Raw genomic sequence first — 72,089 nt, 5'->3', positions numbered from 1 at the left:
TAACAGTACATCACAGCAGATTCTCCACCATAACAGTGCGTCACAGCAGATTCCTCCCATAACACTGCGCCATAGCAGATCTCCTCATAACAGTGCATCACAGCAGATCCCCCATAACAGTACATCACAGCAGATCCCCCCATAACAGTGCACCACAGCAGATCCCCCCATAACAGTGCACCACAGCAGATCCCCCATAACAGTGCACCACAACAGATCCCCCCATAACAGTGCACCACAGCAGATTCCTCCCATAACAGTGCATTACAGCAGATTCCCCCATAACAGTACATCACAGCAGATCCCCCCATAACAGTGCACCACAGCAGATCCCCCCATAACAGTGCACCACAGCAGATCCCCCATAACAGTGCACCACAACAGATCCCCCATAACAGTGCACCACAACAGATCCCCCCATAACAGTGCACCACAGCAGATCCCCCCATAACAGTGCGTCACAGCAGATCCCCTTATAACAGTGCACCACAGCAGATCCCCCCATAACAGTGCATCACAGCAGATTACCCCCCATAACAGTGCACCACAACAGATCCCCCCATAACAGTGCGTCACAGCAGATCCCCCCATAACAGTGCACCACAACAGATCCCCTCATAACAGTACATCACAGCAGATCCCCCCATAACAGTGCACCACAGCAGATTCCCCCATAACAGTGCATCACAGCAGATCCCCCCATAACAGTGCGTCACAGCAGATCCCCTTATAACAGTGCACCACAGCAGATCCCCTCATAACAGTGCGTCACAGCAGATTACCCCACATAACAGTGCACCACAGCAGATCCCCCCATAACAGTGCGTCACAGCAGATCCCCCCATAACACTGCGCCATAGCAGATCCCCTCATAACAGTACATCACAGCAGATCCCCCCATAACAGTGCACCACAGCAGATCCCCCCATAACAGTGCATCACAGCAGATCCCCCCATAACAGTGCGTCACAGCAGATTACCCCACATAACAGTGCACCACAGCAGATCCCCTCATAACAGTGCGTCACAGCAGATTACCCCACATAACAGTGCACCACAGCAGATCCCCCCATAACAGTGCGTCACAGCAGATTACCCCACATAACAGTGCACCACAGCAGATCCCCTTATAACAGTGCACCACAGCAGATCCCCTCATAACAGTGCATCACAGCAGATTACCCCACATAACAGTGCGTCACAGCAGATCCCCCCATAACAGTGCACCACAGCAGATCCCCTTATAACAGTGCGTCACAGCAGATCCCCTCATAACAGTGCGTCACAGCAGATTCCTCCCATAACACTGCGCCTTAGCAGATCTCCTCATAACAGTGCATCACAGCAGATCCCCCCATAACAGTGCACCACAGCAGATCCCCCATAACAGTGCACCACAACAGATCCCCCCATAACAGTGCGTCACAGCAGATCCCCTTATAACAGTGCACCACAGCAGATCCCCCATAACAGTGCGTCACAGCAGATTACCCCCCATAACAGTGCACCACAGCAGATCCCCCCATAACAGTGCACCACAGCAGATCCCCCCATAACAGTGCACCACAGCAGATCCCCTCATAACAGTACATCACAGCTGATTCCCTCCCATAACAGTACATCACAGCAGATTCTCCACCATAACAGTGCGTCACAGCAGATTCCTCCCATAACACTGCGCCATAGCAGATCTCCTCATAACAGTGCATCACAGCAGATCCCCCATAACAGTACATCACAGCAGATCCCCCCATAACAGTGCACCACAGCAGATCCCCCCCATAACAGTGCACCACAGCAGATCCCCCATAACAGTGCACCACAACAGATCCCCCCATAACAGTGCACCACAGCAGATTCCTCCCATAACAGTGCATTACAGCAGATTCCCCCATAACAGTACATCACAGCAGATCCCCCCATAACAGTGCACCACAGCAGATCCCCCCATAACAGTGCACCACAGCAGATCCCCCACAACAGATCCCCCATAACAGTGCACCACAACAGATCCCCCCATAACAGTGCACCACAGCAGATCCCCCCATAACAGTGCGTCACAGCAGATCCCCTTATAACAGTGCACCACAGCAGATCCCCCCATAACAGTGCATCACAGCAGATTACCCCCCATAACAGTGCACCACAACAGATCCCCCCATAACAGTGCGTCACAGCAGATCCCCCCATAACAGTGCACCACAGCAGATCCCCTCATAACAGTGCGTCACAGCAGATCCCCCCATAACAGTGCACCACAGCAGATCCCACATAAGTGTGTCACAGCAGATTACCCCACATAACAGTACATCACAGCAGATCCCACATAAGTGTGTCACAGCAGATATCCCATAACAGGGTGTCATCATCAGATCCCTCATAATATTGTGTCAGCTGTAGATCCCCCACATAATGTGTCAACATTATTCTAACACACCTTTGGTTCAAAAAAAAGTTTTTTCTTTTTTTCATCTAAAACCTAGGTGCGTCTTATAGGGCGAAAAATACGGTAATAGTCTATCAATCTTTTCCGTCCAGGCGGAAAACAAAAATTACATTTTTTTACACTGCAGACAGATGGAAATTAAAAACTTTACGTTTCCATCCATTAAACATAAAAAAAATTCAGTCTTTGAATCTGCAAATCTTTACCTAGAAAAATTACTCCAAAGCGCAAATTTTGTTTTATAAAAAACAACTAAGGTATTAAAACATATGCACATTAATCTAAGTATGCTATAAAAAAAAAAAGGATAAAACCACAGATTAATACATTTTTATATGTTCTATTTTTCATGTATGTCAAAAATGCACACTCACTGTAAAACAAATGGGATATGCGAACAGCCGCTTAGACATATGGGGGCATATTTATTAAGACCGGTGTGTTAGACGCCAGCCTTAATAAACTCCTAAACTGGAGGAGGATCTTTATTCTCTCCATAATTTCTGAAGTTGCTATAATCTTCTACCCGTAAACCAGGCGTAGAAAATAGTAAATGTGACAGGCCTACTGGTCTGTCTCCTTCCCCGCCCACATTTTTAGACCTGGTGTGAGTGGGGAGAAGTCGCAGATTGCAGCGCAATTAACTGTTCCACCGTAAAATGAAAATGAAATGCACTTAATATAGGAGTATTTTAGTTTAAAAGTAAAATAATTTGGATCTGAAAAGTGGATATATTAAAAGGAATCTGTCACCAGCGACCTTCCTATGCAACTGTTGGTGTAAAGGAGACACATAGCTGTGACGAAATTGATAAATACATAATTTTTCTTTGGACATAACTCCATTCACAAATTATGATAATTCTCCTTAATGTGCAAATTAGGACATTGATGCTATGAGGGCGTCACTATTACTTTTGTTACATCCAAGCTCTGTTCCTTTCGATGGCCAGACACTTCTTCAATGCTTTGATTGACAGGACCAGGCAGTGGCAAAACACCAAGGGAGGGGCTGGCAAATGTGTAGAGCTTGGATGCAGAAAGAAGAAGAAGAGTGCCATCATTGCAGCAACGGCCTAATTTGTATAATAAGAAAAAGTATCATAACTCAGGAACAGGGCCTCCCTCCAATCAGCAAAAGAAACACAGAATTTTAATCTGGTGAATCAGTGCTAATGTATCTATGCAAACAGCTGGATAGGGAGGTCCCTGGTGATGTGATTTACTTCAAACATTCTACTTACCAGGTTGGAGAAATTATCTGCATTTTCTGAAGAACAAGCTTCTACTGCAAAACTTGGAATGACATTAGCGGAAATTTCTTATAAAAGAAAAAAAAAAAAATTATGCTCAATATTGATAAATAAAATTATTTCAAGGATACATATTGTTAAGGGTACTTTCACACTAGCGTTTTTCTTTTCCTGCGCTGAGTTCCGTCCTAGGGGCTCAAATCCGGAAAAAGACGATTACTCTTACCGGTAATTCGATTTTCCAATAGCCTCCACAACAGCACTCCAGGAGGGTGTCCCCGCCTCCCCAGGACAGGAAACAACGTAGAAGCTTAAGTTTAAAAGGCCCCCTCCCCTTACCTGCTTCAGTTAATGAGATAGGACTCGGTTAGTTAGTTGGTGCAAAAAACTGTATTGATACAATGACAACATAACATGAGTAACATAACATTCCACATAATTTATACCACTTGGGTAGGGAATCCAGTGCCGTTGTGGAGGCTATTGGAAAATCCAATTACCGGTAAGAGTAATCGTCTCTTTTCCCCGGCGCCTCCACAACGGCACTCCAGGAGGATTAATAGAGAAAAGAACTTTAGGGTGGGACTACTGCAGATAAAACTTTTCTGCCATATGATAACTCATGACTTCTGAGTATATCTAACTTATAATGTTTAAAGAAAGTATTTGGATTTTTCCATGTAGCTGCTGTACATATTTGGTCTACTGAGGCCGAGGCGTTTTCCGCCCATGAGGCCGACACAGCTCTGGTAGAGTGTGCTTTTATCCCCTTAGGAGGGGTCAAGTTCCTCTGTAGATAGCAAAATTCGATGGTGTTCCGGATCCATCTGGATATAGTGCTTTTGCTTGCTGCTGATCCTTTGCGCTGCCCCCGATATTGAAGGAGGAGATGGTCCGATTTTCTGAATGTCGCTGAGATTTCCAGGTACGTTAGTAGACATCTCCTGACATCCAGGTTATGGAATTTCCTTTCTAGGTCTGAGGTTGGATTCTCACAAAAGGATGGAAGTGACACCTCCTGTTGGCGGTGGAACCTCGAGGCCACTTTAGGTAGAAACATTGGGGTATGTTTAAGAATAATTCGGTCTTCTAGGATTGTGAGATAAGGTGCTTTACAGGAGAATGCCTGGATCTCACCTACTCTCTTGGCTGATGTTATGGCCAACAGAAAGGTAGTCTTTAAGGACAGAAGTTTAAGTGAGATCTCTTCCAACGGCTCAAAGGGGGCCTCCATTAGGACTTCTAGCACCAGGTTCAAATCCCAAGGGGGAAAGGTTGAATGAATGAATGAATGAATGGGCATTTTCTGAATGCTCCTTTTATGAACCTCTTTATTAATGGAAGGTCTGCCAATTTTACATCAAGGAAGCTACTTAATGCTGAGACTTGTACTTTTATAGTGTTGGGTCTGAGGCCCTTATCTAGGCCTGCTTGTAAGAAGTCCAGTATGAGTGGAATATTTGTCTCCTGATTGTAGTATATTCTATCTCCTGCAAACTTTAGGAAGGTTTCCCAAGTTCTCTTATAGATTTGAGAGGTAGAGGCCTTTTTACTGCATAGTAAGGTAGATATTACGGAATCTGATAGACCCCTTTTCTGTAAGTGGGACCCGTTAACTTTCCAAGCTGTTAAGTGGAGGTTTGCTACCTCTGGATGAAGTACCGGCCCCTGCCGTAGAAGCCCCAGATATGATGGGAGAGACCAGTATTGACCTGCCGACAGATTGTAGAGGAGGGGAAACCAAGACCTTTTGGGCCAAAAGGGAGCGATAAATATTAGTTGTGCTTTCTCTTCTATTATTTTCATTAGCACTTTTGGAATTATGTTGTACGGGGGAAAAGCGTACAGGAGATCTTTTGGCCATGGACAAGACAGGGCGTCCACCATCAGTGGGTGGTCCCTGTTGGAGAGGGAACCGAATAACTGGAGCTGTCTGTTTCTGTGGTTTGCGAAGAGATCTACTTTCGGTTGTCCCCATTTGAGTGTTATTTGCCTGAACATGCTGGGATCTAGAGACCACTCTCCCCCTTTTAGAGCTTCTCTGCTGAGATAGTCTGCTATTTCGTTTTCCTCTCCTTTTAGATGGACTGATATCAGGGAATTTATATTCTTCTCTGCCCAGCTGAAAATTTCTCCTGTCAATTCCTGTAGCTTTTTGCTCCTGGTACCCCCTTGCCGGTTCAGGTAGGCTACGGTAGTAGCATTGTCGGACAGTATCTTTACATGACGAGTTTTTACGCCCGGAAGATGTGTTAGCGCTTCCCATACTGCCGATAGTTCTCTTACGTTTGAAGAGGCTGCTGACATCTCTGGACTCCAGGAGCCTTGGATTAGATGATTCCCTGTATGGGCACCCCAGCCTCGGCTGCTGGCGTCGGTAGTTATAATAATTTGGTTTATCGGTCGCCAAAAGACTCCTTTTTGGAGGTTCCTTTTTATTTTCCACCATAGGAGAGATATTTTTACCTTTAGTGGAATTTCTACCTTCCTGTTTAGAGAGCCTTGTTCTCCGTCCCAGGTTTCTAGGAGGAACTTTTGCAAGATTCTCGTGTGATGTTGTGCCCATCGTACTGCGGGAATAGTGGATGTTAGATGACCTAACAGACTCATGATGTCTCTTATGGTTACTTTTTTTGCTTTGCAAATATTGGAGACTTTTTGACCTATATTTATCTGTTTTTCTAGAGGTAGGAAGGACATAAGATCGTGAGAGTCTAACAGTATCCCTAGAAATCTTTTTAGTTGACTGGGAACTAAGTCGGATTTTTGAATATTTATTAGCCAGCCTAGCTCGGTCAGTTTCACCTGCACCAGCCGTAAATGATCCCGGAGAACCTGAAGAGATGGGCCCGCTACCAGGAGGTCGTCTAGATATGGGACTACCAGGATACCTTGAAGGTGTAGGAACCCTGTCACTTCGGCCATGATTTTTGAGAAAATTCTTGGGGCGGATGATATCCCAAAGGGCAGGGCCTGAAACTGGAAGTGAAACTCCCGATCTTTTAGAAGAAGGGCTATTCTGAGGTATTTTTGGTAGGCTCTGTGTATGGGCACATGGTAGTATGCGTCCGCAAGGTCTATAGTTACCATGTAACAATCTTTGGGTAGGAGATTTACTGTGGATCTGATCGACTCCATTCTGAATTTTTTGTAGGTCATATGTTTGTTCTGTTTTTTTTAAATTGATTATCAACCTGAAGGACTTGTTGGGCTTTTGGATAAGGAATATGGGGGAATAAAACACCTGCCTCTCCTGACCTTCTGGGACTGGTACAATGACTTCTTTTTGTAAGAGAGATGATATCTCCGACTCTAAGGCTTGTTGGCTTTCTGGTTTTTTTACAGGCCTGTTGATGAAGAAATGCTCTGGGGGGGGGGGGGGTATTGAATTCTAGCTTGTACCCCATGGATATGGTGTTTATAATCCAAGGGGCGGACGAGATCTTCTCCCAAGCTGAGGTAAACTTCCTTAACCTGCCCCCTACTTGATGCCTGGCGTCATTGACTGGCCTTAGAGGTGGACTCGGGGTTAAAAAGAAAACCTCTACCTCTCCCCCTGGAGGATTGCCATCTATTAGTGTTTCCTCTTCTCTTTTGGTCTGTTTTATTGCCCCTTTGGCTACGAAAGGACCGACGTTGTTGGTAGAATTTTGATTCTGCTGGAAACCCTTTCTTTTTGTCAGACGCTTTCTCTAAAATGTCCTCCAGAACAGAACCAAAAAGCTTATCTCCCTCACACGGAATGGCGCATAGCCTACTTTTAGAGCTAGCGTCCCCCGTCCAAGATCTAAGCCACACAGCTCTTCTTGTGGAATTGGAGAGGGCCGCGGATCTAGCAGATAGTTTCACCAGATCCGCTGATGCGTCTGACAGAAAATTACATGCCTGTTTAAGGGTAGGAATTGAAGCTAGGATTTCTTCCCTAGAAGTTCCCACAGCCAGGTGTTCTTCCAATTGGTCTAGCCATATAGATAGGGATCTTGAAGTGCAGGTAGCTGCTATACTGGGCCTGAGCATGGCTGTGTTTGTCTCCCAGGTACGTTTTAAAAGTCCCTCACACTTTTTATCCATGGGGTCCTTAAGCAGGCCCATGTCCTCAAAGGGGAGACACGTCTTTTTGGAAATCCTGGCGACCGGCGCATCAATTCTAGTTTTTTTTTTCCATAGGACTGAATCCTCTTCCAGGAATGGGTATTTCCTCTTAAATGAGACCGGTATTAAATTCTTTTTCTCCGGATCCTTCCATTCCTTTTTAATTAATGTTTTGATATTATTATGGACGGGAAAAACTTTCCTCTTTTTTTCTCCCAGTCCCTGGAACATCTTGTCCTGCACGGACTGAGGCTCCTTGGTCTCTTCAATTTTCATTGTGGCCCTGATGGTCCTTAATAACCTCTCGGTCTCTTCTGGGCTACAGAGGGGTTTCCCTGATTCCTCCTCAGAGGATCCGGATTCCTCAAGAGACACTACCTCACCCTCTTCGGAGTCAGGCTCAGGCTGATGCGACACCTGGGATTTTTGCGAGGTGGAGGGCTGAGGAGAGCACGGAGGGAGTCTAGCAACAATTGCTGAATTCACCTCCTCTTTAATCATACTCCGGATGGATTCCAAAAGAGAGGGCGATTCATCCGACACTATCTTGTCCGTACACTTAGGACATAGTGATTTTTTTGTTCTGGAGGGTAGGGATTTTTTACACACAGCACATCTCTTTTTAGAGAAAGAGTCCCCAGATCTTCTGGTGCTGGTATCGTGGCCCTGAAAGGTAATTGAATCTATTTTAGGGCATGTCCGTAATAGCTACACTACCACCAGCACCACTAGTGAGGGAACGTGGGAAATCTGTGTAATAATCCACCCCCCCCCTCCGGATTAAACATAAGGGAAGGAGGCTTACCGGGCTCTGGGCGGCAGGATCCACAGGTTTGCGAGTCTCAGGAGCTTCCACGGGAGTCGACATGACAGCAGGTGAAGCAGGACGCCGACTCCTCGTTTCCCCGCTCTATATCCGCCAGTCCTCTGACGTCACACGCCACCGGAAGTGACGCCGAGGACTGGCGAGCTCACTTCCGCCTGTGCATGCGCATGCGTGCTTGATCCCTCGTCCCTTACCGAACAGAAGGAACGGAGGCCCGTGGCTGCCTTCATAGACGGACTTATGCCCAAGGTGCAGGGCAGTCCGATACCCCCACCTCTGCACGGCCCTCCCCGCAGGGGAATCCTCCAGGCCGTGCGCTTTACCTCCCGCCGTAGCAGGAGCGGCTTCCACACGATCCCGAGGTCAGGAAACAAGAAACTGAAGCAGGTAAGGGGAGGGGGCCTTTTAAACTTAAGCTTCTACATTGTTTCCTGTCCTGGGGAGGCGGGGACACCCTTCTGTAGTGCCGTTGTGGAGGCGCCGGGGAAAAGAACTGATCAGTTTTATCCTAATGCATTCTGAATGGAGAGCATTCTGTTCAGGATGCATCAGGATGTCTTCAGTTCAGTGTTTTTGACTGATCAGGCTTTTCAGAAAACCGTAGCATGTTGTATTTTTACCTCCGGACAAAAATCCTGAACACTTTGACTGAACGCCAGATCCGGTCTTTTTCCCATTGACTTGCATTAACGCCGGATCCGGCGCCGTGTGTTCAGTCAAGCCGGATCCAGCTTTTGCATGTTAAACCCGAAAAATTCCATAAATGGCGGATCCGTTTTTTCCAATGCATTTTTTCATTGTGATCAAAATCCTGATCAGGATTCCAATGTAATCCGTTTTCACACGTTTTTCCGGATCTGGCGGGCAGTTCCGGTGTTGGAATTGAACGCCGGATTTAAACAACGCCTACCTTTTTTTTTCATACCAATATAAAAGTTACGTTTCCAAACTTCTCTAATTTCTCCTAGTGTTTTGTGTTCTATTTCAAAATCCTGTTTTTTCCATCTTGTTCCACCCAGATTGCACAAAATGAATTCATAGTGTTGATTGCTATGTTTTGGCCAATATAAATCCTTTCCTTTTTGAACTAATAGCTCGTAACCATCCTCCTTTTTTCATAAATATACGAGATGGCTCTTCATCAAGCACCAGTCTGGTTAACCTTCCAGGTTTAGTTTTAGTTTTCGATGTCCAGTGCATTGGAATAATTTTTATCTAAATGTCAAATAAAATATGAATATGACAACATATTTTCCATATCTAACTGTTAAATGTATGCAAGCAATTAAGAATACATGTTTTAAAATGCCTACCCTGAGAAAAGATGTTTTGGCATCATCATTTAATGGGGTACTGTTTCTTTTTTACATTTTTTTATTTTCCTTGAAGGCAAGTCTTCATTTCTTCAAATACTGTTGCTGCATCTTTAACCAAAGAATTTTATTTTTTTACTATATTATCAATTGAATTACCGTATGTTCACAATTTAGTTGCTTTAACCATTTCAAGATTGGACCATTCACACCCCCTTTAGGACAATACATTAGGTTAGTGCCTTTTTAGGCGATATATGGTGCTTTATTTTTGTCATTGTCATGTAGCTTTTTTTTTTATATACATGAAAATGTAAAATGAAAGTAACAAAAATTTGGATTTTTTTCATTTTTTCAAATTTTTGTATCATAAAATAAATTTTTTCCTTATGTCCTCTTTCCATGACAATTATTTGGTTACAGGAGATGTATGAGTTAATGTCGCTGTTGGCAGGCTTACAAGCTGTGGTTTTTCCCCCATAAGGTCAAAGACCTGTGGGGGCATTCAACTGTAATTTATTTTAGTTCTATTGTTCTTTCTTCTGTTAATGGGGCTGACATATTAGTGTCACTTACAGTGGGAATACAGCTTCTATATGCTTCACAAGTAAGTTTGAGTAGATACTAAGCCACAGCAATCCTAGGATCACTAACACCATAGCAGAAAGCGGCATTGCCACCTGAGCTTTGTACGCAGTGATTATTAAACATTATGTATACAGTGTTTGAGAAGGTGGATGTTAAAAAACGTCTCTGTCTTCTCTACATGGGCAGCTTGGTAGTTACTGATAAACGTGCAGTTGCATGCTGCAATTTTTGTCTGGCCGCCTATCGGCAGGTTTGCCGTGCTGTGGCCGCATGTCCGACCTGTCCCAATTAAAGTGAATGGAGCCAGAGCGGACTTCTGGCAGCACTCGTGGGCTAGTGTTAGCACAGATCCGACAGGCTGTTCCCAGGCTGGAATAGTATGTGGGACCCTGCTAACGCTAATATGAAAGTATCCTAAAATAAATGGGCTGTTCACATTACGTTTTTCCACTAGTTTTAGCATGTATGTCATATAACCTCCGGAAGAACACGCTAGACATGTCTACAGGACTCCATTTGTTAGAGGGAAGGTAAAAAAATTTAGAGAAGCAATATGGAGAATCAATATACATTAGTGAGTATCTTGTATTAACTGTGTCTACAGGATAAATGACATTAGCTGAAGTGAGGCAACCACTTTAAAAATGTTAAATATTTCTCCAGTCATTAAGAAAAATGTGCAGGTGTAAAATATGTCCAATTCATAATTTTTGGAATCTTGGAGGGGTCTGCGGGAGAAATTAAAATCAAAACCATCTAGAAGCAGGCAGCGATTTTGTTTCCTAAATTACATTTATTTTGTTTAAGAAGTTAAATTAATCGGCAATTAATTAAAAAAATAAAATAAATGTAAAGTAGCATAAACAAGGAAAAATTTCTAAATTATGTACACAAAAAGTTAATTTTAACTGACATAGAAGTCTTAATAACTTCCTCCCATGTTTTGATAGTAATTATAATTGCACAAATAAACTAGTCAGTTCTATTAAAGTTAACAATGACTGTTAAATGAGTACCTTTACTTTTCTCAGCAGATGCTGAATGGCAGCAATTCTCCAGTAGTTGTTTTACTTTTGCATCGAACCCCTTCTCAGTAATCATTCCTGACAATTCAACAAAAAAGAAATAAAACTAAGATTTTAAATATAAATGTTGCAGAAAGTCATAATGAAAATTTCATGATTTTCCTATTCCATGACGTAAAGTCATGATTTTATTAAAGACACGGAGGCGAGTATTGCTATAACTTCCTTTACTGTTACCATAGCAGTATAAATCGAAAAATGCACCACACGGATATGCCACTGACTATACTGGCTAGTCATAAATACAGATATTAAAAGCTGAGACTTTCGCCAATATATTCCTGTCAGGAACATATCGGAGCCCTTCATGCACCACGTCACGGTCACTCAGCATGGCAAAGGGTCCTACCACTACGCTAACTATGGTGTGAACAAGGTCTGAAGGCGATGTAATCCAGCTCACAGCCAGGCTTCCACACAAAACGCCTAGCAGGACAACTAGTGCAATGTGAACAAAGCCAAGACTGCAAGCCACGCCCATATCAGACCCTGTGATGGAGGTCACCAGGTGCAAAAGAGTGTTTAAATGCCAGGTAAAAGGCACATACACTACATATAAAACAAGACAAAAACACAGAAATATAGTGGCAATACTGGAGGAGCTGCTCAACCCCTAACACTGTAGCGTGTTTTTCATTGGGGGAGCAGCCCCACCACATGTGGACCGCAGCGAACGACTATCCCCAGCAAAAAATGCATACTGTGGAGGATGTCGGCGCGGTCCACATGCACCACAAGAGCATCCTACACAAAACGGAGCATTGTGCGGATGTAAATACAATCATATAAATCGAAAAATGCACCAAACGGATATGCCACTGACTATACTGGCTAGTCATAAATACAGATATTAAAAGCTGAGACTTTCGCCAATATATTCCTGTCAGGAACATATCGGAGCCCTTCATGCATCACAGGGTCTGATATGGGTGTGGCTTGCAGCCTGGCTTTGTTCACATTGCACTAGTTGTCCTGCTAGGCGTTTGTGTGGAAGCTTGGCTGTGAGCTGGATTACATCACCTTCAGACCTTGTTCACACCATAGTTAGCGTAGTGGTAGGACCCTTTGCCATGCTGAGTGACCGTGACGTGGTGCATGAAGGGCTCCGATATGTTCCTGACAGGAATATATTGGCGAAAGTCTCAGCTTTTAATATCTGTATTTATGACTAGCCAGTATAGTCAGTGGCATATCCGTTTGGTGCATTTTTCGATTTATATGATTGTATTTACATCCGCACAATGCTCCGTTTTGTGTAGGATGCTCTTGTGGTGCATGTGGACCGCGCCGACATCCTCCACCGTATGCATTTTTTGCTGGGGATAGTCGTTCGCTGCGGTCCACATGCGGTGGGGCTGCTCCCCCAATGAAAAACATGCTACAGTGTTAGGGGTTGAGCAGCTCCTCCAGTATTGCCACTATATTTCTGTGTTTTTGTTACCATAGCAGCAAAGAAAAGAACATGTCAATCACAAAAGAAACACCATAGTAACTGACTCCTCCCCACCATCCCAGTATATAATGGCTCCACACTCTGGGATCATCCTCTTTCTTTGAGCAGCCACTCCAACTGCAGACTTTTCCGGAAACTGGACATTCCTGAGCGAACCAACAGTCCTGAACCTTAGGACCAACTCGTAAACTGATAGGGCAAACGACCTTCACTGGCATCTCAAACACCAACCGCGTGCACTAAACCAAAAACGCTGAGAAGGCGACCCTTCAACCTGCAGGATGAAAAACAAACACGAGGTAGAAGCACAAAGCCACGTTATGAAAGAAACAAATCCATACAATCAACTCAAAACACAATAGTACAGGCACAAAGGCATAAATAAAGGCAAATTGCAATAGATCCATTTAAGGCAAACCAAACAGGGTGGGAAGGGAGGGCAATACTCGCCTCCGTGTCTTTAATAAAATCATGACTTTACGTCATGGAATAGGAAAATCATGAAATTTTATCACAAGACACGGAGGCTCCTATTGCAAGTTTAAAGCTGAGAAATGACAGAATTAAAAGCATGAGACTCTGGACGAAAGTAAAATTCACGGAAAGTGGAAACCCTGGACCAATCCGCTAAGCGCATAACATCCTCCAGACGGGCCCCAGAGACCGAGATAGAGGTAGCGGAAGCACTGCGGACGGAATGAGCCGTAAAGATATTGGTGTCAATTCCTGCCTGACTCATAATCTCCTTAACCCAGCGAGAAAGGGTCACACTGGAGACGGGAGCATAGGGTCTTCCTAAAAGAGATAAACTGATTAGGAAATGCAGAGAAACCCTCGTGCCGGAAAGATATGGCCGATCAGTAAAGATTAATTGTACGATAGGCCTTACCTGAATCATATAAGGAGGACAAAACTGACATTACAGGAGCTCGAATGGGATCCAGATCCCGTTCTCCGCACCAGCGAGCCCAAGTGTCCCTGGCGGCACGATAAGCCCGTCTAGTTCCTGGAGCCCATGCGTTTTCCAATAGGAAAAAAGTCGTGTCCGAAACTCCAGACAGCGAGCCGGAACACCCGAGATCCTGCAAGCGAGAAGGCGAAGTAAACCTGCTCGAATGAGGGGATGGGACTCCCCCAACGGGTCTCGCAAAAGACCAGGGAGATCTGGGAGGAGGAGTGGAAGATCCACCAACAGGTCCAGGAGTAGCGGGAACCAAGGTTGAGACCGCCACAGAGGAATGACCAAGACCAGATCCGCCCGTTGGCGCTGAACTTGAAGGAGAACCCGGGGAATCAAAGCAAATGGAGGGAACGCGTACATTAGCGCTCCCCCCACTGTTGCAGAAACGCGTCCACCGCCTCCGCTAGCGGATCCGGTCGCCAGCTGAAGAACCTGGAAGTCTGGGCGTTCAAACGGTTCGCGAATAAGTCCACCGATGGAGGACCCCAACGAGATGATAAAGCTAGGAACACCTCCTCGTCTAACTTCCAATCGCTGGAATCCGAAAAGTAACGTGAATTCCAGTCTGCTACCACATTGCGGAGTCCAGGAAGATGCTCCGCTATCACCACAATACCTCTGGCGAGACAGAACTCCCAAAAGTCCTGCGCCAGGTATGTCAGAACCGAAGAACGTGTACCGCCCATCCCGTTGACGTATCGGACCGCGGAATCGTTGTTCATCCGCAGTCTGATACAGGTCATGACTGTGCCGTTGGCGAAACTGCGAATCGCCAAAGACCCTGCCAGTAATTCCAGGCCATTGATAAGGAGGCGGGACTCCTCGGGGGACCAAGGGCCTCCGGTGGATATCCCATTGCAGTGCGCTCCCCATCCGTGCAAGCTGGCGTCAGATTCTATTATCAAGTCCGGTAGAGGACCGAACAAGGCCTTGCCATTCCAGACCGATAGATTCTGGATCCACCATTGTAACTCGTCCCTCGTCTCTGAGTCCAGCGTGACCATGTCTGAGTACGTGGCCCCGCCCCGGAGATGTGCAATTTTGAGCCTCTGGAGAGCCCGGTAGTGTAAGGGGGCCGGGAAAATGGCCTGAATAGACGACGCCAGAAGACCTATTAGGCGTGCCAAGTTTCGCAGAGACAGTCGAGGCCGAAGAAGTGCATGTCGCAGTTCCTTGCGAATGGAACGGACCTTGGACAGAGGGAGGTGAAGGGTCAAGGAAGAGGAATCTATCCTGAAACCCAGGAACTCCATTGAAGTTGCCGGAGTGAGACATGACTTTTCCTGGTTTATGATAAAACCCAACCTGGAGAGGAGACTGGTGGTCATGGAAAGGTGTAAGTGGAGAAGGGACGGACTCCGTGCCATGATAAGAATATCATCGAGATAAATTATCATGCGTACCCCTCTGCTGCGGAGCCAAGACACTACAGGCTTCATTACCTTGGTGAAGCACCAAGGGGCGGACGAGAGACCGAACGGCAGGCAAGTGAAGCGCCAAAGCTGGTCTCCCCAAGGAAAACAAAGCAGGTCTCTGGAGGCCGGAGCCACTGGGACCGTGAGATACGCATCCTTGAGGTCCAGCTTGACCATCCAGTCGCCTGGAAGAAGCATGTCTCTCAAAAGATGGATGCCCTCCATCTTGAAATGACCATATTGAACTAGTGAGTTGAGGGATTTTAGATTGATAACTGGGCGCATCTGACCGCCTTTTTTCCTCACTAGAAACATACTGCTGATCACCCCAGCGCAATGAGGTGAGGGGCGTTCTATCGCCTGTTTGAGGTCTAATTCTCTCAGTTCCCTGTGTAAGTGTCGCTGAAGGGAGCCGGACAATTGGATGGGTCGGGGGGCGGGCAGCAGGCTTGGAGGGGCTACCAAGTCTATTGTGAAACCCCTGATGGTATCCAGCACCCACCGGTCTGAGGTGATCTCGGACCAGGCATTGAAAAAGAGACGGAGTCTGCCCCCGACACAACGGTAGAACGGGGTGGGCACTCACCAACTGGTCGTCGATAGGAAGGAGCTCCACGGTAACTTCTGGAACGTCCTGAAGCGCCCCTGGAGGGGAAAAAGGAAGGCTGGTGCCTGGTATCCTGGAGGGAGGATCTATAGTTGAAGGAGCCTCTTCCCGTTCCTCGGGAATGGAAGTCGGACCGGCCGGACAGACGGCCCCTAGAACTGCCGGCCCTATTGGAAAAACGGGCGTTAAACACTCTTTTCATTGACATCTGAGCTTTGTCCAAAGCCGTAAAGGCCCCGACATATCTCCCCAGCTCTTTGATAAATGAGTCTCCAAACAGGAGGCCCTGGGCATTCTTGCCCGCTTCGGATAAAGCAAGGTTGGACAGCTTAGGCTCCACCTTCATCAAGATGGCTTTACGCCGTTCTATGGCTAAGCAGGTGTTTACATTGCCCGCAATGCAAATGGCCCTCTGGACCCATCCTCCCAATTCAACGGGATCTACATGTCTACCCTCTGCCTTGGCGGATTCAGCCATGTCGAAAATCCTGGCAAGAGGACCCGTGATGTCCAGGAGCTTATCCTGAACTGCCCGCAGAGCTGAATCTAGCCCTTTTTTCGGGTTGAACCTCGTCTTGGTGAGGAACTGGACCATCTTCGGATCCACTGTAGGTGTTTCACACACCTTATTGGGAATTAGAGGGCGGGGACATTCCGCTCGCAACTTGTTGCGGGACTCCTTACTTAGAGGAGCACAGATATTTGCCTCTAAATATTGTGCCACATGAGTGGCGGGGAGCCATTCTGCAGAGCGGGGATGATGGAGCTCATCAGGATTGAAAAGAGGGACGCCCAGGGGATCAACCAGAAGGTCGTCTGGCAGAGGCTGGCCCTCTTGCATGGTACCAGCAGGCGTGGGTGGCACGGGAACGGGCAATAAATCTAGAGGATCAACCTCGACATCCTCAAGCTCCTCCCCTGAGTCGTAGTGCGACTCGTTCTGAGCCTTCTCAATCGATTCCTTGTCAGAATCAGATAGTGGCTCAGGAATGGTCCTGGCCGTTTTCCATGCGCGAGAGCGTTCTGCCTGTCGCGTGCAGGCTTTTTTCCGCGGGACAACCGCGTGGTCACGTGATGGATTACCATCGGTTCTAGCTGTTCTGGAGGCTGATGGCCTTTCAAGGTCCATTGCCAGGTCCTGGATGGACCTAGTGGGCTGTGAACATAGGGCCTGGGAAATTGATTGCGACAGCGCTGAGGACATAGAGCCCATAGCTGCCATGATCGCATCAGAAATGGACTGCTGCAGCGCAGCGTTTTGCACCTCCTGTGAGGAGTCATCATTGCGGCTGAGAGCATTAGAGGGGTTAAGAGGGGTAGTAGTAACATCCTGCCTAGAGGAAGAGGAGGTACTACGGCGAGACATTGTGAGAGATGGTAGGAGTTAGTCACCCCAGACTACCAAGGACGGAAGACCTAGAAGGAAAGAAAAAACTAATGAGTGCCTGCAATATAGACAAAGGCAAACGAGGGCGCAGGGGCACACACTCACCTAAGATGCCGGCACAGGGAAAGTAGCGGGGACTGCCGGAGCAAGGAGCGTGGTGAGGGCGCGAAGTTCCGGTGGAAAATGCCAAGATCCCGCAAGATCTCGGACGGCCGCAGCAAGAGGATAGAGGAACAAATCCCGCGATGTTGCAGGAGAGAGTGGTGGCAAGCTGGCGGCCGAAGTCCCACCAATCGCGAGACTTCGGCCGGAGCGGTAGACGCAAGGGAGGACCGAGATGGCGGACAAAATCTCGTGGGTCGCGAGACTTCGGCCAAGACGGACGGGTGCAGAAAAAACAGAGCACCGGAGACGGTAAAGTCTGAAGGGTAAACTAGGGTAGATGGAACAAACCTAACTCGGGTGAACACCGCCCGGAAATGTCACTGGGGGTACTAGGACCAAAAGGGGAAAAAAGGCAAGGAAAAAACAGACAGAGTATATTAAATACGACAAACGAGGATACTGGGGAAGAAAAAACCCAGGAAGAGAAACCCTGGGCTAGCACAAAGGCCAGAAAAAAACGCTCAAAAGAAGCAAACAATTCACAAGCTAAAATTCTAACATAGAGGATACTTATCTGCCATGGCAGCAGCAAAGAAAGAGGATGATCCCAGAGTGTGATGCCATTATATACTGGGATGGTGGGGAGGAGTCAGTTACTATGGTGTTTCTTTTGTTATTGACATGTTCTTTTCTTTGCTGCTATGGTAACAGTAAAGGAAGTTATAGCAATAGGAGCCTCCGTGTCTTGTGATAAAATTTGTGATTAACCTCTTCAGGACACAGGGCGTACAGGTACGCCCTGATGTCCTGGTACTTAAGGACACAGGGCGTACCTGTACGCCCTGTGTATTTCTGATCACCGCCGCGCGGTGGGCGGTGATCGGAAGCCGGTGGCTGCTAAAATCATTGAGCAGGCACCTCGGCTAAATGCGAGGAGGGGTCCCGTGACTCCCCCATGTCGGCGATCGCCGCAAACCGCAGGTCAACTCAGACCTGCGGTTTGCGGTTTTACCTTGTGCCATCGGGTCCCCATGCGGCTGTAGGGGGGACCCGATGGCATGGAAGGCAGCGCGATGCCTAAGGAAGGCATCGCGCTGCCTTCCGGTGACGAGCCTGTGAGATCCGGCCCCCTGGATCTCACAGGCCGGAAGCTGTATGAGTAATACACACAGTATTACTCATACAGCCAATGCATTCCAATACAGAAGTATTGGAATGCATTGTAAAGGATCAGACCTCCAAAAGTTCAAGTCCCAAAGTGGGACAAAAAAATAAAGTGAAAAAATAAAGTTTTCCCCCCAAAAAATTAATAAATTTTAAGTAAAAATAAACAAAAACGTCATTATCCCCAAATAAAGTAAAAAATAAATTGGTAAAAAATAGGGGGGGGGGGGAGTATACATATTAGGTATCGCCGCGTGCGTATCGACCGGCTCTATGAACATATCACATGACCTAACCCCTCAGATGAACACCGTAAAAAATAAAAACGGTGCAAAAACAGCTATTTCTTGTTACCTTGCCTCACAAAAAGTGTAATATAGAGCAACCAAAAATCATATGTACCCTAAACTAGTACCCTATCCCGTAGTTTCTAAAATGGGGTCACTTTTTTATACATATTAGGTATCGCCGCGTGCGTATCGACCGGCTCTATAAACATATCACATGACCTAACCCCTCAGATGAACACCGTAAAAAATAAAAACTGTGCTAAATAAACCATTTTTTTGTCACCTTACATCACAAAAATTACAACAGCAAGCGATCAAAAAGGCGTACGCCCACTAAAATAGTACTAATCTAACCGTCACCTCATCCCGCCAAAAATGAGCCCCTACCTAAGACAATGTCCCAAAAAATAAAAAAACTATAGCTCAGAGTATGGAGACACTAAAACATCATTTTTTTTATTTTAAAAAAGCTGTTATTGTGTAAAACTTATTATTGTGTAAAAGGTATCGCTGCGTCCATATTGACCGGCTCTATAAAAACATCACATGACCTAACCCCTCAGATGAACACCATAAAAAATAAAAACTGTGCTAAATAAACAATTTTTTGTCACCTTACATCACAAAAAGTGTAATAGAAAGCGAACAAAAACTCATATGCACCCCAAAATAGTGCCAATCAAACCGTCATCTCATCCCGCAAAAATCATACCCTACCCAAGATAATCGCCCAAAAACTGAAAACACTATGGATCTCAGACTATGGAGACACTAAAACATAATTTTTTTCTTTCAAAAATGAAATCATTGTGTAAAACGTATATAAATTGTATAGATATTAGGTATCGCCGCGTCCGTGACAACCTGCCCTATAAAAATATCACATGATCTAACCTGTCAGATGAATGTTGTAAATAACAAAAATAAAAACGGTGCCAAAACAGCTATTTCTTGTTACATGGCCTCACAAAAAGTGCAATATAGAGCAACCAAAAATCATATGTACCCTAAGCTAGTACCAACAAAACTTCCACCCTATCCCGTAGTTTCTAAAATGGGGTCACTTTTTTGGAGTTTCTACTCTAGGGGTGCATCAGGGGGGCTTCAAATGGGACATGGTGTCAAAAAAACAGTCTAGCAAAATCTGCCTTCCAAAAACCGTATGGCATTCCTTTCCTTCTGCGCCCTGCCGTGTGCCCGTACAGCGGTTTACGACCACATATGGGGTGTTTCTGTAAACTACAGAATCAGGGCCATAAATAATGAGTTTTGTTTGGCTGTCAGCCCTTGCTTTGTAACTGTAAAAAAAATATTAAAATGGAAAATCTGCCAAAAAAGTGAAATTTTGAAATTGTATCTCTATTTACCATTAATTCTTGTGGAACACCTAAAGGGTTAACGACGTTTGTAAAATCTGTTTTGAATACCTTGAGGGGTGTAGTTTCTTAGATGGGGTCGCTTTTATGGAGTTTCTACTCTAGGGGTGCATCAGGGGGGCTTCAAATGGGACATAGTGTAAAAAAAAAAACTGTCTAGCAAAATCTGCCTTCCAAAAACCGTATGGCATTCCTTTCCTTCTGCGCCCTGCCGTGTGCCCGTACAGCGGTTTACGACCACATATGGGGTGTTTCTGTAAACTACGGAATCAGGGCCATAAATGTTGAGTTTTGTTTGGCTGTTAACCTTTGCTTTGTAACTGGAAAAAAAATAATAAAATGGAAAATCTGCCAAAAAAGTGAAATTTTGAAATTGTATCTCTATTTTCCATTAATTCTTGTGGAAAACCTAAAGGGTTAACAACGTTTGTAAAATCAGTTTTGAATACCTTGAGGGGTGTAGTTTCTAGAATGGGGTCATTTTTGGGTGGTTTCTATTATGTAAGCGTCACAAAGTGACTTCAGACCTGAACTGGTCCTTAAAAAGTTGGTTTTTTAAAATTTCTGAGAAATTTCAAGATTTACTTCTAAACTTCTAAGCTTTGTAACGTCCCCCAAAAATAAAATGTCATTCCCAAAATGATCCTAACATAAAGTAGACATATGGTGAGTGTAAAGTAATAACTATTTTTGTAGGTTTTACTATGTATTATGGAAGTAGAGAAATTGAAACTTGGAAATTTGCTAATTTTTCCAAATTTTTGGCAAATTTGGTATTTTTTTTATAAATAAAAATGATTTTTTTTTTACTCCATTTTACTAGTGTCATGAAGTACAATATGTGATGAAAAAACAATCTCAGAATGGCCTGGATAAGTCAAAGCGTTTTAAAGTTATCACCACTTAAAGTGACACTGGTCAGATTTGCAAAAAATGGCCTGGTCCTTAAGTTGAAATAAGGCTGTGTCCTTAAGGAGTTAGGCCTCTTTCACACTACCGTTTTTTTTTTCCGTTTTGCGGTCCGTATACGGAACCATTCATTTCAATGGTTCCGCAAAAAAAAAACTGAATGTGTTCCGTATGCATTCCGTTTCCGTATTTCAGTTTTTCCGTTCCGTTGAAATATAGAACATGTCCTATATTTGGCCGCAAATCACGTTCCGTGGCTCCATTAAAGTCAATGGGTCCGCAAAAAAAACGGAACACATACGGAAATGCATCCGTATGTCTTCCGTTTCCGTTCCGTTTTTTTCTGAACCATCTATTGAAAATGTTATGCCCAGCCCAATTTTCTCTATGTAATTACTGTATACTGTATATGCCATACGGAAAAACGGAACGGAAAAACGGAACCGAAACGGAAACACAACGGAAACGGAAAAACTGATCCGTGAAAAACGGAACGCAAAACACTGAAATGGACATACTGTAGTGTGAAAGAGGCCTTAAAGTGTTTTTCTTGGATTTTCATATTGATTACTTACCCTCAGTATAGGTCATCAATATGAGATTAGTGGGGGTCTGACTGTCATGACGCTGGACAATTAGCTATATGAGCAGTCTGCAGAACTTGATGAGCGCTTAGGCCCCTTCCTACTCCAGTGACATCACGTTTATCAGTCACGTGGCCTAGGTGCAGCTCAGCACTATTCAAGTGAGACTGAGCTGCAATACCAAGCACAGCCTCTATACAATGTATGGCACTGTGCTGGGTAAGCTGCAGGAAATCTGCAGCACTCAGACTACTTTCACATTAGTGTTAGGCTTGTCCGGCAGGCTGTTTCAACAGGAGAACAGCCTGCTGGATCTGTACTAACGGTAGCCCATGGGTGCCGCCCGAAGTCCACTCCGGCCCCATTCACTATAATGGGGACGAGCCGGAGATCCGGCAGCAGCAGCACAGCAAACATGCTATGGTTTTTGTCCGTAAGCCTTTTGTCATGTTTGCCGTGCTGCGGCTGGATCTCAGCATTGTAATGAATGGGGACGGAGCGGACTTCCAGTGGCACACGTGGGCTAGCGTTAGTATGGATCTGGCAGTCTGTTCCCCTGCCGGACACTGCTAACACTAATGTGAAAGTAGCCTTACAGGAGTGCTGAAGTTTCCTCAAACAGCTGAGGTGCCAGTAGTCAAACCCACACTGATCAATATTATAATCCCATAAAATCACTTTAATGTGTGTAAAGTGTTGTAACAACTTGTTTTTGGGTAGGTGCTTCTTCAAAAAATACATTATACAGAATTTTTTCACATTAAACATGATGTATGACCTGGAGACAACATGTTACAGAGTAGGAGAAGCTCTGAAATTGAGAATTATATTTATATATTTCAGATTATTGAAGGAAAATATTTATAGAAACGCTTGTTGCAAATAATTGGCCTGTGTAAAAATGGGTTGACAATCACATGGTGAATGAGCAAATGATCGTTCAACAGGTGTCTGTCATTCTGTCCAACAACAAAAATCATGGTTCCTATGCAGAAGATCGTCCTGTTTAAACAACGCTCAACTTTGCAGGAATAATGAATTTCTATATGGACAACCAATTCCAGTATTGATTGGGTGTCCCCTGTCACGTTCCGAAGGACAGGCAGACCCCTAGAGCCTCTCAAAAACATGACGAGACAGATAACAGACCAGGAAACCTACTGAATACTTTATTACACATGTAATAAACGATCATGACAGTAACTACTGGACAAGCAGGCAATGGGTACTGTGGCAAAAGGACAACTGGTCCAAGTGCACAGGTTTGGCTTTGGGCCAAACCCAGAGGGTGGACACTAAGTGAGCCCCGTTCTTCACAGAGTCCCTGGTGGTGGGGATGAACTTAGCCGAGGGCTCACCAGGTCGCACGTCCAGGATGGTCCCGGTGCACTTGGACACTTACCTGCAGAGACAGATGCTGGTTCACTGACCAGTGGTCCAGACAAACACAAGACTAGACTGAAACCCAGGCTCAAGAACAGGAACCCAACCAGAACACAGGACACAGTTCATAAAAGACAGAACAGGAACCAGACAATACACAGAACAAGACAAGCAGATGCCTGTTCTCTATTCAGAGTTAGTCCATGGGCGAACAGACATAGCTGCACAACAAGACACAGAACTGACAGATAACTATACCCTATAAAGACACTGTTACATAGCGGTCCTAGTTAGAGCTGCACACATGGACTAAAATGTCCTCCCTCTGAAGAACCAACATGACCAGGCTTCAAGACAAGCAGGCAAAGAACATGCTACAACCTCTTACCAAAGGTAAAACATAAACAGGACAGGATCAGAAGCAGTTAAGCACTGCCAGGCTGACATGAACAAGGATACAGGCAAGACATAAGGTAAAACAGAGCAGACAGACATGAAAGCAAGGAAACATTGATACTTTAACGAGCGAAACCACTGATGGCAAAAACCCCTCTGGGCAAACCCAGCAAGGCTCAAGGACACAAAAACAGGTAACAGTGCACAAACAGAGGACCACAGCCCCAAGCAAAAAGCACACACAGGAATCAGCCTGCAGTCAGTACGCGAGAGAGAAGGCAGCCAGCTTACACGGGCACAACTGTCACAGTGAACCGCACTTTGACATCCCCATAAAAAAAAAAAACATCCGTGAATGTAAATACTGCCTTCATCTCCACTGATGATCATGCAGTTATCGGATTAACGTTTGGTTTCTTCTAAATAATCAGCAGAATCATCTGTACGTGTAAATGAACTGTCAATTTGTACAACTCTTCAAGACAACGTTCATGCACAGTTTGCTAGTTATTTTACCTTGTTCGAGGTCTCCCTACATAACAAAAGCAATACATACCTTCTTTCAGTTCCTTTTTTAATTAGTTGTATTTCGATAACACATCTGATTTTCTATCCATGGTTTAAAAGTCTGTTTAAAAATATTACAATAAAAACAATAATCAAGCATCTATAGGACTGTGATTTACAGTGCCTTGCAAAAGTAATACCACCCCTTGACTTTTTTTTTCCGTTTTTTGTTACAATGTTAAGTTCAATGTTTTGTTAATCTGAATTTTATGTGAAGGATCAGAACACAATAGTCTAAGTTGGTGAAGTTAATTGAGAAAAATATATAAATAAAAATATTGTTTAGAAATAGAAAACAGAAAATTGTCATGTGCGCATGTATTCACCCCCTTTGTTTGGAAGCCCATAAAAAGCTCTGGTGCAACCAATTACCTTCAGAAATCACATAATTAGTGAAATGATGTCCACCTATGTGCAATCTAAGTGTCACATGATCCGTCATTACATATACACACCTTTTTTGAAAGGCCCCAGAGGCTGCAACACCTAAGCAAGAGGCATCACTAACAAAACACTGCCATGAAGACCAAGGAACTCTCCAAACAAGTAAGGGACAATGTTGTTGAGAAGTACAAGTCAGGGTTAGGTTATAAAAAAATATCTAAATCTTTGATGATCCCCAGGAGCACCATCAAATCTATCATAACCAAATGGAAAGAACATGGCACAACAGCAAACCTGCCAAGAGACGGCCGCCCACCAAAACTGACGGACCGGGCAAGGAGGGCATTAATCAGAGAGGCAGCACAGAGAGCTAAGGTAACCCTGGAGGAGCTGCAGAGTTCCACAGCAGAGACTGGAGTATCTGTACATAGGCTGTCAATAAGCCGTACGCCCCATAGGGTTGGGCTTTATGGCAGAGCGGCCAGAAGAAAGCCATTACTTTCAGTTAAAAACAAAAAAGCAAGTTGTGAGTTTGCAAAAAAGGCATGTGGGAGACTCCTAAAATGTATAGAGGAAGGTGCTCTGGTCTGAGGAGACTAAAATTAAACTTTTCGGCCAACAAAGAAAACGCTATGTCTGGCGCAAACCCAACCCAACACATTACATCATATCACTCAAAGAACACCATCCCCACAGTGAGACATGGTGGTGGCAGCATCATGCTGTGGGGATGGGACTGGGAAACTGGTCAGAGTTGAGGGAAAGATGGATGGTGCTAAATACAGGGATATTCTTGAGCAAAACCTGTACCACTCTGTGTGTGATCTGAGCCTTATACAGGCTATATGAGTGAATACAGGGGCCCAGAGCTGAACCCAGACAACTTTTTTACGTTGCAAAAAGTGATAGAGGGACTTTGGTCGAAAAGAGGAACAGTAGGTAGGCATGCTATATTTCCAAACTGGTAAAAAAGTGGCTTATATGATGCCTAAAATTCCTATTATTGAAACTGAACAACAAATCAGAGGAAGCTATACAGTAAAAACAGCATGACTAAACAGTTTTCAAAACTACCAGAAAAACAGTGATTCTAGCTAATATGGAACTGCATACACACTTGAAAGAGGTGAATCAATGCCATGTAAGATAGCGGAGGAGACTTACAGTAAGATAATTTGGTTTGCTGTGAAGAGGCAGTGAATCTGGCAAGTCTCCTCATCAGCTACTCCAGAGGCTGAAAGGGGTTTTGAACACCGAAAGCCTGGACATGGGGGCAACAGCATTACCACTGAGCTACCAGCTTGCCTTGTACAAGCTTGGGATTTTTGTTCATCTATGTGATGTAGCATGCAAAACCACAGTAAACCTAAAAGTCTTTGTGACCCTGATACATATGCAAATTAACATAAAAGAGTCATATCTTACTTGTGTGACCAGAGAAGAGTCATATTTTCAAGCTCTGACTCATCTCAGGTTAATTTGCATATGTATCAAGACATTTTTTTATACACAATAAAAGCACACAGAGCTATGGGGACTGGGTATTGCGGATGTGCTAGCGGCCATCTAGCAACCCATGTCCTCAGCTCTATACCCAAAATCCTGGTGACAGGTTCCCTTTAATAAAATGTAAACAGGTGTCAGAGTCAGTTGTCAGGGTCAGGTGTCACATTGGCATTATTTTGATACTTGACTACGATATCTGACCATGTCCTAAAATGAACACTGTACATGGGTGCTGCTGACATCTTATATTGTGGTTAAAATCAGGACGTCTCTCTTGTCCCTATATTTCACAAGCAGCAGATTTTTGCTGCAGACAGCTCTGCTCTCTCTCACGCTAATTGATAGTCCCAGGAAAGTTTTGGGAAAGCCCCTCTGATTCTTACGAATTGTGCCACAGGCTGCAGTGGCTCTAGACATAAGGGCTTTCAGGAAAGGAACACTATTATAGAAGTTATCTATATATAAGTGATACCCTATACGATCTTGCCACTAACGCCTAGTAATGGGGGGCATCCTGAGGGGTCAGTTTTACTGTCCTTCCCCTCAAAGATTCAGAAATGATTGGTATACCCAGTGACACTAAGATCTTATAGCCTTTAATACCATACAGGGCCCTTTTATTTGAGAGATATTGCCTAAATTTGAGCCTCCCCTTAAAATAAACAAGGGATTCATCTACTGCAATATTTTGCTCAGGCATATAAAATTGGGAAAAGGTACTAGAGTAATGATTAATTAGTGGCTTTATTATGGAGTCGATCAAAATTTGGGTCTTCTGAGGTGAACAGAGACTATTATCAGTGAAGTGAAGGATTCTGAGGCTAGCCTTAAAATGTGTTTGGCTCATAAGTGTGCGGTAGAGGGGGTGCTATATAATATATCTGGGGATCAATAATTGCGAATACTTGGCTTTTTTATGTTGGCATAGAAAGAGCTGGGATTCTGGGCAATGAATTGAGCAGCTTTTGTGTTTCTGTTCCGTTTTTCCGTTCTGTTTTTCCGTATGGCATGTACAGTATACAGTAATTACATAGAAAAAATTGGGCTGGGCATAACATTTTCAATCGATGGTTCTGCAAAAGCGGAACGGATACTGAAGACATACGTATGCATTTCCGTATGTGTGCTGTTTTTTTTTTGCAGACCCATTGACTTGAATGGAGCCACGGAACGTGATTTGTGGGCAATAATAGGACATGTCCTATCTTTGAATGGAACGGAAATGCGGAAACGGAATGCATACGGAGTACATTCTGTTTTTTTTGCGGACCCATTAAAATTAATGGTTCCGTATACGGACCGTATACGGAACGCAAAAAACGGCTTGTAAACGGAAAGAAAAAAAACGGTCGTGTGCATGAGGCCTTAGTCTGCTCTACCATTGCATTTATTAGGGAGTCTAAAAAATTTTTTTATAAAATTTAGGGCCTCAAATCCTGTGCTGTCAAATTTAATGCCTGGGATGGAAGTAAAATCAGGCAGTTGGGGGCTGTAATTGTCTGCCGCTACCCATGTCAGCTCAGGCAGAGCAGGACCTGCAACTCTATGGCGTGGGGGGTTGGGCTGTTAGGAGGAATCAGCATTGTTTGACTTGTATGAAGATTAAAGCGGAAACTGTGCTTCACCTTCACTGGCGGTGTCCGTATCAGAGAATAGTATTGCGTATGCCTCCTCAGCTGTAAAATGCCTTCTGGCCATAATATCATCAGACTATGGCGTCACAGATCTCAGTGGGTGGGTGGGTGACTAGTGGGGTGGTGTGTGGGTAGATCAGAGGGTTTATATCAGAGATCAGTGTCACTGAGGTGGATGGGTGGATGTGTGGAGGACTAGTGGGGTGGTGGATGGGCAGAACTAATTTTTTTACAACTTTTATCCCCAGAGCCTCTTCACAGGCTTTTCAGCTGCGATCCGCTCTGATTTCCTCTTTGACAAGCTCAGTGTCACGGAGGTGGGTGGGTGGATGTGTGGTGACTTGTCGGGTGATGGGTGGATAGAATGGAGGTGTGACGAACTTCACCTCACTGCCCCCGTCTGACGTCACTCTATATCTGGATCACACGGTATGGTTTCGTCACTGGTTACCAAGACGTGACGCTACGTACTCCCTGGGAGTACGTAAGGTCAGCTTGGCACAGTTTTACACAGACACCTCCTGTCCACATGGCCACAGGGAGTTAGAGAGGGTGGCCCATGCAAATTTCCGGCGTGATACAACACTCGCTCACAACCCTGACAAGCCGGGAAAGCCATTTCACTGCCCCAATGAAACAGAGCCCTGCCGACCCAGTAGACTGCCACCAGTTCCTCATTAGATATAAGCCCGGTCCATTAGCGGGATTTTATCAGGTCAGAAACCAACCCAGGTATCATATAATGTAATACCAAGACACGAATGTGTGGGATTCGTGGATCGAGATAACGAACAGCGCAAGATTAAATTATATGTTTAATTGCCTTAAGGGCGCACTAGACACATCACTCACTATATACAGTCGTGGCCAAAAGTTTTGAGAATGACACAAATATTAGTTTTCACAAAGTTTGCTGCTAAACTGCTTTTAGATCTTTGTTTCAGTTGTTTCTGTGATGTAGTGAAATATAATTACACGCACTTCATACGTTTCAAAGGCTTTTATCGACAATTACATGACATTTATGCAAAGAGTCAGTATTTGCAGTGTTGGCCCTTCTTTTTCAGGACCTCTGCAATTCGACTGGGCATGCTCTCAATCAACTTCTGGGCCAATTCCTGACTGATAGCAACCCATTCTTTCATAATCACTTCTTGGAGTTTGTCAGAATTAGTTGGTTTTTGTTTGTCCACCCGCCTCTTGAGGATTGACCACAAGTTCTCAATGGGATTAAGATCTGGGGAGTTTCCAGGCCATGGACCCAAAATGTCAATGTTTTGGTCCCCGAGCCACTTAGTTATCACTTTTGCCTTATGGCACGGTGCTCCATCGTGCTGGAAAATGCATTGTTCTTCACCAAACTGTTGTTGGATTGTTGGAAGAAGTTGCTGTTGGAGGGTGTTTTGGTGCCATTCTTTATTCATGGCTGTGTTTTTGGGCAAAATTGTGAGTGAGCCCACTCCCTTGGATGAGAAGCAACCCCACACATGAATGGTCTCAGGATGCTTTACTGTTGGCATGACACAGGACTGATGGTAGCGCTCACTTTTTCTTCTCCGGACAAGCCTTTTTCCAGATGCCCCAAACAATCGGAAAGAGGCTTCATCGGAGAATATGATTTTGCCCCAGTCCTCAGCAGTCCATTCACCATACTTTCTGCAGAAGATCAATCTGTCCCTGATGTTTTTTTTGGAGAGAAGTGGCTTCTTTGCTGCCCTTCTTGACACCAGACCAGGCCATCTTCTAAAAGTCTTCGCCTCACTGTGCGTGCAGATGCGCTCACACCTGCCTGCTGCCATTCCTGAGCAAGCTCTGCACTGGTGGCACTCCGAACCCGCAGCTGAATCCTCTTTAGGAGACGATCCTGGCGCTTGCTGGACTTTCTTGGACGCCCTGAAGCCTTCTTAACAAGAATTGAACCTCTTTCCTTGAAGTTCTCGATGATCCTATAAATTGTTGATTGAGGTTCAATCTTAGTAGCCACAATATCCTTGCCTGTGAAGCCATTTTTATGCAACGCAATGATGGCTGCACGCGTTTCTTTGCAGGTCACCATGGTTAACAATGGAAGAACAATGATTTCAAGCATCACCCTCCTTTTAACATGTCAAGTCTGCCATTTTAACCCAGTCAGCCTGACATAATGATCTCCAGCCTTGTGCTCGTCAACATTCTCACCTGAGTTAACAAGACGATTACTGAAATGATCTCAGCAGGTCCTTTAATGACAGCAATGAAATGCAGTGGAAAGGTTTTTTTGGGATTAAGTTAATTTTTATGGCAAAAAAGGACTATGCAATTAATCTGATCACTCTTCATAACATTCTAGAGTATATGCAAATTGCTATTATAAAAACTTATGCAGCAACTTTTCCAATTTCCAATATTTATGTAATTCTCAACTTTTGGCCACGACTGTACACACAGATTATATACAGTGGTCCGATATACAGATAATGGTACCATCAGAGTTAACAGATAAAGGCCTCATGCACACGACAGTATTTTTTCACGGTCCGCAAAACGGGGTTCCGTTGGTCCGTGATCCGTGACCGTTTTTTCGTCCGTGGGTCTTCCTTGATTTTTGGAGGATCCACGGACATGAAAAGTGAAAAAAAAAACTAAGTCAAGTTTGCATTGAAAATGATAGGGAAAACGGACACGGATCACGGACGCGGATGACAATCTTGTGTGCATCCGTGATTTTTCACGGCCCTATTGACTGGAATGGGTCCGCGAACCGTTGACCGTGAAAAAAATAGGACAGGTCATATTTTTTCACGGCCAGGAAACACGGATCACGGATGCAGCTGCCAAACGGTGCATTTTCCGATTTTTCCACGGACCCATTGAAAGTCAATGGAGTCGCGAAAAAAAACGGAAAACGGAACCACGGACGCGGATGCACACAACGGTCGTGTGCATGAGGCCTAAGTCAGTTACCTGATATGTATGTGGTCCTTTTAGAGCTGTAATCTTGTATGGTTGGATGCTATAGCCACACGGGAAACGGTGACATAAACAGGATTTCCAGGTCCCGCCAAACACATTACACGGTGTGATCTCCATTTAGAAAAGACAATGGCCAGTGTCCTGTATGGGCACTTTAGCCCTTAGTCAGTCACATCCCTCTCTCCCTCCCCCTCCCTCCCTTTGGTCCTGGGAGCCAAAAATCCACAAACCCATTACCCATTATGGATCATAGCTCCTCACCGGAAGGTCATTGGGAGATGGTCCTGGTGCCAATGCACCCGCTTGAACCTCTGGTGCATTTAGAGACCAAACATGGGGCTATAATTTGGTTCCTACTAGGAGTTCTCCGTATATCACCTTCCTTGCGTCCTATAAGCAAAGACCGGGAGAACGTCAGTCTCGGTCCTAGGGTCTCAAAAACGTAAACAGTATATTCTGAGTTGTGTGGTCATTTCATAATTCCTTATGAACTCCAGATTCCATGATGTCTAGAGAATTTGTTTAAGTTTGATGAGCAGCTCAGGCCCCCCTCAGGGGGGTTATCCTGTCAGATGAGTTAGCTTCCAGGCCGGCTGCAGGGAGTGTAAAATGTAAACACTTTATCGCTTTTGAGGCAGGGCCACCTGTAGAATTGGTTTCCTCTGCCAGCTGCCCATCACACGGACAGAAAATGGGCAGGCATTAAATTATAACTCCACAAGTTCCTCACAGGAGGGTTTCTGCACAAGCTTTTTTAAGTTGTTCACTGCTTCACAATCTCTGCAGTAGCGATCTCCTTTTCTGACAGAATGGAGCTTGTCAGAGCTCGAGATGTCGGCAAATACAGCATTCAGCGCTATGATTGGCCAGTCTGCACTGACTGGCCAATCACAGAGATTGCTGGCACCGGAGCAATTGATTGGCCCTGTGTCGGAGAGCTATGCCGTGCAGCTGTCAGAGACAGTTGCGATCCTGTCTCTGTCACAATATATTGTTGTGTGCGTGAGGCCTAAACGTCTGGCTGCTAGGCACAAAAGGAACAGCCATCTCTCCTCATCCAGCTGAAAACCAGTCTCCATTATCAATTTCAACGATCATCAATTTATTAACAAAAATTTTGCTTGATGTTTTATAAATTAATTAAACTATAAATGCACAACTCATATGAATCAAGATAAAAATTTAAATAAGCATCCAAAAAACCCAGCTCTGTGGCAATTAAGGGCTTGTCTCATGAAGATAACCATTGTACGTGTGCCTCATTAAGGTGTATCGACATTGTGAGGGGCTTTTAGGTAAAGAACCAGTAAGCATGAGGGTCTTGTGCTGTCGTGGACTCAGCCAAGCCACGTATTAAAAGGTGTACACCTCCCATCCAAAAGAACGGAAAGTGTAGACCAGAGCAGAAAGTAACCAAGGAAGACTGTAATTATGAGACAAAAGACTAATCAATGAGTCATAGGTTGACGCTCTAAAGACGCTCTGTATGGTTCCTCCATGAGGCGCCAAATTCTCAATTAGCAATGGTTTTTCTTGTACCATGTGACAATATATTTATTGCTTTCCAACTTTTCTGTAACTTCTTTACGTTAGATAGTGTACGCGTCATCTTTCCATTGGACTAAGCGTTTGAAGAGACCAGCTCCACTTTTTAGAAGGTAAAACAACTTCTTGGAGTTAGTAGCTAGAGTCAATTGTTTGATTGGAGGATCTCAGAGTCCATCTTATACTTATCCCCCGATTCTGACGTATTGTCTATGACATTAATCGTTCCATATTCCATGCTTTGCATCTGTAAGTAATGGCTTTCATTTTCTAAATTTTTGTCTCCTGTTTCCTTCACACTTTCATCATCTTCATCATCATCACTGTCCTGTAAGATAAACCTGAAGTCAGATCTCCATATATTGTCGAGATATTATATAGTATTTCAACCCTTTCCAACATCTGCCATATATGTACATGTTTGCATGTATATGATTGCATGTTGGGGTCCACTTGGACCTAAAAAAAAGTAAAACTAAAAAAGTTCTGGGGGTCAGAATATGGCGATGAAAAGAAAAAATATTTTTCCCAAAGTTTTTCTTTTTTTCAGTATTAAAACCCCCAAAAAAACTATATACAGTGGATAAAAAATGTCTACACACCCCTGTTAAAATGTCAGGTTTCTGTGATGTAAAAAAAATGAGACAAAGATAAATCATTTGAGAACTTTTTCCACCTTTAATGTGACCTATAAACTGTACCACTCAATTGAAAAACAAACTGAAATCTTTTAGGTGGAGGGAAGGAAACAAAAAAAAAAAAAACTAAAATAATGTGGTTGCATAAGTGTGCACACCCTCTTATAACTGGGGATGTAGCTTTGTTCAGAATTAAGCAATCATATTCAAAATCATGTTAAATAGGAGTCAGCATACACGTGCCTCTGATTAACCCCAAATAAAGTTCAGCTGCTCTAGTTGGTCTTTCCTGAAATTTTCTTAGTCGCATCCCTCAGCAAAAGCCATGGTCCACAGAGAGCTTCCAAAGCATCAGAGGGATCTCATTGTTAAAAGGTATCAGTCAGGAGAAGGGTACAAAAGAATTTCCAAGGCATTAGATATACCATGGAGCACAGTGAAGTCATCATCAAGTGGAGAAAATATGGCACAACAGTGACATTACCAAGAACTGGACGTCCCTCCAAAATTGATGAAAAGACGAGAAGAAAACTGGTCTGGGAGTATACCAAAAGGCCTACAGCAACATTAAAGGAGCTGCAGGAATATCTGGCAAGTACTGGCTGTGTGGTACATGTGACAACAATCTCCCGTATTCTTCATATGTCTGGGCTATGGGGTAGAGTGGCAAGACGAAAGCCTTTTCTTTCAAAGAAAAACATCCAAGCCAGGCTACATTTTGCAAAAACACATTTAAAGTCTCCCAAAAGAATGTGGGAAAATGTGTTATGGTCTGATGAAACCAAGGTTGAACTTTTAGGCCATAATTCCAAAAGATATGTTTGGCGCAAAAACAACACTGCACATCACCCAAAGAACACCATACCCACAGTGAAGCATGGTGGTGGCAGCGTCATGCTTTGGGGCTGTTTTTCTTCAGCTGGAACTGGGGCCTTAGTTAAACTAGAGGGAATTATAAACAGTTCCATATACCAGTCAATATTGGTACAAAACCTTCAGGCTTCTGTTAGAAATGTGAACATGAAGAGGAACTTCATCTTTCAGCATGACAACGACCCAAAGCATACATCCAAATCAACAAAGGAATGGCTTCACCAGAAGAAGATTAAAGTTTTGGAATGGCCCAGCCAGAGCCCAGACCTGAATCCGATTGAATATCTGTGGGGTGATCTGAAGAGGGCTGTGCACAGGAGATGACCTCGCAATCTGACAGATTTGGAGTGTTTTTGCAAAGAAGAGTGGGCAAATCTTGCCAAGTCAAAATTTGCCATGCTGATAGACTCATACCCAAAAAGACTGAGTGTTGTAATAAAATAAAAAGGTGCTTCAACAAAGTATTAGTTTAACCCCTTAGTGACGCATGACGTACCGGTACGGCATGTTTCCCGAGTCTTTAAGGACCCATGACGTACCGGTACGTCATGGGTTTAAACCGCGATTGCGGCGCAGCGGGGGTTAATCGGAACAGGATGCCTGCTGAAATCATTCAGCGGGCATCCTGTCACAACGCCGGGGAGGGGGGGGGGGGGTGTCATGTGACCCCTCCGTATCGGCGATCGCCGCAAAGCGCAGGTCAATTCAGACCTGCGGTTTGCGGCTTTACCGGCGGTGGCGGTGCCATCGGGTCGCCATGCGGCTGTGGGGGGGGACCCGATGGCATGGAAGGCAGCGCGATGTCTAAGGAAGGCATCGCGCTGCCTTCCGGTGAAGAGCCTGTGAGATCCAGGCCCCGGAAGCTGTATGAGTATTACACACAGTATTACTCATACAGCCAATGCATTCCAATACAGAAGTATTGGAATGCATTGTAAAGGAATATACCCCCCCAAAGTTCAAGTCCCAAAGTGGGACAAAAAAGAAAGTGGAAAAAAAAGTCCCCCCCCCCCAAAATAAATTCAAGTTTCAAGTAAAAATAAACAAAAACGTCATTTTCCCCAAATAAAGTAAAAAAAAAATTGGTAAAAAATAAGTATACATATTAGGTATCGCCGCGTCCGTATCGATCGGCTCTATAAACATATCACATGACCTAACCCCTCAGATAAACACCGTAAAAAATAAAAAATAAAAACTGTGCTAAATAAACAATTTTTTTGTCACCTTACATCACAAAAAGTGCAACAGCAAGCGAACAAAAAGGCGTTTGCCCACCAAAATAGTACCAATCTAACCATCACCTCATTCCGCAAAAAATGAGCCCCTACATGAGACAATCGCCCAAAAAAAAAAAAAAGATGGCTCAGAATATGGAGACACTTAAAACATCATTTTTTTTGTTTGAAAAAGCTGTTATAAAACTTACATAAATAAAAAAAAAGTATACATTTTTGATATCGCCGCGTTCGTATCGACCGGCTCTATAGAAATATCACATGACCTAACCTCTCAGATGAACACCATAAAAAATAAAAACTGTGCTAAATAAACCATTTTTTGTCACCTTACATCACAAAAAGTGTAATAGCAAGCGATCAAAAAGTCATATGCACCCCAAAATAGTGCCAATAAAACCGTCATCTCATCCCGCAAAAAATGAGACCCTACCCAAGATAATCGCCCAAAAACTGAAAAAAACTATGGCTCTCAGAATATGGAGACACTAAAACATGATTTTTTTTTGTTTCAAAAATTATATTAATGTGTAAAACTTACATAAATAAAAAAAAAGTATACATATTAGGTATCGCCGCGTCCGTATCGACCGGCGTTGTGCCAATAAAACCGTCATCTCATCCCGCAAAAATCATACCCTACCCAAGGTAATCGGCCAAAAACTGAAAAAATTATGGCTCTCAGACTATGGAAACACTAAAACATGATTTTTTTTGCTTTAAAAATGAAATCATTGTGTAAAACTTACATAAATAAAAAAAGTATACATATTAGGTATTGCCGCATCTGTGACAACCTGGTCTATAAAAATATCACATGATCTAACCTGTCAGATGAATGTTGTAAATAAAAAATAAAAACAGTGACAAAACAGCTATTTCTTGTTATCTTGCCTCACAAAAAGTGTAATATAGAGCAACCAAAAATCATATGTACCCTAAACTAGTACCAACAATACTGCAACCCTATCCCGTAGTTTCTAAAATGGGGCCACTTTTTTGGAGTTTCTACTCTAGGGGTGCATCAGGGGGGCTTCAAATGGGACATGGTGTCAAAAAAACCAGTCCAGCAAAACCTGCCTTCCAAAAACCATATGGCATTCCTTTCCTTCTGCGCCCTGCCGTGTGCCCGTACAGTGGTTTACGACCACATATGGGGTGTTTCTGTAAATTACAGAATCAGGGCCATAAATATTGAGTTTGGTTTGGCTGTTAACCCTTGCTTTGTAACTGGAAAAAAATTATTAAAATGGAAAATCTGCCCAAAAAAAGTAAAATTTTGAAATTGTATCTCTATTTTCCATTAATTCTTGTGGAACACCTAAAGGGTTAACAACGTTTGTAAAATCAGTTTTGAATACCTTGAGGGGTGTAGTTTATAGAATGGGGTCATTTTTGGGTGGTTTCTATTATGTAAGCCTCGAAAGTGACTTCAGAACTGAACTGGTCCCTAAAAATTGGGTTTTTGAAAATTTCTGAAAAATTTCAAGATTTGCTTCTAAACTTCTAAGCCTTGTAACATCCCCAAAAAATAAAATATCATTCCCAAAATGATCCAAACATAAAGTAGACATATGGGGAATGTAAAGTAATAACTATTTTTGGAGGTATTACTATGTATTATTGAAACTTGGAAATTTGCAATTTTTGGTAATGTCACGGCCATGCCCATGACCGTGACTCCTTTACCGCATGCGGTTGCCTGCGGTTTTGTATGGGCGTTCAACCACGGGTGAGGGCCGCTTGTCTGTGGCCTCACTTGTGGTTGCCGCGGGCAACCAGTGTTTTTAGCAGCAGAGCAGCCTGAGCGTCGCTAGGCAGCTTGCTGCCCTGGCATGCGGTCACACCTAGCAACCTTTTTGTTAGGTGTGTGTGTTGATTGCACTTTTGTATGTCTGTGTGCACTCTGTTTTGTGTGTGGTGTGCACTGACATCTTCCCTTCACTGTGGTTGCCCGTGGCAACGTTTGGTTGTATGTGTACATGTGGTGGCAGTGTCCCGGCCTTCGGGCTGACTCCCAGGACACGCTTGCCACCCATGTCGTTGCCTGTGGCAACAGCCACGGTGTGTTTGTAGTTTTGACACTTCCCCTTTAAGTTATGTTTTCCCTTCTGTGGTATTGGAAGGGTTAACTCCCTTTCTGTGTGTCTGAGTCACGGGGTGTGTCTGACTGTTGGGTGTGGCCTCTTGGCCCTATAAAGCCTCAGTTGTAGGCAGTAGCCAGAGAGGGTGTTTCAGCCATGCTGGCTGTAGACATCCTCCTGGTTACTTACCAACTGCCAGTGGGGGCCAACCTTCTGGTCATAAGCTTTTATATGTCCTTTAGTGTCTGAAGATGTGTTTGCTTTATGTTGTTTTATTGCACCTGTGGTCCTGGGTTCCCGTGTGTTGTATGTTTGTGTGCTGAGTCCTGCTGTCTGTGGGCAGTACACCCACATGGGTTCCAGGCTTGGTTGTCTGTGGCAGGTCAGTGTGATGTTTGTGGCAAGTACCTGCCACTGCCACAGGTTGCACTTGTTCTCCCTTCCTTGCAGCTTGGCCAGTTAGACTCCTGTTCCTCCGTATCCAGAAGGAACAGGATGTCTTACTCTGACTCCTAGCCTAGGGACCGGCGGAGGGCGAGTAGGGATCCGAGGTTCCTGCGCATGGGTCCTCCTACCTTCAAGGTCGGCCCATGCAGGTAGGAGTTAGGGTCAGGTTAGGGACGCTGTTAGGAGGTGACCTGCTCCCTAATCCTGTTCGTCCTGGTCAAGCAGCGACCACCATCCTCCGGCACACGGCTGAGGGTTTCCCCCATCCTCAGCCGTGACAGGTAAATTTGGTATTTTTTTTATAAATAAAAATGAATTTTTTTTACTTCATTTTACCAGTGTCATGAAGTACAATATGTGACGAAAAAACATTCTCAGAATGGCCTGGATATGTCAAAGCGTTTTAAAGTTATCAGCACTTAAAGTGACACTGGTTAGATTTGCAAAAAATGGCCAAGTCCTTAAGGTGAAATAGGGCTGAGTCCTTAAGGGGTTAAGGATGTGCACACTTATGCAACCATATTTTATTTTTATATTTTTTCTTCCCTCTACCTAAAATATTTCAGTTTGTTTTTCAATTGAGTGGTACAGTTTATAGGTCACATTAAAGGTGGAAAAAGTTCTGAAATGATTTTTCTTTGTCTAATTTTTTTACATCACAGAAACCTGTCGGATAATTATCATATGAACCGCCCCCTTTTACTGAGGCCAAGACCATACCGGAGACTGATTAATTGAACACGTGGGATGCCAAACCCTAACCACGTGGGACGCCAGTTACTGCCCTTGGACAACTGTATTCAGCACAGCTGGGAGGTAAGCTACCTCGGTTGGAACGGTCTTCAGGAAGAAGGTAATAGACAACCAGACACCGGCTGCTGCGTGGGACGCCACGCAGTAGTGGCTGCATACGATAATATCACCTACGTTTACAAAGGGACTATTATATATACAGTACAGACCAAAAGTTTGGACACACCTTCTCAATCAAAGAGTTTTCTTTATTTTCATGACTATGAAAATTGTAGATTCACACTGAAGGCATCAAAACTATGAATTAACACATGTGGAATTATATACATAATAAGTGTGAAACAACTGAAAATATGTCATATTCTAGGTTCTTCAAAGTAGCCACCTTTTGCTTTGATTACTGCTTTGCACACTCTTGGCATTCTCTTGATAAGCTTCAAGAGGTAGTCCCCTGAAATGGTTTTCACTTCACAGGTGTGCCCTGTCAGGATTAATAACTGGGATTTCTTGCCTTATAAATGGGGTTGGGACCATCAGTTGCGTTGAGGAGAAGTCAGGTGGATACACAGCTGATAGTCCTACTGAATAGACTGTTAGAATTTGTATTATGGCAAGAAAAAAGCAGCTAAGTAAAGAAAAATGAGTGGCCATCATTACTTTAAGAAATTAAGGTCAGTCAGTCAGCCGAAAAATTGGGAAAACTTTAAAAGTAAGGGCTATTTGACCATGAAGGTGTCACGACTGTATGTGAGCAACAATAGCATACACAGTGAATAAGCTACTGACCGGACCCAAACTAGGGAGGATAAAGGGTGACCCCTGTCAGACCCTAAAAGCTCTCCCTATGCTGCTGAGCACATGTCCAGATCCAAATGGTGGATCGAGACATGCCCGCGTACCTAAGGCTATTGACCACTGTAACCCCTACAATAGTGGAAGGGGCACGGCCACCGGTGCCCTGCTCAGTATATGGACGGAACCGGGGTCGCCTCGGATCCAGTCAGCAAACAAACAGAAACACACAATGTCTGCACACTTAACTGAAGGAGCTGCAGCAGCAGTGAAAACAGATCCAAAGTCAGCAGACAATATCTGAAGTACTTGCTTCAGCAGAACACAGGTCCAGTGAAAAGATATCACACAGGTGAAGATACTCAAGCGAGAGATACAGCTCAAATGAAAAATATAATCCGCACCCTACAAAGGAGGAGGGATGATTTAAAGGCAGAGAAATCAAACACAGGAGGGACAGCTGGGAGGAAGGAAACAGAAAGTAAATACCTCATCACAGGGGGGGAGAAACAGAGCAGAGAGAACTCCTCCAAGCTCTAGTAGTGACATCATCACAGGGGTGGAGAAACAGAGCTGTGAGAACGTCTCAAAGCTCTGGTAGTGACAGAAGGAGAGTGATGGGGTGCTGCGCCAGATGACCTGGCCTCCACAGTCACCGGACCTGAACCCAATCGAGATGGTTTGGGGTGAGCTGGACCGCAGAGTGAAGGCAAAAGGGCCAACAAGTGCTAAGCATCTCTGGGAACTCCTTCAAGACTGTTGGAAGACCATTTCAGGGGACTATCTCTTGAAGCTCATCAAGTGAATGCCAAGAGTGTGCAAAGCAGTAATCAAAGCAAAAGGTGGCTACTTTGAAGAACCTAGAATGACATATTTTCAGTTGTTTAACACTTATTATGTATATAATTCCACATGTGTTAATTCATAGTTTTGATGCCTTCATAGTTATGAAAATAAAGAAAACTCTTTGAATGAGAAGGTGTCCAAACTTTTGGTCTGTACTGTATATATATATGTCAGTAAATCAATGGAGACAGTGTCGTAATTAAACTGACACATCTGTTGTCAGCTGTTTGCTTTCCATAGCCAGTGTGAACAACATCACCAGCATTTGGTTAAGGTATACCATATATGTGTACACAATACCACGATCTAAGAAGTAGGGGCACATAGAGGACTGAAAGTACAGATACATATAAACTGGTGTAAACTATTCCACATCTATCCGGATTATACTACGGCCTCCGGAGGATGTAATGATACAATCCTAACTTTTTGAAACACCTTAAAGGGCCACCTTCATCCCAATAGCAACCATTTTTAAGGGGGAGCCAATTGTGTGGATTCCTTGAGACACACGGTTGCATGTTTGCTCCCACCTTTTATGTTGCAGGAATATCTTTGTTACAGGAATATTCTCATGCGGACTGCACCTTTATTGGCTTGAATAATTAATATAATTTTATGTTCTTAGATTTTGATACATTGTTTTAACCTAGTTTTAGGAGTTCTTTTAGGCTATATAATACATTCTATTTATATTTATTTATACATATTCTCCTTGTGTGGTTCCAGAAGTCGAGTGCCTGTCGCTCTGATTTAACTGTTTCAAAAATTGAAAATTGCTGCGCTCCGAAAGGATCCCCATAATCTCAGAATGTTTCTGCCAGGTCTCCAAGGGAGCAATTCTGAATTTACCTGTATTTTTATATAGATTGGTTGAATCTCCCCACGATCAGCTATTTGAAGCTTCTGCAGCATTTTAAAGGCTATATACACCTTCGGGGGGATTTTTTTTTGTTGTTATAGCATTGTACTTATTTTGAGCTAACAATAATTTTCAATTGGTCTTTATAAAAAAAAAATAATGCAATCCTTTTTTGTGTATAAAGCTCATATGCTCTAGCAGCAGCCTGTGGATTTTCTGTCTTTTCCACCATCTGGGGAGCAGACAGGCTCCTTATCTCTGCTCTCTGACATCATTATAGCTTAGTTCCTATCTTACTGATAATAATCTGGCTTAAATAAGTGTTTATGACTAGAGTTGAGCGGACACCTGGATGTTCGGGTTCAACGGGTTTGGCCGAACTTCGGAATAAAGTTCGAGTTCGGGACCCGAACTTGACCCCGAACCCCATTGAAGTCAATGGGGACCCGAACTTTTGAGCACTAAAACACTGCACTAAAGCACTGGCTGTAAAAATGTCATGGAAAGGGCTAGAGGGCTGCAAATGTCATCAAAATGTGGTTAAGAGCATGGCAAGGGCTCTGCAAACAAATGTGGATAGAGAAATGACTTTAAATAACCTAAAATACGTAAAAATAAAAAATAATAATCTTGATCTAGGAGGACCAGTTCCATATGGAGTAGGAGGTTGAGGAGGCTGTGGATGTGGCTGTGGAGGAGGAGGTAGCCTACACTGCTTTTTGTTTTAAAATTAATTTAATTTTTTTTAAATTAGGGTACACACCAAAACATTGGGAAATATAACCCTCCAGTCGTGCTAAACACACGTTCAGACAATACCCCGGCTGCAGGGCAGGCCAGCACCTCCAAGGCGTAAAGGGCAACCTCAGGCCATGTGCCCAATTTGGTGACCCAGAAGTTGCAGGGGCTGACCCCTGTCAGTTAGTTTGTGTAGGCGTGTGCATACTTACTGCCCCACCATGTCGCACGTCCCCGTGATGTTCACGATCCAATTTGATATCTGCTCTATCAACTATCGATGTTCTTTTATGCGCCTACCATGGTGATTACGGGTGGCGGGGAATCAGGGTTCCAGGCCGGAGAGGGAGCGTGAGAAAAAGAGACCAAATTTAAGGGAGATAAATGTATAAAAAAATTTGGGGGATTGAGAAGAAATGTGGGAAAAGCTATTGAGGCGCAAATGTGGTGCAAATTACAGAAGCCTAAATGTTGGCCAAAAGAGTTAAGCGGAAATGTGGGAAAAGTTATTGAGGCGCAAATGTTGACCAAAAGAGTATAGCGGAAATGTGGGACAAAGTATTGAAGCTTAAATGTGGTACGAAGTTTAAGCATTGAATCAAAGGAGGTGGCGCGCATCAATTAAATAAGCATTTTAGAAATTTTATTCCCTGTCACCTATGCAGAGCAGGGGTTTATTCACCTCTAAAATTGTATAATGTCAACCCAAGAATGTAAATGAAAAATTACAGAAATTAATCAACTGTCTACTTGGTAGAGCAGGGGTCTATGGCAGAAAACAAATGTTTATTGTCACCCGAAAACGTAAAATAAAAATTATTGAAATTTATTAAGCTGTCAACTAGGTAGAGGAGGGGTATATTACACCCAAAAATTTGTGAATTTGACCATAAAATGTAACTGGCAAATGTTTTTTTTTTTTTTTACCGGTCTACTAGGTATAGCAGTGGTACTTGCTGAATTTCACCCGAAAATGTTAATGACAATTTATTTGTTTTTTTAACCGGCCAACTAGGTATAGCAGTGGTACTATACACCCAAAAATTTGTTAATTTCACCAGAAAATGTTAATGACAAACTAGTGAAATGATATAACGTACAAAAAAAATTTATTTGATTTATGAGGTGGAGTTCCATATGGAGTAGGAGTTTGAGGAGGCGGTGGACGTAGCGGAGTAGGTGGAAGCGGCGATGGAGGAGGACGAGATGGCCAACACAGGTTTTTGGTTTTAATAAAAAAAATAAAAATTAACGTACACTCCAAAAGAGTGTGAAATATCCAAAATACAAACATGAGCAATTGCGCTGCAGTATAACAATGGCTGCTTAGTGCCGGTATACATGTCTATTCTGCACAAGATACGGACAAGTCCTGAGGGATCCATTCCTGGTTCATTTTAATGAACGTGAGCTTGTCCACATGCTAAACACACGTTCAGATAATACACTGGCTGCAGGGCAGGCCAGCACCTCCAAGGCGTAAAGGGCAACCTCAGGCCATATGCCCAATTTGGAGACCCAGAAGTTGAAGGGGGCAGACCCGTCATTCAGTACGTGTAGGCGTGTGCACACATACTGCTCCACCATGTTGGTGAAATGCTGCCTCCTGCTAAGACGTTCCATATCAGCTGGTGGTGCTGGTGGTTGTGGCGTGCTGACAAAGCTTTTCCACATTCCGGCCATGCTAACCCTGCCTTCTGAGGTGATGGCGATGCCCCAGCTGCGTTGACGATCTCGTCCTCTGCCTTCGCCTTGTGCTTCCACTGTGCCCCCGCTGTCAGGTGGGAATGCCACCAGCAGCACGTCTACCAGCGTGCGCTTGTAGTCGCGCATCTTACGATCACGCTCCAGTGACGGAATTAAGGATGGTACGTTGTCCTTGTAACGGGGATCCAGCAGCGTGGCCACCCAGTAATCAGCACAAGTTAGAATGTGGGCAACTCGGCGGTCGTTGCGGAGACACTGCAGCATGTAATCGCTCATGTGTGCCAGGCTGCCCAGAGGCAACAAAAAGCTGTCCTCTGTGGGAGGTGTATCGTCTGTGTCCTCTGTATCCCCCCATCCATGCACCAGTGATGGCCATGAGCTGGTCTGGGTGCCACCCTGCTGTGAACATGGTTCCTCCTCCTCCATCTCCTCATCCTCCAGAACTGTGCCCTGGCTGGACAATTGTGTACCTTGGGTTTGTGGGTGCAGGAACCCACCCTCGAAGCCACTTGGGAATAACTGGCCGGAAACCCTACGAAATGATCCCTCTTCCTCCTCCTCCTGTGCCACCTCCTCTTCCATCATCGCCAGGAGCGTTTTTTTCAAGGAGGCATAGAAGTGGGATAGTAACGCTGAGAACGGCGTTATCGGCACTGGCCATGTTGGTGGAGTACTCGAAACAGCGCAACAAGGAACACAGGTCTCGCATGGAGGCACAGTCATTGGTGGTGAAGTGGTGCTGTTCCGCCGAACGACTCACCCGTGCGTGCTGCAGCTGACATTCCACTATCGCCTGCTGCTGCTCGCACAGTCTCCACCTTGTGGGCACGTCGCATATGAGGCGGTGAGCGGGAAGGCCGAAGTTACGCTGCAGTACTGACAGGCGAGCAGCAGCAGGGTGAGAACGCCGAAAGCGCGCACAGACAACCCGCACTTTATGCAGCAGCTCTGACATATCGGGGTAATTTTTAAGGAATTTCTGCACCACCAAATTCAGCACATGCACCAGGCAAGGGATGTGCGTCAAACCGGCTAGTCCCAGAGCTGCTACGAAATTTCGCCCATTATCGCACACCACCAGGCCGGGCTTGAGGCTGATTGGCACAAACCACTCATCGGTCTGTTGTTCAAGGCCCGTCCACAGCTCCTGCGCGGTGTGGGGTTTGTCCCCCAAACAGATAAGTTTTAAAACTGCCTGCTGTCGTTTACCCCTGGCTGTGCTGAAGTTGGTGGTGAATGGTGTTAAGCTGATTGTATGAGGAGCCGGTAGAGGATGAGGAAGCGGAGTAGGAGGAGGAAGCAACAGGAGGCAAACTGAAGCGCCCTGCAATCCTCGGTGGTGGAAGGACATGCGCCAAACTGATATCGGCCTCAGGCCCAGCCGCCATTGCATTTACCCAGTGTGCTGTTATGGAGATATAACGTCCCTGACCGTGGTTACTGGTGCACCTTGCCACAGATAGCGTTGCGCAGTGCACACCTGATTTTGTCCCCTACTTGGTTGTGCAGGGAAGGGATGGCTCGCCTTGAAAAGTAGTGGCGGCTGGGCATGACGTACTGTGGAACAGCCACCGCCATAAGGCCTTTAAAACTATCCAACTCCATCAGACGGAATGAAAGCATTTCAAAGGCCAGTAATTTAGAAATGCTGGCATTCAGGGCTGGGATCGCTTCCTCTCCAGCGTTTGGGAGATGGAGAGCTGAACGCTTCCGTGGGACATTGTGGAGATGCTTGGTGAACCAGGTGTTGGTGTTGCTGGCAGATCCTCTGTTTGCGGGGTGGCAGGTGGCACTGTCACTCCAGAGGTGGATGAAGAGGCCGCGACTGCAGCAGAAGAGGAAGCAGGAGAAGCCAGAGACCTTTCTTGGTTTTTGAGGTGTCTACTCCACTGCAGCTCGTGCTTTGCACTTAAATGCCTGGTCATGCAGGTTGTGCACGTTTATGCCTCGCTTCAGGCTCTGATTGCACAGCGTGCAAACCACTGGTGTCTTGTCGTCAGCACATTGTCTGAAGAACTGCCACACCAGGGAACTCCTTGGAGCTGGCTTTGGTGTGCTCGTTCCCTTGCTGCGGTGGGCAGTAGCAGGCGTACTGTATAGAGGACTGCTGCTCCGCTTTTGCACCCTGCTCCCTCTTCTGCTGTGCTGGTGGCTCTGTGCGACCACTGCCTATTCCTCCGAACTACATAGGTCACTCGCATGACCTTGATACCATGTGGGATCGAGTACCTCATCGTCCTCCACATTATCTTCCACCCATTCTTCACCCCTGCCTTCCTTGTCGGTCTGCAACTTTCGAAAGCCCCAGCAGTTGGCACCTGTGTTTCGCCATCATCCGAGACATGCTGCGATGGGTCCCATGTACTCATCTTGAAAGATAAGTGGTTGGGCATCGGTGCACTCAATCTCTTCCACTTCTGGGGCAGGGCTAGGTGGATGGCCCTGGGAAACCCTGCTAACAGAGTCATCAAAAAGCAGAAGAGACTGCTGCATGACTTGGGGCTCAGACTGCTTGGCTGATTTGCAAGGGGGTGAGGTGAAAGACTGATGGACATCAGCTGCAGGTGCCAACTGTGGTCTTTCAGCAGGAGACTGGGTTGCTGACAGTGGATCCAGTTCCTTCACATTGTCTCCAACCCAATCTACTATCGCCTGTACTTGTTCAGGCCTCACCATTCGTAGAGCCGCATTAGGCCCGACCAAATACCGCTGCAGGTTTTGTCGCCTACTCGCACCTGAGGAAGGGGTTTCACTTGTGCGTGTAGCTGGCACAGATCGACCACGTCCTCTCCCTGCAACAGGAGCTCCACCAGCAGCACCACGACCTGGGCCACGTCCCTTATTTGACGCTCTGCTCATATTTTTCAAATTTAGGATCTTGCCCTAAATTGGTGTTTAATTGTAGAATAGAACGACAGTATGTAAAGGGTGTATCTCACACGGCCTGAACCAGACTAGGCCTCAGTTAAATATTTCTTTGCCCAAAATGGCTGTATTTTAAATGGCTGTATTTCAAATGCCTGAATCCAACCCCTGTATGTAAAGGGTGTATCTGACACGGCCTAAACCAGTGTAGGCCTGAATTCAATATTGGTGCACCAAGTATTTCAAATCTCTGAATGTAACCCAAATGTATTAAGGGTGTATCTCACAATGACATCTGCATCAAAGGCTGCCAACTAAATTTTTTGTACCCAAACGAGTGTTTGTTTAACAACTGAATTTGACAGCATTATATAAGCCTGTAATTTCACACGTGCTGATGCTGCAAGGCCTGAAAATAGTGTTTTTTGTAAAAAAAAGTGTGTTTTTAAAACCACAGAAAATGATGGGTGTATTTCTAGCTTAAGTAGAGCCTGGGTCACATGCTGCTCTGGCCAATCACAGCCATGCCATTAGTAGGCATGGCTGTGATGGCTTCTAAGGTCAGACAGTTAACCGCTTATTGATTGGCTGCTCTGCAGCCTTTCAAAAAGCGCTAAGAAAGCACCGAACCCGAACTTTTACGTAAATGTTCGGGTCCGGGGTCCAAAAATCCTAAAGTTCGGTACGAACCCGAACTTTACAGTTCGGGTTCGCTCAACCCTATTTATGACCTATTAGTAAATTAGAGATAAGGTTTATTAGATGACCGGCACAAAGTGAAAGTACCAGTCACACAGTTAGAAAAACAGTGAACCCTTTGTGACAGAATGGCTCAATATTTTTATTAAAGGCCAATTGAAAATATGATTTTTAGCAAAACATAAGTATAATGCAATCATAAACAGAAATTGTCTCCAAAGGTGTACATAACCTTTTACCTCTGACTCAAGTTCATTGCATTTATTAAATGTATTGCTACTTATTTTTCATTTTACTCTCTTAAATGTGTTTTCCGAGTTATGAAAAAAAAATATAGCACTGTAAATCTTATGGGCAGCAATATATAACTGAGCTAAGTAAGTTTTAGGCAAAAAAAAAATATTCTATTTCCTCATTTCCCTGTTTTCTCTCTGGCCTTTTTTTACCTGCAATAACAACAATCTCTGCCTTTCCCCCTGCTCTGCAAATGAAGTGAATACAAGTGCTGCCCTGAGTGACATGGGACTGCTGGGATACTCAGCATCATGTATGTGTAGGACTACAAGTCCCAGCTGTACGATGACACTGCTGATACACACAGGATTTTCTCCCTACCTGTTCTTGTGCAATGCTCTGCAGAACTCCTCTAGTCTGTCAGCTCCTGTGCCCTGTATTTGTTTCCTTACTGCCTGCAGCTACTCAGTAAAGCCTTCAGCCCTGAGTCTGTGCTCTTGAAGGGGTTAAAGTTTTTTTCTGAAAATCCAGGAAGAGAGCAGACAGCAGCCTGGAGTGCAGGGGGCTGTGGCCAGCACAGTGACGTCTCGTGTACAGACACAGATCTGCTCTCTCAGGCTTGTGCAAGAAACATCTTCAGAGCAGAGTGAGAAGCTGACATCACAGGTCATGTGACCCTCAGTAAAATCTGAGAAAGCAGCAACTGGAGATGCAGTAAGTGCATGGTGAAGGTGTTACATTTGATTAGTTAGAAACATATAAAGAACAAAAAAATTACTTGGAAAACCCCTTTAATTGTAACTTTAAAGGGGTTGTGCAGGAAGTTTATATTGATTACTTATCCTCAGTATAGGTCATAAGTATCAGATCGGTGAAGGGTCCAACACCCATCACCCCTGCCGATCAGCTGTTTGAAGACGAGGTTGCACTCCTGTGAGCACTGCTTCCTCTTCAAGATTACAGCAACAGCACAGTGTAACTACAAGTGCTGACACCTTTCACTTGAATGGGAAGAGCATTTGCACTGCAAGCAAGACAACACTCGGTGTAAGGGCTCATGCACACGACCGTATTCGTTTTGCCCTCCGCAACTTACGGATCCGCAGAACACAGATCCCAACCGTGTACATGCCACCATTTCTTTCAAATGTCCTATCCGCAAAATCTTTTTTTGCTGGCCCGCAGAACAGACAAACGGATGCGGACATGAATGGGTCTGCATACAATCTGCAAAGAATGCTGATCAGAGGCGGACCAAACATACGGTTGTGTGTATGAGCCCTAATCCTGAAGAGGAAGCAGCACTTGCACAAGTCTTGCTTCCTCTTCAAACAGCCGATTGGCGGAGGTGTCAGGAGTCAGACCTTCGCCGATCTGATATTGATGACCTATCATAAGGATAGGTCACCAATAGAGTTGAGCGAACACCTGGATGTTCGGGTTCGAGAAGTTCCGCCGAACTTCCCGGAAATGTTCGGGTTCGGGATCCGAACCCGACCCGAACTTCGTCCCGAACTCCATTGAAGTCAATGGGGACCCGAACTTTTCGGCACTAAAAAGGCTGTAAAACAGCCCAGGAAAGAGCTAGAGGGCTGAAAAAGGCAGCAACATGTAGGTAAATTCCCTGCAAACAAATGTGGACAGGGAAATGAATAAAAAAAAATAAAAAAAAAATTAACCAATATCAATTGGACAGAGGTCCCATAGCAGAGAATCTGGCTTCACGTCAGCAGAGAATCAGTCTCTTTATGCCATAGCAGAGAATCTGGCTTCATGTCAGCAGAGAATCAGTCTTCATGTCATAGCAGAGAATCAGGCTTCACGTCACCCACCACTGGAACAGGCCACTGTCACATATTTTTTCCCAGGCAGAGGAGAGAGGTCCCGTAACAGAGAATATGGCTTCATGTCGGCAGAGAATCAGGCTTCACGTCACCCACCACTGGAACAGGCCACTGTCACATATTTAGGCCCAGGCACCCAGGCAGAGGAGAGAGGTCCCAGAACAGAGAATCTGGCTTCATGTCAGCAGAGAATCAGTCTTCATGTCATAGCAGAGAATCAGGCTTCACGTCACCCACCACTGGAACAGGCCACTGTCACATATTTAGGCCCCGGCACCCAGACAGAGGAGAGAGGTCCCGTACTGTAGCGTGTGTGTTAAGTTTTTCAGAATGACCCTATCAGCACCTTGAATCTAATATACCCTTTTAGGGATAGATTTAAAGTAGGCCTGATACAGCAGAAACCACTAATTTTGAGAATTGCAAATTTGGGAATTGTTTTTCAACCCAGAACAAAAACTGTGCTTTGACGGTCACTAAAAATAACTGGACCAGCTAAAACAGTACAGATTTGGATGAATATAAATGTCAGGCCTATTTTTTAGGCGCTGGGTGACAGGCTCAACTTGTCCCTGATGTAGTATATGGCCAAAAAATCACCACACTATTGATGGTTAAATGCACTTGATGAAAGCTTGACCTTGATGTAGGATATAGCAAAAAATAACCACACTATTGATGGTTAAATGTACTTGGTGGTAGCTTGTGCTGGCGCACAAGCAAGCCACAAAATGGCCGCCGATCACCCCAGAAAAAAGTGACTGAAAAACGCTCTGGGCAGCCTAAAAACACTGAGCAATTGAATAGCAGCAGTTCAATGATCCACAGCTGTAGATCGATCACTGTCTTAAGTCTTTTGGAGGAGTTAATCACTGCCTAATCTCGCCCTAACGTCGCAGCTGCAACCTCTCCCTACGCTTGTATCAGCAGAGTGACGTGCAGCGCCACGTGACCCAAGCTTATATAGAGGCTGGGTCACATGCTGCACTGGCCAATCACAGCCATGCCTAGTAGGCAAGGCTGTGATGGCCTCTTGGGGCAAGTAGTATGACGCTTGTTGATTGGCTGCTTTGCAGCCTTTCAAAAAGCGCCAAGAAAGCACCGAACCCGAACCCGGACTTTTACGAAAATGTTTGGGTTCGGGTCCGTGTCACGGACACCCCAAAATTCGGTACGAACCCGAACTATACAGTTCGGGTTCACTCATCCCTAGTCACCAATATAAAATCATGCACAACCCCTTTAACTGATATTTAGATTTTTCCAGAAATGTATACTCTTACCTCTTCCTGCGCTCTGTGGTATTCATCAATGGCGTACTGATATTTAGAAGCATTAAGACCAAAAAGGTTTGCCAGCCGCCCTCCAAGGTAGTCACAAGCTGAAAGGAAATGACAGGATTAAAGTCTAGCAATAGATTCTTAAAAAATGATCCTAATTCAGTTAACTCTTCCATGGAATGCCAGAGTTGTTTTTGTATTGTTCAGTATGTTTAACCACTTACAGGGAGTCCGTCAGCAGTTTTGACCAAGCTAATCTGCTGAGCACCAAGTAGGGGCTGGGGAAAGCAGAACAAACATCCCTTTTGTGGAGCTCTTATTATAAGGAATAGTGTGAATACAAAGTTTTACTCTGCCAGATTCTGCCTCTGCAAGTGCACAATGTGAAGTGCTCTCTGCACCGAGCTACAACCCCTCTCTTCTGCTCTGAGTAACAGCTGTGATGGTCTCCTGGTTGGATGCTACAGGTGCCACTCACAACAGAGTTGAAGGACTGTGAAGCCGCAAATGAAGTCCTGCCTCCAGTGCAATTGCAGGAGCAGAATCTGTCAGAATACAATTTCATATTCACACTTCTCCTGGTGATAAAAGCTTTAGAAATAGTGTTTTCCCTGTTCTCGCCTACCTAGTGCTGTAAGTAGTTTAGCATCTGATTAGAGTTCCATTAAGGACTGAGTCTGTTTTAGTGTTGTGTTAAGGATAGCTGCCTTACATCTGGTGTCATCAGAGGCAGAGCTTGTTAAGAGCTCATTTGCATCCCTTTCTTCCCAGAATCCTAGAGGTGCATATATGGCCTATAAGTCTCCTCACGCCGATTAAGGCGCTCTCTTCCCAAGGAGAGATAGCACCCCCCAAAAAAGTGTTAAGGAGTGAAATAAAAACTAACCTGTCCCCTCCCAAGAGCTTATAAACATTTATTTAAGCTGATTTCTTTTCCAATTGATACGAGATCATTTCTGCAGTGATTTTGTATTCTTAAGAAGTGAGCTATCTACATGGCATATAGTCATGGCAGTTTGTTAGTTAGTCACCTGTGTTATGGGGGAGCAGAGGAGCTCAGAGATTGGAGTTACTGCTGAGCCCAGCTGTCAGTCACCACTGGGCTCCTGTGTTAATTGCTTGGGTGAAACTTCTGTGCCCATATAATCACCATTACGTACATTTACACTAGTTTGCCTTAACTAATGGATCTCTCTATGATGCACGTGTACATCATTTTGTGGGAAAGATTTAAAACTTAACTAAAAAATTTGGGGGGAAAAAAGTGCTTCAAACATTTAGCTTCAACAAAAAAAAAAGCTGATCATTATTTTTTGTGCTGCTTAGGACCCCCACCCCCCAGTAGTCAGCTTCAATCTGGTGTGAATACTACCACTAGGACAGTGATGGCGAACCTATGGCACGGGTGCCAGAGGCGGCACTCAGAGCCCTATCTGTGGGCACCCGCACTCTGGAAAAAGTCTATGGTGTACCAATATGCCTTAGACTTTTCCTGTACATGGAAGATACACTATACTGGACTGTAGTATTCAGGGTAAATTGCCGTGCTGGCACTTTGCTATAAATAAGTGTGTTTTGGGTTGCAGTTTGGGCACTCGGCCTCTAAAAGGTTCGCCATCACTGCACTAGGACATATGAAAAAATATAGTATTACACAATTCTCACTGTAAGCAATGAACTTTCTGTATAATGAAAATGCTGGGTCGTCAAAAGCGAGAGATCCTCTTTGTAGTTGCTGTCTGCTCCAGCAATTAGGTGGGGGTCCAGCCCGGGGAATCATCATCGAATATCGCAATAGACTAACCCAGACGATCACTGTAAGCTGGCCATAAACCGGACAATTATCAGACGACCACTGTAGGCTGACCATAAACCGGACAATTATAAGACGACCACTGTAAGCTGGCCATAAACCGGACAATTATCAGACGACCACTGTAGGCTGACCATAAACCGGACAATTATAAGACGACCACTGTAAGCTGGTCATAGACCGGACAGTTTTCAGATGACTACTGTAAGCTGGCTATAGACCGAACAATTATCAGACGACCACTGTAAGCTGGCCATACACCGGACAATTATCGGACGACCACTTAAGATGGCCATAGACCGGACAATTATCGGACGACCACTGTAAGCTTGTCATAGACCGGACAATTATACGACCACTGTAAGCTGGCCATAGACCGGACAATTATCAGCTATCCAACCAACATTCGGGATCTTGATCTTTAAAGGAGCTCCTTTTGCAACAATAAAAATTATTTTTCTGATGTCATTTCTTGTCTGATTATTTGTCTTAGGCTTATTATCAGCCGGGCAAAGTTATAATGTCATGGGAAATTAGGTGCTAGAAACATAACCTATATAAGTAGTTTAACTTACTGAAAAAGGCGGTTGTAGCTATTCGCAGAATCCAAAACTGCACGTATGTTCTCCAGCTCATCTGCTTCTGTCAACAGGAAAGAGTCAAAGTCTATAATATGTGTATAACGTGGGGTAAGGACCAAGGCAGTTGTATTTAAGATACATAGTATGTGGTATGGACCAGTACAGTTTTATTTGTGATGTGTAATGTGGACGAAGGACCAGTGTAGTTGTATTTGTGATGTATTATATGGGGTGCAAACCAGTGCAGTTGAATTTGTGCAGACTGTACAGGGACACACCCCAAACTGGTAACACCCATCTGGACCTTCAATGCGAACTGCTAGTAATTAATTCATAACTTCTACTAGGAATATTAGAGGAATGGCACAACATAGAGTCCTAGGAATAGATGCTCCAAATTTGTTTCCTACATTCCAACAATAGTTTATGCAAATCAGCTCTCCAAACGAAAAAACAGAAAGCTACGGCTCTAGTACAACCTGTTGGAAGGCAGCTGTCCTGCAGAAGGGCTACAAGGTGGACACAGGCAACTTCTAATCCATTGCAGCTCATCTCAAGGGGCCTAATTTGCTTTAGCAAGTGCCGAAGTGCTTGCAGTTCAGTGCATTGATCAAATAGAGGTGTATAAGACACCACGGCCACCATAAGATAGAGAGCTGCCACCATGGACAGGCAGAAATTATATCAAATGATAACTATTCATATTGTACAGTTTGCTAATTTGGTTTTTAGTTTGTAGGGAACCCCTCCCTAATATTAAAGAAATCCTGTCTGCAGATTCCAGCCCCACCACAGGCAGCAGGAACAATCTACAGGTTCCTCACTACTAGGAACCTCGTTTTATTGTGAGATGCTGTGGCATTTAAAGGGAATCTGTCACCCCGATTTTGGACTGTTATCTACAGTAATATATGAGTAGTCCTACAGATGAGTCCAGATCACTATTTTTTTATTTTCCTACAGCCCCTCATAGCTGCGCTGAGGTACAGTCAGGACTGCTGGACCGTTCTAACATAATGGAGAGGACTCCTGTGCGCATGCTTCGCAGTCCTGACAATGTATTTCTCCGAGCGCTGATAGCGGGGGAATGGGGGACAGTAATAAAAAAAAAAAAAGTGATCTGGACTCCTTTTCTGCAGTACTACTCATGATTTACTTTAAATAATCGTCCAAAATTGGGGTGATTGATTCCCTTTAAATGATTTACCAGATATTAGATGTATCCTCAGGAGAGGTAATCAATATTAGATCGGTGGGGGTCCGACCAGCTTCAGTGCTTACAGCCAGTCTCTTGTAAATATAAAAATGTGTTCCCTTTGTGGAAGAAGCTCCTTTACTGGTTGAAAAAACTACAATAAATACATCAGTAGAAGCTGTACAGATCTTTCTTAGGCCCCCTGCACACGAACGCATGCACCCCGTGGTCGTGCTGCGGCTCGCAATGCACGAACACAGTCCGTGGGGCAGCAGCAGCGGATCGCCGACCCATTCACTTGAATGGGTCCGCGATCCGGCCGTTCCGCAAAAAGATAGGATATGTTCTATCTTTTTGCGGAACGGAAGTACGGGACGAAACCCCACGGAAGCACTCTGTAGTGCTTCCGTAGGGTTCCGTTCCGTACCATTCCGCATCACCGGATTTGCCGACCTATTCAAGTGAATGGGTCCGCATCCGTGATGCGGAATGCCCACGGAACGGCACCCGTGTATGGCAGATCCACAAATGCGGTCCGCAATACGTCAACAGGAAGCACACGTTTGTGTGCAGGGGGCCTAAGTTTGTTACAGTTTGTCAGTCTGGAGTTCGGGATGTGTAGATCACAGAGCATTTTCTAGGCTGGAAACTTTGAGGAGGAACTTCATACCGTGTCTACATTCTGAAAATCAACCCTCTGGTCGTCTTCTTCTTCGTCCTCTTCTTCTGTGCTGTATTCTTCCATGGTTTCTCCACTTGCAAAGTGGATTATCTTCCTGGGAACCCTCTTCTCTGCATCGCCGAGTTCAACTTCTTTCTGGAGAGAAGATAAACATGTCAAGAACCTTTATATTATGTTGGTCCAAGATGTTGCCCTCAGCATCCAGCCCAGTTTCAGGTGTAAAATAATGTGCAGAATGACATCTGCCTCCAGCTCCTGCGTAATATATTTTGTCCCTCACCTCAGATGCAGAGTGATCACTGAGTGTGTGGACGGTAACACGAGGATCAGATAACTGGAAATGTCATCTGTCACTTCCAGTGGGACCAGTAGACTATGTATACTCTAAAGGAGAGCTAAGAGGAGTGTTCATAAAAGCAGACTTCTCTGTAGCTTCTCTTTTCTCTTCCTATTAAAATACACTTCCAGCCATGTGCCTCATCAGCCTCTATCATCTGGACATTGGGGGGTCATTTACGAACAGGTTTATGCCTCTTTTTGGTATAAAATAGATAATATAAAAATAGTTGCCACACAGGTGTTTTTACGTCTCATTTGACACATACGAGAGTTGAGGGAGTGTCGGCAGTCTGTAGAAAAAAGGCTTTTTATAATATGCTAATTACCCCCCAGAGGTGCAACGAGGGAGGTGTCATTGCACATTGTTGCACCCAGAGGCTCTGCTCCCTGTCTGCTATGCCGTGCCCCCACTGCTGTGGCAGAGAGGCCAGGCAGTGAAAACATATTCCCGCCTGGCCCTAAAGGCCTGCGGGTGCGCGTTTGGCACATGCGCAGTAAAGGGATGGAGATTGCCCATCTGTACGATGGTCTCCAACCCTTTACTGTGCATGTGCCGAATGTGCTCAAGCAAGCCTTCAGGGCCCAGAGCGAATATGTTCACCACAACACAGGGGCCGTGGCATAGCAGACAGGGAGCGAGCAACGGCACTGCCCTCGTTGGACCTAATTTGCAGATTGCCAGCACATATGGAGATACCAGAGATATGATCAGACTTTGCAGACAAGCACCAGTCTACTGCGGCCGGCCGTTTTACCTACTGGTAAGCAATGACGGATGCCCTATAAGCAATTATCTAACGTACTGGTATCCTTTAGGTCTACCAAAGGTAACTGGGGAGAGCTGCCCGCCGTCTCACTGGATGTCGGCACCATCCTTCTATTCATGTGGTGCTTATAAAATATCTCCACACCCTGCACAAACATAGGAAATAACTTGAAGGTCTGTGTAACTCACCAGGGCCATGTCCCCGTCTGTCATGTTCTCTGCCACCTGCTTTCTGAAAAACCAGAAAATCAAGATTTAAGAGTTACAGGTCTCATAGTTCCTGTACCGTCCTCCCCGGGGGTGGGAACAGGCTGGACTGGATATTATCAGGACAGGGCTGCTCGACAAATATTACAAGGAAATGAGCCACAGTAAGTGTAGATGTAGAACTTCTCAGATTTAAAGGGCCAGCCCCATCGTGTCCGTGCAGGAATGCTGATTGCAAATAAAAAAATATTATAACAGGGTGGCGGGTGAAAGGGCATTGTGTCCTGCATCGTTAAGGAGTTATTTACACCTGATCCCATGGGTACAACTGTCATAAACAGGATAGTGCCCCGTAACAACAAGTTTAGCCCCTCTAGGGCTCTTTCAAAAGAGTGGGTTTTCTACCCGTAAATATGTGTGTTGCTACGACATAGCATTCAGACTGAATACTGACACATTGATTTGAATGAGTCTGTGAAAGTTTTTCACTTCTCATCTTGGCATTCAGGAAGAATCGCAGCATGTTCTATATTGTACTTTCTTCACGCAGCTCTGGCTCCATAGAAGTGAAAGGAGCTTGTGTGAAAAACGGAAGACATCCTGATACAAGGTGTTTTTTATTGATTGTTTCTAGGAGATGCAGATTGATATTCCTCAGCTTTTCTTCTTGCGTGTGGAAAAACGGATGCAATCCAGATAAAATCCTTACGGAAAAAAAACCCGGAACGTAGTCGCAGAGAAAACTGATCCAACTTGTGTGCAAAACAATCAGGTTTTTTTCTTGAACAGGCCATGACTCATGTCCGTATCTCTCGTGTAAAACACGGCCTGATTCTGCAGGCGATTGTTAGGAAGGAAGCATTCCTTCCCAGCCTTCGCCTGCTCACTAGCGGAGGAGATACATGCATGGGGGGAGCGATCGTCATTCCATCGCTCGTCACCATGCTGTCTAGTTGTTTGCCGGCAGCAGATCATGATTAGACGGCACAATCTGCTGTCGACAAACTGAGATTTTTAAACATGCTAAAAGATCCTGATTGCCCAATGAATGAGCGTTTGCTCGTTCATCGGATAACCAGCGGCAGTATTAGACTGCCGGATCATCGCTAATGAGTGTTCCTCTGAACGTTGTTAGCCATGATTGGCCCGACAATCGCCTCGTGTTATACAGGCTTTAGTTAAGTGTAGGTTTGGCTGCTGAGACCCCCCCCCCCCTATCATGAGAGCCAATCGTGGCTTGAACTGAGTGATGGTCAAGCATGCACCCCACTGCTCCTGTCCAAAAGTCTGTGGGGCAGCTGTCTGCTCTCTTAGGTCTGTATTACACCAACAGATTATCTGACCAAAATCTGTCCAATCAGACCAATAGTTATGACAAAAGATCTGTGTGTGTAAACGGCCATCTGACCAATGATTGGTCATAAAATCTATCAGATAATCTGTTGCCCTTAGTCATAGAGTTTGATCAGCGCACACACGTCATGTGAACGTATCCTTAGCGATCCATTGTTTCATTCTGGAGAAAAAGTACTTTTAATTCATATGCAAATGAGCAGTTAAGTGCACTGAAGGCAGGTCCTTGCCATTTTGTGCATCCTTGCTCCTCCTGCTTCCTCTAATAGCTCCTCAACTCTCCATAATTGCCAGGACCAGGTGAGATGACTATGCAGGGACCTAGCCCTGCCAATCAGGTAGGAGAGGGAGGGCCTGGCAGAGAAAGCATGGAGAGCAAGGGTGTGCCCACAATGACTTAGGTCAGCCCTCATCTCACAATATGTAGGCTAGACATTCACTTTATGGTAGGTTTACAGAGTTTTTTGGAGGAGGATGTAAGGCAGGTTTCCTTTCAGGTATTTTTTAGCCAAAGCCAGACGTGGATCCAGCAGAAAGGAGAAATACAAGCCTTTTCTTTATATTTCCAATTCCTTTCAATACTTCTTCTGGCTTTGACTGAAAAACCTGCAGAAGAACCTGCTTCAAAACCTTCACCAAATAACTGTGTGTGAACAAAACTTTCCCAGAGTTTGAGTTGTTTGCAAATCCCAAAGCTCCTATCTCTATGCCACCCCATTCTAGATTTAGCCAAGTGACTAACTGAGCAGTGATATCCGGAGCTGCCATGGATGCTGCGTAGTAAATACATACTCGATGTACAGACCAAGAGTCAGTGGTGGGAGCACTGCCTATGCAGGACGGTCCTTGAATTGTCCACTTGCAGGTAGGACAGGTTTTGATGGATTATTAGAATGATGTGAAACTGCCATTCATAATAATCTCAGCAAAGAAGGATTCTCTTAAAGGATATGTTCACAAGTGGGGTGTCAGTGTGTGACCACTGTGCCCTGCACTAGGACCTGCTCCTTTGTTCATGTTTAGTTTTAGGGCAGCTCCTATTCTTCACATGTCAGATAACAGTCCTGGCCCAGGCACAAGGGAGTTGTACACATGGTACACACGCGCTGTTTGCACAGCTCAGTAAAGTAAATGCTCTGAGATATCAAGTCTGAAATGTATTAAAAAGGCCAAATTTGTTTGTTCTTGGCACTTGCTGGGCAGCTGATTGACATCTATTGTCCCCTGTTATCAGCCACTTTAGGCTGGAGACCTACCGTATTTTTTTTATTTATAAGACTTTTATTTCCCAAAAAAACTTCTGCCGGAGGTGGAGAGGAGCCGCGGTGCAGGACAGGTAATAGATGGTTTTTATTTTAATCTGATCTGAGATCTGATGGGGGTCTCAATATGTGGGCTGATATAAGGTCTGATGGGGGTCTGACATTGTGAGCTGATCGGAGGTCTGATGGGGTTCTGACATGAAGGGCTGATGGGATGTCCTGATATGGGGGCCTGATCTGTTGTCCTGATATTTTTGGGGGCCTGATCTGATGTCCTGATATTTATGGGGGTCTGATCTGATGTCCTGATATTTATGAGGGTCTGTCTTCTCTGGTCGGATGAGGCATTACAGGCTTTTTCTGCTATTAAGAAATGTTTTGCTTCTGCTCCCATTCTGATGCAACCCTATGTGTCTCAACCCTTCATGTGGAGGTTGATGCGTCAGAAGTGGGAGTCAGAGCAGTCTTGTCGCAGGGTCCCTCTCCTAGCAAATGGCGCCTGTGTGCTTTTTTCTCCAAGAAACTTTCGGCCGCCAAAAGAAATTATGATGTTGGGAATAGAGAGTTGTTGGCCATCAAATTGGCCTTTGAAGAGTGGCGTCATTGGCTATAAGGGGCTACTCATCCGATTACAGTATTTACTGACCATAAGAATCTGGCTTACCTGCAATCTGCAAAGCGTTTAAATCCTAGGCAGGCTAGATGGTGATTGTTTTTACCAGGTAAAATTTTGTGGTCAGCTATCGCCCTGGGATTAAAAATTTCAAAGTGGATGCTTTGTCACGTAGCTTTCCTGGGGGGGAGATTCGGAGGATCCCGCTCCGATTTTGGCTGATGGGGTGGTGGTTTCCGCTCTTTACCTTGAGCTAGAGACGGAAGTGTTGGGGGCTCAAGAGGAGGCACCTGATTCTTGTCCTCCAGGCAAGTTGTTTGTTCCTTCTGAACTGCGATACAAAGTGTTCAAGGAACATCCTGATACTGTCCTTGCGGGATATCCTGGAAGTAGATCCACTATAGATCTTATTTCCCAGATATTCTGGTGGCCAGGGTTGCATAAAGGTGTTGAGGGTTATGTAGCAGCTTGTGAGACCTGTGCACGCGCGAAAGTGGCTCACACTCGGCCATCAGGATCTCTTCTTCCTTTGTCCATCCCATCTCGTCCTTGGACGCATTTGTCCATGGACTTCATTACTGATTTGCCGAGTTCCTGTGGGAAAACTGTGATTTTGGTGGTAGTGGACCGCTTCAGCAAGATGGCTCACTTTGTACCATTATCAGTTTTGCCCAATGCGAAAACTCTCGCTCAGGTTTTTATTGATAACATTGTGAAATTACATGGCATTCCCTCTGATGTGGTGTCTGATAGGGGGACGCAATTTGTTTCCAGGTTTTGGAGGGTGTTTTGTTCTCGTCTGGGTATTCAGTTGTCTTTCTCTTCGGTTTTTCATCCTCAGTCGAATGGTCGAACTGAGCGCACTAACCAAAACCTGGAGACCTAATTTGAGGTGTTTTGTTGCTGAGAATCAGGATGAGTGGTCCTCGTTCTTGTCTTTAGCTGAGTTTGCCTTGAATATCTGTAGGCAGGAGTCAACTGATAAGTCACCATTTTTTGGCGCATATGGTTTTCACGCGCAGTTTGGTACTTTTTCTGGGACCGAATCTTCCGGAAGAGGAGAGATTCTCTTCCTCTTTGTCATCTATCTGGAGGAAGATTCAAGTTAATTTGAAAAAAATGGGTGAAAGATCTAAACGGATGGCTGACAAGAGACGTATGACTGGTCCAGACCTGTATGTGGGTGATTTGGTGTGGTTGTCCACTAAAAACATTAAGCTTAAGGTACCCTCTTGGAAATTGGGTCCAAGATTTATTGGGTCCAAGATTTATTGGCCCTTACAAAATCTCGGCCATTGTCAATCCGGTGGCGTTTCGTCTGGAACTTCCGCAGGCCTGGAAGATCCATAATGTGTTTTACAGGTCCTTGTTGAAGAAATATGTGGAACCTGCGGAACCATCTCCTTTGCCTCCTCCTCCTGTTTTGGTTGATGGTAATCTGGAGTTTCAGATCTCTAAAATTCTCAACTCACGTGTTCTTCGGGGTTCCCTTCAGTACCTGGTGCATTGGAGGGGATACTATCCCGAGGAAAGAATGTGGGTTCCAGCTACCGATGTTAATGCTAGCCGCCTTGTGAATGCCTTTCACAGGGCACACCCGGATAAAGTTGGGCTTGGGTGTCCGGAGGTCACCCGTAGGGGGGGGGGGGGTGGTGGTACTGTCACACCCTGCCCTGTGGGTGTTCTGAGGAGATCTGTCAGAGTTGCTGCACGTGACTCGATCTGACAGTTTGTTTTGTTGTGGGTTTGAGCAGAATCCCACCTCCTCCCAGGTGTTGCTCTTTAGGTAATTGGTGAGGCTATTTATTCCTCCCTCTCCCTATAGCCTTTGCGGGTTATAGTTCTGCTTTGTGTGAGCTCTGGAAGTTTGGTGGATCGTCTGCTTCTACACATCTCTAGATAAGTCCTTTTACCTTGTTCCTTCTGTGTCTGTTTTGACTAGGCCTCTAGGGTGATGCTAGCTCCTTCGGTTGTTGAAGGAGCTGGGTGCCTCTTTTCCTCTTCCCTACAGCTGAGGGTTTGGTTCAGTGTGTTATAGTCTTAGGTACGTGGGCATGTGCATATCTACCATCGAGATATGCACATGGGCATAGCAGGTTAGGGAAAGTGTTTTAGGGATTGCTAGGAGGTGACCCCTTTGTTGCCTAGCATTTGGGGCCTAGTCAGTTGTTTTGTTTGCTTTGCTGTGTTCCCTTTCCGTCCCTACCGTGACACACAGCTTTCCTGGGCACATATTTTGACTTGCATATCAGGAATTCCTTGGTCTTCTTCAGAAGCTTCTTTGAGCAGCTGTGACTTCTTTGTCATTCCCCTTCTTTCTTACCCATTATAAGGAATTTGGAGTAACTGTCCATTCAGCCTCATATGAAGAATTTCACGTTCTCAGCATGATTGTTGACAATCAAGTGAAATTAATGTAGTCCTTTAACAAAGCTTTTAGCTTTAGTATCAATAGTAGCAGATTCCTGAACTTCACAGAGGTGTTTATGGCAATCCAGTGGAATCGTTTTTTCATGAAAAAAAAAAAACAATCTAGGCTGTACATAAATATCTCACCTTTTGAACCCTAGCTATTCTAAATCTAAATCACTTACTGAAACTCTTCAGCTCTCCTTGTGCTCAGTTCTCCATTTTTTTATGCCAATCCTTCTGTCACAGACCTCCTTTCTGTGTCGACAGAACTTTCTTTCTATGAAATTTACCTCTGGAACTGTATATGGACAGGTGCTCTTCACCCTTATCTTGGGTCACTCTGCAGTGCCCTCTATCTTCACACCTTACCTAGAATATAACACAGATTTGTTTACCTCCAAGTCTTTTCCTGGGACTCTGTGCACATCAGTCTTTATTTTTATAGACTTCATGAATATCAGTCTTTAGAAAACATTACATTTCCTGTTGACTTTAGTCTTGATTGAAGATATCTTCTTCTTTCCTATTGCTACACCAAAGTTGGTGATTATACCTAACCTATAATATCACAGTGTACCATTCATTTATTACCAGGGGCGTAACAATCGCGGTCGCAGGGAGTGCGACTGGGCTCGGCGGGGGGAGGGGGCCCGCTGTACTAACATGTAATAAAGCGCTGTGACGGGGCCCGGCGTGAAGGACAGTGACAATGCCGGGCCCCGTCAGGGCGTTCCATTACATGTTTAATATGAGGCAAGGTGGGGGAGGTTTGCGCAGAGGAGGGAGGAGTAGGAGGGGGGACGCGCGCACTCACTCGCATACACTCGGCTCCCTCTGCTGGCCGCACATCGCGCTGCTGGCTGTGGGAGGAGCTCTGAAGGCCCGGGAAACTGCCTTCAGTACAGCCAGCAGCGCGATGTGAGTGTGGCAGCGCAACATCAGGGAAGAGGGTAAGTACGTGTTTATTTTTTCTTTTCCTAACACTGCAGACTAAGTGCAAAGAGGAGGGGGGGTTGATGGGCACAACTAGAGTGAGGGGGCACAAAAGTGGGCATCTCTACTGAGGGGGCACCTAATCTGCCATAACTACTGTGAGGGGGCACATATAAAGGCATAACTATGAGGGGGCACATAATTTGGCATAACCACTGTGAGGGTCACATATGTGGGTATATCTAATTTGAGGGGCACATAATCTGGCATAACCACTGTAGGGGGGCACATATCTGGCATAACTACTGTGAGGGGGCACATATAAAGGCATAACTATGAGAGGGCACATATGAAGGCATAACTACTGTGAGGGGGGCACATAATCTGGCATAACCACTGTAGGGGGGCACATATCTGGTCATAACTACTGTGAGGGACACATAATCTGGCATAACTACTGTGAGGGGGAACATATCTGGCCCTATCCACTGTGAGGGGCACATATCTGGGCATAATTACTGTGAGTGGGCACATATCTGGGCATAACCACTGTGAGGGGCACATATCTGGGCATAACTACTGTGAAGGGGCACATATCTGGCATAACTACTGTGAGGGGCACATATATGGGCATAACTACTGTGACAGGAACAAAGGTGGGCATAACTGCTGTGAGGGGCCACAAGAAGGACATAACTTTTGTGAAGGGACCACAAGGTGGGCTTAATTACTGTGAAAGGCCCCAAGGTGGGCATTAGTACTGTGAGGGGCCACAATGTGGACATTAGTACTCAGGGGAAATGTCCTAAATTACCCTGCTATACATTGTCATGGCTCAGTCTACCAGGCCAGCACAGCGCCCCCTGCTGGTAGTTTCACAGGGGCAGTCACCATCCCTTCCTTATGTGATTATTCTTTTTTTCTCTATCACCACAGGGACCTTGTTCTGGATCCAGCGGATATCACGCCGACGCCAGCGACACCCTGGATGAGGTAGGACCAGATTTTATTAGGACTGGGTGAGTGTAGCCATGCATTGGGCTTAGGGCTCTTTAACACGAGCGGATCCCGTGTGGCTAATCTGCTGTGTGAAAGAGAGCCAAGCCCCGCACTGGACAGCAGAGACACGGAGCAGTAACATGATTGCACTGGGGCTCATAACACTCTAGTTACGCCACTGTTTATTACCATATTATATTTCAACATAATATAGATGTTTATATATTATTGAAAATATTATCCTAATACAAAATCTTTTATGTAAGTGTAACCTTTTTATCTTTATTCCTTCAGTCATGTATCTTTGTGTATGTTTGTGGAATTTTTATAAATACAAACTATATTGATTAATTTAATTGATCACACAAAATATATCTTTCTACAGTAAAACCAAATCTTTACTTTTTTAATAAACTAATATTCTGCATGAGATATGACCTATTACTCTATTAAATATCATTGTTTTCTTCTTCTTTAAAATATAACACAGCTATAAATATAAACCTTTGCAACACATATGTATTAACATAATCCCTATAGCTGAAATGCTTTCAAATATAGTTGACCCTTATATTTGAATGACCATTAATGAGGTTCAATTCCTATCACTGATCCAGGATTAAATCCTTCCATATTTGGAACCTCTCTGGAATACAATATCCCAAATAACAATTACAGTATCTTCATGATTACCATGTAGTTCATGTATGTCATACTCACATATCCTGATTAGGTGATTCATACAATTGTGTAATAGATAACTATATAATATTTCATTATACCCTTGTATTTGCATACTTTCTTTCATATGCCAATACTTATTGACTAAAATGAACTAAATTGAACTATTATTCTCAGACTTTAACTCTTGGGAGACAGGAGTATGCCTTGACCACCTGTTGACATCCCTCCTGTATAAACAAAACATGGTCTGCCATAAAGTAACTTAAGAATCTTGAAAACCTTACAAATGTTCAGTTGGAATATATAAAATATTCATTCACATCAAGACCAATATATTGCTATCATGTATAAAATATATCATATCTTCCTGTATATGAGGATACAGTTCTCTATATGAGAAAATATAATGTCTTTCCAGGATAGATGACTGCATATGCAGTTCTCCTGGACACCGCTCAAAATTGAAGCACAACTAGAAGTAGGGGAGCAGTAACAAGTAAAACTTAGCTTTTAATATATCAATTCTCCCTAAACAGGGAATAAAAGACCCCTTACAAACATAAATAGACACAAAAAATGTGGGACCTAAATTGGTGTGATACAGATTGTCAACACACCAGGCCAGGTGCCGTCCTTCCTAGACCTGTGAGCTCAGTCATAAAGGCACATGGAGGACAAGTAGTAAAGTCCCTATGTCCTAGTCCCAAGGAAAGGCTCCTACTTATCTACCTGTTATTAACCACAGAAAAAAGGGGATCTTATAACAAAGCCCCTCAATGCAAGGTAGAAGAGTGTTAGAGTGAGGCATGTAGTATGATACACCTGAAAGACATATAAACAAAACGGACGACCCGTTAGAATATAAGTGCTCACACTGTCCACTGGGTGATGAGTGAGGGCTGGTACTCACAAATCCTCCTGGAGCGGAGTGTTGCAAACGTCCAGGGTCGTGGGCTCGGAGGTTCACCACTCTTCTACCTTGCATTGAGGGGCTTTGTTATAAGATCCCCTTTTTTTCTGTGGTTGATAACAGGTAGATAAGTAGGAGCCATACAATACCAAGCCCCGTGTCACCTGACGATTCATCGGGTCTTATGGTTATGAATAGCAGCCTTAGGATATGTTTGACTGATGAAACGCGTTGGAACACGCTAACATATTGCGGGACGCGCAATTAAATTGCGGCCATTTATTATAATATTTTCCTCTCTTGCCTTGATAACACTACTATTTTAGGGCCCTTTCACACTTGCGTTATTTTCTTCCGGCACAGAGTTCCGTCGTCGGGGCTCTATGCCGGAAGAATCCTGATCAGTTTTATCCTAATGCATTCTGAATGGAGAGAAATCCGTTCAGGATGCATCAGGATGTCTTCAGTTCCGGAACGGAACGTTTTTTGGCCGGAGAAAATACCGCTGCGCTTTTTGCTCCGGCCAAAAATCCTGAAGACTTGCCGCAAGGCCGGATCCGGAATTAATGCCCATTGAAAGGCATTAATCCGGATCCGACGTTTAGCTTTTTCTGAATGGTTACCATGGCTGCCAGGACGCTAAAGTCCTGTTTGCCATGGTAAAGTGTAGTGGGGAGCAGTATACTTACCGTCCGTGCGGCTCCCCGGGCGCTCCAGAGTGACGTCAGGGTGCCCCACGTGCATGGATGACGTGATCACATGGACATGTCATCCATGCGCCTGGGGCGCTCTGACGTCATTCTGGAGCCGCACGGACTGTAAGTATACTGCTCCCCCGCTCCCCACTACTACTATGGCAGCCAGGACTTTAATAGCGTCCTGGCTGCCATAGTAACACTGAATGCATTTTGAAGACGGATCCGTCTTCAAATGCTTTCAGTTCACTTGCGTTTTTCCGGATCCGGCGGGCACCTCCGGCAAATAGAGTGCACGCCGGATCCGGACAACGCAAGTGTGAAAGAGCCCTTAGTCTCTGGTCACCCTGGATTAGGGTTATATAGGGACTCCTTATCAGGGCAAGGTTCCGGACGGGGCCACCCCTTGCGGGGCACGGACCCCGTGTTAGGTCACCAGGGCCAAATAGGTCAAGCAGGGCTGTACTAGGGTAAGTTTCTCTTCTTGAGGCTACTCTACTACTACGTCTGACTGAAGTTTCGGATGTTTCCTTTACCCACTGGACATCTGGGAGTGACTAGCCCATTGTACGTGACCACCTCCTGTACCAACACACTACACGTTGTAAACAAGTAAGGCCTTTTCGAAAAACTGGTAAGACCATTCCGTTGTTTAGTGTCTCCATAGTTCCGGTCCCCCTTCCTTGGGACTAGGACATAGGGACTTTACTACTTATCCTCCATGTGCCTTTATGACTGAGCTCTCAGGCCTAGGGAGTTGACAATCTGTATCACACTAATTTAGGTCCCACATTTTTTGTGCCTATTTATGTTTGTAAGGGGTCTTTTATTCCCTGTTTAGGGAGAATTGATATATTAAAAGCTAAGTTTTACTTGTTACTGCTCCCCTTCTTCTAGTTGCAGTTCTGTATATGAGAATATAGTTGTGTATGAGTGTGTAGTATCAAAAATAAATCATCACTATATAAATAAATAAAACCACTTTTTGAAAAACAAAAATAAAACAAACATTCTTATAGAAAGTAAATCCCATAAAAATATTACATTGAAACATTTGCAAATTAAATTGAAAAATTTACCTGTGGATCTTTATCATTCTAAATACTGGATCATCAAATATTTAACTTAATATAACTTATAATGTTATAGACCCTTTAACCTGTAACACTAGAATCAAGTGTCTTGTTGCACATATGTGGCACATTACTATTATAAGGCCTCAATATTATCTATATTCTTAATACAATTTAGACAAATTTTCTTTATCTCATTTCCAGTATAAATGTTAGATATATAATTGTCAACACAAATAATGAAATATGTTGTATAATCCTACAATATATCTAACATGTCATTATAAGTAATATGACCTCTTTTAATTAGTATTTTATTTATTTATTTCTAACTCAAATATTGTATGCTCGGTCTTTGAATAGCATTCATACATACCGTATTTATCGGCGTATAACACGCACAGGCGTATAACACGCACCTTCATATTAGAGGGAAATTTCAGGAAAAAAATTAAAATTTCAAATAAAGAACTTTGAAGCAAAATAAGGGTAGCTCAGACCTTTTTTTTATTAATATTATGATTGATGATGTGCAGCGCTGGATCCTGTGTGATCCTTTGCAGGGATGGGGTCCTGTGTGTCTCTTAGATCTCATCCCCCTGTCAAACAGTACCGTATTTCTTTGCCCCCCCCCCCAGCAGATTTATTTTGCTGCACAGCATCTATGTAATGCACTAGCACTTTGTTAAAAAGTACCGTATCTACTTGCACATATTGGATCCAGCATGCTGGCACGCCGTACATAAAACCCCACTCCAGTTTACTTCACTACTTTACTTGTACCTGACGGGTACAAGTTCTCCTGCCTCAGACAGCAAACTCTCGCGAGTCTGCAAACTCTCGCAGTGCAGAGCGTTACCGTGGTTACGCTCCGACGGCCGCGAGAATTAGACGTGAGGAAGGCGCGGGTTGCCTGGGCTTGCCGTTGCCTACTGATTGCCGTTACTCACACTCCACACGCTGCTACTGATCCACTCGCTGCTGTGCGGTATGTACATTATATCGGCGGTGTATATGGTGTATACGGTACTTGTTAATACTGTAAAAACATGGCTTCTTAACATTATATCGGCGTATAACATGCATACATCATTTGCCCCCTATTTTCAGGGGGAAAAAGTGCGTGTTATACGCCGATAAATACGGTACTCACATGGCACCTACTCACATCACTCTTACATGCTCATATAGCCAATTAACTTCAATTAATAAAATGATGTAATAGAACCCATACATACATATGTATATTTTGTAATGCGCATTATAAAAGAAATTTCAGTTATAAACAATAATTTGGTATCTTGCACTTAAGATCTTTGAATTTCTAGAATTTGGCCTTTCCATACCATTAACCTATTCTTAGACAAAAGATCTCAAATGTCATCATATGCTTCTGCCCATCAACCCATCAGCTGAACACAAGAACCATGCTTCATGCTTCACAATGTAAGCAATAACCCCTTTTTCTCTTACATTTAATATTATTCTGTTAGTCAAACATTATTACATAGATTAACAGTTTCATTACTAGACATTCCATGCAATTATGAAAGTTATTTAGTAATGTGAAGAAAATTGCTATGGAGAAAATTTTTGGATTTCGGTCAAATGCTGCTTGTCAAGGAAATTTCTACTGGAGAAAAAAGAAAAATAGAAAACAACATTAGATACAACAGAAACATATTTCCAAGCAATATTATCTGTATAAAGAATATACAAAACAGGGTACTTTCACACTTGCGTTGTTTGATTCCGGCAGGCAGTTCCGTTGCCTGAACTGACTGCCTGATCAGGCAAACTGTATGCAAACGTATGTTATTTTTCAGACTGATCAGGATCCTCATCAGTCTGAAAAATGCCTGATCAGGCAGAAAAATGCATTGCAATACCGGATCCGTTTTTCCGGTGTTATCAGGCAAAACGGATCAGGCATTTATTTTTTTCTCATTTTTAGAGGTCTGCACATGCGCAGATCGGAAGGACGGATCCAGCATTCCGGTATTTTGAATGTCGGATCCGGCACTAATACATTCCTATGGAAAAAAATGCCGGACCGGGCATTCAGGCAAGTCTTCAGTTTTTTTCGCCGGAGATAAAACCGTAGCATGCTACGGTTTTCTCTTTTGCCTGATCAGTCAAAATGACTGAACTGAAGACATCCTGATGCATCCTGAACGGATTACTCTCCATTCAGAATGCATGGGGATAAGCCTGATCAGTTCTTTTCCGGTATAGAGCCCCTGTGACGGAAGTCTATGCCGGAAAAGAAAAACGCTAATGTGAAAGTAGCCTTATTCTTCTATTCTCTGACCTCCTGCAGTATATAGAAAAATCACTAAAATATAGTGGCCTAAATGGGAGGAAATGCTCAAAAACTCCAATTCCTCCGCATGTGATCCATTGCTAGTGGCAATCCCCAGCAAAAAAATGCATACAATGGAGGATGTCGGCAGCGGACCACATGTACCACATGCACCACATGGCCTGTTATAGGTGGGGCTGCAGCCTTATCCCTTCTCCCACTGCATGAGTGATCTCACTATGGAGGTATGTGGGAGCCTGGCTGTGAGTTAGATAGTTTTTAACAGCAATAGAATTTATTATTTCCATACTCACAACCTCAGTAGGTTTAAAGGGGTATTCCCATTTCATTAATTGCTGTTAATCAGTTTCCCCAAGTGTCCTTGAATAATCTTCAAAATAACTTCTATTTCCTAACTTGCACCGTTCTCCTGAAAAATCCCTTCATCTGCGCCTGTGTTGTCTACCTGTATCCTCTGGTTACGGCCACATACTTGCGGGGCTTGTATGTGCCGCGCCTGCGCACAATGTCCTACCTTCTCCCCAGCCGGCCGCTCGAGAACGCGCATGCACACCTCCCCAGCTTGTAAAACAGCCGTGTCTGACCCTGCATGCTGGAGATAGTGCCGGGGAGAGAAACGGTCTGCCTGCCACGCTGCTGTCCTGCAGATGCTAGAGGAGGAAGGAGGGCCCTGGAAGACCACAGTGGCAGAGGTTAGTGATTGATATGCTCCCCTATTAGTCCCGGGCCGACTCCTTCTGGGCGCCGGAGCACACGGCGTCCTCGGTTGCTATGACGCTGTGCGCTCCCTCCTGCCGCCGGAATACAGTGATACACTCTTAGATCATAGCAGTGTATTACTGTTTTCCAGCAGGAGGGAGCGCACAGCGTCATAGCAACCGAGGACGCCATGCTCTCTGGTGCCCAGAAGGAGTCCAGGCGGCAATCCATAGATGCCCCCCACCCATAAGTGCCATCCACAGATGCCCCCCACCCCATAAGTGCCATCCACAGATGCCCCCCACCCCATAAGTGCCATCCACAGATGCCCCCACCCCATAAGTGCCATCCACAGATGCCCCCACCCCATAAGTGCCATCCACAGATGCACCCCCCATAAGTGCCATCCACAGATGCACCCCCCATAAGTGCCATCCACAGATGCACCCCCCATAAGTGCCATCCACAGATGCACCCCCCATAAGTGCCATCCACAGATGCACCCCCCATAAGTGCCATCCACAGATGCCCCCCCCCCCCCCCCATAAGCTGGGTAATAGGTCAGTGATAATATCTGAGACTGGGAAAGCTGGGTAATAGGTCAGTGATATCTGATACCGGGAAAGCTGGGTAATAAGTCAGTGATAATATCTGATACAGGGAAAGCTGGGTAATAAGTCAGTGATAATATCATACACGGGGAAAGCTGGGTAATAAGTCTGTGATTGTATCGGACACCGGGAAAGCTGGGTAATAAGTCAGTGAATATATCTATCTATATCTAGCACAGATCATATGGCTACTAGCTAACATGCATTTGTGCTGTAGTGATGTATTGTTTTTGCTGCACAGAATGGGTTTGTAACACAGGTTTTATGTGTAAAAGTGTATTAGATTGCAGGACAGCTACAAGTTACTACATTAGTTCACTAGCATTGGTCAGTGGTCACTGAGTGATTCCCCAGCAGGGGGATGGGCTTTACATACTCTGCAGGCTCCAGAAGGATGACTCATCCACATGAACGAGCAGCAAGGACTGAGCTCTCAGGGTGAGTCATGAGGAGGCGTGGCCTTCACTCAACTGCCTGAGCCAAACCAGGAAGTTATCAGGACATTTACTGCTGGTAAGATTGAAAAAGCAAGATGGGACAACCCCTTTAAGGCTGGGCTTCTGTCATCAGCATGTCTTGGTATGTCTGGCACTTGTTGTCCTCCTTCAGAAGTTAGATTCTCCGACTTATTAAAGCTTAAAAAAATAATTTTTGAGTTCACTCTTCCCCCTCTTCAAGCTTTATATAGCGGAATGGTAGCTCGCCAATTGTAATATATCGCCAAAAAATAAATATGTATGAAAAATATCAAACTGATTTGGTAATCCTCTCCAAATATAGTGTATGCATTATTTGGAGTAAAGAACACCTGGAGGACTCGTCATCAGGATTCAACAAGAGTTATATAAAAAATTAATAATGTGATTTATTTTCCGTCTTCATAAAAGTTGATTACTTAGTAAAATAGTTTAGGAAAAGTCTTATGAATGTCCTTAAAATATCATTGTTGAAGGGTAGGAACTTCTCAGGCTCCATGTGTCTTCATCTTCTTTAGCAACAACAACCCCCAACAGACGTGAGAGTAAGAGGACCACCCCCTTGTCTGTCTCTGTCTGTCATTTATACCATAGATACAGGCGTGTCTTAGCAATGTATGGCTTCAACATTGTCATATATGGAGATTTCAAATATGGGTCTTGACATTCCCATACAGACCTCCCATTGCCAAGTGTATGGTGTATAGATGGTGTCAGTGTGTAGTGTAATACATCATTTATATTAAATACCAATGAATATTATATCACATATTATTTAACAGGGGCTGAGCACGAAACCAGGCACAGCTGCTATATAATTTACAGAGCTGCGCTTGGTAAGCTAAGAGAAGACCACGGCGCTCAACAGACTACAGTCTCTACATTGGAGGTCTCTTTGATAATAGTACCACATACCATTTCACCATCTGCTTTATCAATAGGATCCTCTGAAATAACGTCCATACCTTCATATTCCATTTCTCCGACAATAGAGTCCTCCACAGGATTTCCATCTTTCAACTCATTATTCTCTAAAATGTTGCCCCTTTTCAAATTTTGTTTTTTAGGGAGGGGGGGGGGGGGGTTGGTTCCTCTGAAAATTCTGGTTCATAAGTAAGATTCTCCAGAAACAGTTCATTTAGATTAGATGTGTGGTGTCTCGAGGAAACAACTATGCAAGGAGCTAGGGGTTGCTGACAATTATGGGTCTCGGGAGCAGTCCAACTTGGCACTAAGTGAAGGTATGGCATTAGCACTCTGCCTTCTGGTCACAGACGGACTGCAGTCTAATAGGTCCTCACATTGTCCTAAATTTTTGTATGCTTTTAAGTCGGAGTCCTTG

General features: G+C 44.5%; 1 protein-coding gene across 1 annotated transcript; it reads right to left on the bottom strand.

Annotated features, from left to right (window-relative positions):
- Positions 1 to 31,767: 31,767 nt before the first annotated feature.
- FAM177B (family with sequence similarity 177 member B) lies at positions 31,768 to 55,802 on the bottom strand. The gene is made up of 5 exons (XM_040430481.1): positions 55,687 to 55,802; positions 54,381 to 54,527; positions 52,510 to 52,576; positions 50,125 to 50,222; positions 31,768 to 32,549 (listed from the first exon to the last, which is right to left on the bottom strand). Exons 1-5 carry the CDS (start codon positions 55,708 to 55,710, stop codon positions 32,367 to 32,369), a joined length of 519 nt encoding a protein of 172 aa, XP_040286415.1. The 5' UTR covers positions 55,711 to 55,802; the 3' UTR covers positions 31,768 to 32,366.
- Between the last annotated feature and the right edge of the window lie 16,287 nt (positions 55,803 to 72,089).

The sequence above is a fragment of the Bufo bufo genome, chromosome 4 (assembly GCF_905171765.1).
Source record: "Bufo bufo chromosome 4, aBufBuf1.1, whole genome shotgun sequence".
Lineage (NCBI taxonomy): Eukaryota > Metazoa > Chordata > Amphibia > Anura > Bufonidae > Bufo > Bufo bufo.
This window is presented reverse-complemented; position numbering and strand designations above follow the sequence as displayed.

Bases quoted from the DNA above. Each gene is read 5' to 3' on its own strand.
- FAM177B (XM_040430481.1), bottom strand. From the start codon at position 55,710: ATGACAGACGGGGACATGGCCCTG. The intron at 52,577-54,380 runs GTATGAAGTTCC...TCCTGTTGACAG, and splicing joins ATTTTCAGAATGTAGACACG to AAGCAGATGAGCTGGAGAAC. The intron at 32,550-50,124 runs GTAAGAGTATAC...TTTATCTTACAG, and splicing joins ACCACAGAGCGCAGGAAGAG to GACAGTGATGATGATGAAGA.